This window comes from Lycorma delicatula, chromosome 2 (assembly GCF_047948215.1).
Source record: "Lycorma delicatula isolate Av1 chromosome 2, ASM4794821v1, whole genome shotgun sequence".
Lineage (NCBI taxonomy): Eukaryota > Metazoa > Arthropoda > Insecta > Hemiptera > Fulgoridae > Lycorma > Lycorma delicatula.
The window spans coordinates 66,955,898-67,027,986 of record NC_134456.1 but is presented as its reverse complement, the minus strand read 5'-3'; the positions used below and the strand labels follow the sequence as shown (position 1 = coordinate 67,027,986).

At 28.4% G+C, this 72,089-nt stretch overlaps 1 protein-coding gene across 1 annotated transcript; it reads left to right on the top strand.

The window, feature by feature from the left end:
- The first annotated feature begins 24,150 nt into the window (after window positions 1–24,150).
- LOC142319887 (uncharacterized) lies at window positions 24,151–45,507 on the top strand. The gene is made up of 3 exons (XM_075357560.1): window positions 24,151–24,189; window positions 28,107–28,403; window positions 44,850–45,507. Exons 1-3 carry the CDS (start codon window positions 24,151–24,153, stop codon window positions 45,294–45,296), a joined length of 783 nt encoding a protein of 260 aa, XP_075213675.1. The 3' UTR covers window positions 45,297–45,507.
- Window positions 45,508–72,089: the final 26,582 nt, after the last annotated feature.

Below are 72,089 nucleotides of genomic sequence, written 5' to 3'. Positions count from 1 at the left end.
AAGTAGCCTCAAAGGAAGAATTGCAAGTAAACAACTTTGGGGAACGTGGAGACCACCATCCTTCGCCGACAGCTCGTTCTTTGTTAAAGCTGCATGAACGCGATTCATTGAAATGTTTGATGTGTGACACGTTGCTCCGTCTTGTTGGAAAAAGCTCTGTATTCTTTCTCATCTGTTAATTGCGCATAGAATTTTTCGAAAATTGTGAGGTAAACTTGTGTATTGACAGTTCGGTCAAAAAATGTTGGTCCCGCTGTACGATTACCGGAAACGGCACATCAAACACCAATTTTCTCATCGTGAAGTGGACTCGAATATCTCGTGAAGATTCCACGCCACCTAGTACCTGGTGTTCTGCGAATTAACATGGCCTGATAAATGAAACCATGTCTCGTCCGACGGGAAATTCGACATCGGGTCTATCTGTCCACGAGCCATGCTTTCGAGAAGATAGCTGCAATAATAAAGTCGTCTTGATTTGTATGTCTCCTTTATTTGTAAAGCAGTACGGTTTCAATTTATTTCTTGAAGAATTTTACGAGAAAATGTGTATTTAACACCAGATTTTTGGGATAACTTGCGTACTGCTTTTTTTGGACTGGCAGTCATTTTCCTTTCAATATCGCAATAGCCTATGGACTCCTAACAGAAAGCTGCCTATTTCGTTTTGCATTTGAATCCGAACCTATTGTATGCCATCTTTAAACTAAATTGTATGTGCTACTCTTCGCTGGGATACAGGCATTTGGAACTTTTTCTACGAATACTTGACGTGATTCTTCAAACGATCCAGAAGGAATATAGGCTTCAACTATAACTATCCTCTCCTGGAATGAATTAGATGTTTTATACACATAACTACACTCACAATACTGAACTGCAACAAAACGTTACTACACTGACACGTAACCACCTCAAAAACGACAGCAACAATCAGTAGTACCATATACATCCACTAGTGTCGCTAGTTGTTTGAGAGTATTTTGTAAATAGTATTTTTTTTTTTTTTTTTTTTTTTTTATATTCCCACCTACTCCTCTGGAACGGATCTACAATCAAGTTTGACTCGCGCCAGAGGAGTTTCCTTTACTCTAGCTTGCCTCCCCGCTCGCCGGCTGTATGTCCGGCACGGCAGGTCAGTTCACCGGTTAGCTCTTTTATTTATTTTATAGATATTCATCATACACTGATTACTGAGAGTCCACCACCCTTGTTCTCTCAGCAACAGTCACCCCTATTTTTTAATCTCTCTCTTTTTTTTATATGATATCATACCAACCCAACCAATTAGTTGAAAACTTAAGCCACGGAGTCCTCAGGTTTCTTCACCTCTCTGCCCATCCACGCAAGCACGAACGAGCATGAGCTCCACCTTCGGCTGTCCGTCATCACAATCGAGCAAGAGCACCACCTTAAATTACCCGTCAACAACAAAGAGTTACCTTATGACAGTTTTCAGTATCTTTTAACAAATTTTTATAAACTTATTATATAAGAAACACAAAGTTTAAGAATCTATAAGTTCCTTCACCACTTATCCGATAAAACCTACAAACCAGAGCTCCATCATCAGCTTCCCCTCAACAACAAACAATTTCCTCTTGTAAGTTTTCAGTATATTAATACATTTTTATACATATTTTATAAATTTTTTTTTTTTTTTTTTTTTTTTTTTTGGTGTGTAAACCACACTCAAAGCTATATCTCAATATTGCCCATTCTCTCAAATATTGACAAACGGAAATTCCACCTACGACAAGCCGTCATCATCGAGCGGTTTCTTCTTGACCAGCTTCCTCATCTTTCTTCTTTATAAACCACGAGATCACATTAAAGTTATCCTCATTAAGTAGCATTTTATCCACCAAATTCTCCGTAGATAATGGCCCTATACGTCTTACACAGGATTGCCTGCTTTCAGTCCAACGGTTACATTCAAATACTTCATGTTCAGGGGAATCATATGCCCCACAGTAAGGACAGTTGTTGTTTTCTACCCTTAGTCTTGTACATAAATAGGACCTGAAAGACCCATGCCCTGTAAAAAATTGCGTTATCCAGTAATTTATGTCCCCGAACTTCCTTTATATCCATGGTCGGATCAAAGGTATCAAACGATGTGTCCATCGTCCCGTGTTGGCTACATCCCAACGATGTTGCCAATTACGCAGCATCTCTTCATATGCTTCTTTAGAAGGTTGTCCACGTGCTATATTCACTCGCATTTCCGCCAGTTGTTTAAGCGGAGGAACTCCTGCAATTACGAGTACTGCCTCGGTGGAGACTGAAGAATATGCGCATATCACTCTTAAGCCCTTGCGCCGTTGAATTCCTTCAAGGGCCCTTCTGTTCTTGTCGGCACGCAGAGCTCTTTCCCAGACTTGTATACCGTAAAGTAAGATGGAATTAACTACGTGAGCGTAAATCTTACGCTTCGCAGTTCTGGATCCTGTCATATTACCGAGTAATCTGCTAAGATTTTTGACCGTGCATTCAGCTCGTTTACCTATTTCATTCACGTGTGCCGTAAAACTCCTCCTCTTGTCAAGCCAGATCCCTAAATATTTGGCTGAAGTCTGTTGCTGGACAAGATTACCCCCTACTCGAATTAGGCTGTCAGATATTCTCCTACGACCTGTCATGACTACGTATTTTGTTTTACCATGCGAAAGTTTTAAGCCTGTAGTAGGCATCCAGACTTCTGCCATTCGTATCGCTGCGTTTGCCTTCTCTGATACCTCTACTTCAGTTTTTCCAGTAACAACCAAGGCCAGGTCGTCAGCAAAAGCCACTGGAAAAACACCCAGAGGATAACTCAGCCCGAGGATTCCGTCATAGACCAGATTCCAAAGGAGTGGCCCCAAGACAGAGCCTTGAGGCACTCCACACGTCACTTTGAAGCGGAAGCAGGATCTACCCTGGTGACAAACAACAAAACTATCCTGCAGGTAATTCTGGATAAATCTTCTTAGGTATCCAGGAATATCCTTATCTCTCAACGCTTGTAGGATCGCATCCCATTTCAGCGAATTAAAAGCATTGCTCACATCAAGCAATATCACAATTGGTATCTTCCTGGTGCGCCAAGTACCCGATGCCGCTTCGTCCACCAGACGCATAACTGTCTTAACAGCACCCACCGTAGAACGCCCCTTACGGAAACCAAATTGTGAAACTCGTTGTAAAGGCTAAATCTATTGCCGAACACGACATTCGTCTACGGAACGTCATATCTTCACCGTTTATACACGTCAGCCCTAGTGTATTAACATACTCACTCAGGTGACGCCCTCTTAGACTGTTTACAGTTCCCGCAAATTCGGGACTTTTGGTGTTAAAGTCTCCAGCGATTAAGACTTTACGACCTCTATGCCTCATAACTTCTCCTGCAGGATTTTCTAGGAATACTACAAAATGATCTATTCCCGCATTTGGAGAATTGTAGCAATAAAATACCACGATTTCATCGAGGTCGGCCCATATAAAACCGTCACTGCTGCCACTGCTAATTATAGGGATCCCAGACACCGGAAAACCAATAGCTGCTGTCGTTGTCGTATCCACTAGCCATCCTGTTCCAGAAGTAAGATCATAAGGAGATTCCGACACAAAAATGACGTCTGAGCGCTCCGTCAAAGCGGTGTCCCACGATAAAGCCAATGACTGTCGGCTCCTATTGCAATTGATTTGTAGAAATCTTATTTTGCAACAGAACACCGACCGGTCCTGTGGCCCTCCTTACCACATAGCATGCACGTTGTCAGGTCTTTACATTGTGCTCTGTGATGACCAGCTTTTCCACACCCAAAGCACAGTTGCGTACGGTCCACACCCTTGCAGGTCGCAGCGACGTGGCCGAAAGACCAACATCTAAAACATCTTTCTTCCGGTTCTCTTATGTACGCTCCAAAATGAACCCAGCCGATGCGAACCCGTCTTTCCGTTAATTTTTTTGCGGCCCGGAAGTTCGTGATTACGGTGACGTTTTTAGTTTCACCGTAAGCTTGTCTTATTGACGATAATTTAAAGTCTTCGTCCTCACCGAGTACTCGCGATAACGCAGTGGTTATTTCTTCTTCTGTTGTATCCATGGCTATGCCCTTAACATGTACCATCGTCCGCCTGCTTTCACGTGACCTGAGATCAATTTTAAGATCAGCCGCCTTGGTTTTCAATAACGTTTTCAGCTCGGCAGCTTTCTTTGAACCTTGGACCCGAATATATAAATTATCATTTACACCTTTCTTTAGTGACAAAATATCACCCACTTCTTCTTGTGACACCGAAGACTTGACAGTCCGTAATAAATCCGCGTAGGATCTTCCCTGCGCTTTAACAATAACAGTACCGATATCAGTTACCGCGGGTGTAGTTCTTAAGACCTGTTTTACTTCTTGACGTCCTTCTCCTGGTCGGACATAAATCTTAATGTTTTCCTCCTGTTGACGAAGCAAGTACAATATAATCTTGCGTAAGCTTGTCCCGAATTTGCCTCCAGGAAGAACGAAAGTCGGCACTGCAGAACTACTTACAACTCTTTTCAAGGCAGCTAATATCGTCTTGAGTAATGGCTCCTCATGCTCCGATGAGTCATAAAATATTGTATATCGCGTAAATTGAATCGTAGAAGCATCACTACACATTATAGTAGAGATATCTTGCTTTATTTCACCTGGTTTCGCTTGGTACCTCCTAGATTCTTGAACGCTTTTATTTTCCACAATGTCATGAAAATGACACGTGTCACCCTCCTGTGGATATTCCTCTAGTTGTACAAGACGCTGCAATAAATCAATAAGCCATTTCCTATGTAGGAGGCATATCAGATCATCGTCCGATGTTATATCCGCCATAATGTCCACTACTTGACTTTGGTGTGGCAATTCAGTCTGAGTCGGAATCTCATTACATTGCTTCGGATGTGAGAGCTCATAAAGAGCCCTCACCGAGGTTCCTAAGTCTTTAGCTAATTCAAGAATCTTAAAAGCGCATTCTTTAATTTCTTTCTTAGTATTAGTGCTTCCATGCACTAATTTCACTAAATTTCCAACTTCTTTCATCAACTGATCAAAGTCTGTGCCCTCGATAGAATCACTATCTGTGCTAGCTTCAATCTCCTCTAGTTTACGTTTTTGAGGCTTATCGCCAGGGGCCTCCCTTCTCTTGTCTCTTTGTGGAAGTGGGACTGTCCGTACACTAGGTGTAGTCTGCGGAGACACGCTCTCCAATTGGCTCACAGACTGTTCCTGCTGCGATACTTCCATTCTAACAGGGGAACGAGCCAGTGTTTTTTTAGGTTTAAAACATTTGTCAGCCATCTCACAATTCAGCAAGAGCAAATAAAATTATAAAATGTTAAGAAATCTAACTCTCAACTCAATCCCAATTAACTTGATACCCCACTCACTATAATCGGAGGGGGTCCAATACGGGGGTCAGGGGGTCACTTACTAGAAGCAATTTCAATAAAACTAGGTCTATATATAACAAGATTAAACTTGACTTCTATTCCAGTAACTTATAAATTAAATATTTATATACTAACACACTGCATGTTAATAACACACACACAAATGCAGTTAAATGTAAACAGTTTACTCACTACTATACACAAGTATACTTACTTGTGTATAGTCTTACACGCACAGTATTAATATAATAAAAAAGCTTAATATTATATTTATAGGTCTCTTATCAAGAGATAATGCAAACAAAAGAAATAAATTTAACTCTGTTCAAGCCACAATAGCTTATCACTGTAAGCTATTGTTATTAATAATATAAAGTTGTAAATAGTATTAGGTAGCGGTTTCATCACGGGTTCGGTTTTATGTTGCTCATTCTGTATAACCTATGATCTATGTTATTTTTTTTATTTCTGGTAAAAAAATTTAATAAAAAATAATTGCAAAAATACAAAGAGTTTTAAAATTAAATTACAACTCGCTAATAAAGTTCGGGAATTACAGACTAAGTTTGAGTAAAACTTCAAATTTATGTAATTTTGGTTGTATTAAAAAATACTAATCTTCACTAGTCAAGTTGATCAATTTCAACTAATCTATGCTTTGAAGTAAATTAAATTCAATTTTTCTTATCATATTAGTAATCTTAGTTTCATTATCTAACTTTTTTTTGTATTCCGAAAGATAAATATTTAATAAAATTTGTACTATTCACTCCTTCAAATAAATACTAATCAAACGTAAAAGAAATATTAGATATATGCTACTTATTAATAAAATAGTAGTATTAATCAAGCAAAATTAATTGTACCGACGCTGAACTAACGAGAAAGGATAAAAATAATGAACTACTTAATAACAACTTTTAAATTTGACTTGATGGGTCTCTATCAATCAATCGTTTGTTTCATTATGATTTTTTTATACTAAAGAATAAACCATAGTCCGTTAAATTTTTATATATGGAAGAAGATTCAGGGCTGGCTATGCCAGGCTTATATATATGTTATTGATATTTGGGTCTTAATAGTGACTCGTTTTTTATCACTTCTCCTAATCATGATTACACTAACTACATAATCTTCGCTGATGATACTTACTTGTTTCCAAGATCTATGAAAAATTAAAACAGTTGCCTACAAGTCCTGAATAAATCATGGTATATCGAATACTCTAGTTAATTATGACTTTTCATGTAAATAATGTCACTGAATTAGAACGGACACTTTCACTTTTTTGTTCAGACACTGCTATAATAACATGATTTTGTTCCAACACTCAGAAATACCTGTTAAATTTCATTCTGCAACATTGACTTTATCAATATAAGTTTTGAAGTTTTTTTCGGGATTATTAGTCTACAGCACAACCACAAGACTAGAAGAAGAAGAACCTGGTACTCTTACAGCACTTACAACTCTCTCTTGATACAACTCAAACATTGAATAAGCATCTAGTGTATATTGTATATATGAAGATGAAACGGTCACACAATACCGAAAACAGATCACGATTTACAAAGATTTACTAGAGAAACTAACACGAGTTCCTGACTCTCACGAGTAGAATTTTTCAATATACTGCTAGTAGCTATTGTGGTCAAAAATGAGATATCATTCGAAAGGTTATGCTTCTCTAAAATATCACTAAGCTTGACATACCAATATGTAACATTACATTTTATATAATGAAATCAATAGAAAGCTACTTCACGCCTTACTTTTTTAATAAGCATGGCATAGAATATCTCGAGAATGGCTGTGAAAATTTCATGAAATTTGAAGCTCAGCCAGATCATCTACAGCTAAGCTTCGAGTTTCAGTTATACTGGCTGCGGAATATCCTATCTTCCAAAAAATTGAATTAATAATTAAAATTAAGTTAATCATTCTCGACATAACTGTAGAAAAATATGCTGAAATTTTAAATTAAACTGAAAAAGTCAACCAACTTAAATTTTATGAAATTATGACTTGATTTTCTAATCCATGAAAGTGAAACTTGGTTACTTCCAAAAATGGAAAGACCACAACAATAACATCCTAAATAATGTGCATACGCCAAGCTATAAAATGCTCACAGAACGTTTAAGTAGAAGTAGTGAAATTAAACGAAATCATATTTACACGCATAATCCAGCTAGAAAATGAAGTAGTGGAACAATAAAGAAATGAGAACAGGATTCAGCTTTAAAGGCCAACCCCTGGAAGTTTACGAATTGAAGTAATTTAATTAGTTAATTATTCATTTTATTTAATTAAAACAATGTATATTAAGATAATGTAGTGTGGTAGAAATAAAATATTAAAAAATAATTACACATTAGAATAGGTGGATATAATATACCAAATTTTACGGAAATTTACCAATTACAGAATAAAATGACTAAATATGAACGAAGTAATGCAGACATCTAAGCAGACTACATAGATATGGAGTCCTTTCCGATAAAAGAAGTCGACTGGTATCAAACATGGACTTAAAGATTAGAAAGGTATTCTTGAAAATGTTTCCGTTATGTAGCGCTTTATAGTAGTGAAGTATAGACATTGTGAAAAATAAGAAAAATAACCGACATTAATAACATTAAGAAAGATAACCGACAAAATCGAAAAATGGTGTGACAAAAGGATGTTGAAAATTGTAATTGAAAACAGAAATTTGTGCTAAAATCATTTGAAGAGATGAACTAGGTTGATGGGCCGTTTATTAGAACACCCAAGTTTAATTATTTGGTAACAGAGTCATGTAGTGGGTTAAAACAGTGAAGGAAGAGCAAAAATATAATTTTAAAAAAAACTATGATTGAGGCTGTAGTACAGAGCAAATATTTTGATGTAAAATGATTAGGGCTAAAAAGAAAGGAAGAGAAAATATGCATCAGACTAGTCAAATGACTGATGACTAAAACAAAATCAACAAAATATCTAGCAGAAAATATAACGTAATTTTTATATGCTATATATAACTATTTAATTATACTAATTTTTATACAAAATCCAGAGGGTAAACATAAAACGTAAATGGGAGCAAGTAAAATAAAAACTAATTATCGTTTTTAAACGTAAAGGAAACTATTTAATTACCTTAATTTATCCTTATAGAAGGATGGCCCTCGTCCATAAAAATACGTATACAATAAACAGTATATATTTTCCAACAATATTATAGAAACAGAATTCAGGTTACGGGTTCAAACAGATACAAACTTCTTCCGTGTTTATGTTTGCTGGTCATTTCCCAGCTTTGTTATGTCGCCACTTCGTCGGCAGTGGGAGATTGTAGTGATTAACCATTGTTTGTATTTTTATAGATCATATCTCTCATTATAAAAGTTAACATATTTTAACCTTATTACTTGCTTACAATTTAATAAACCGAAGAATATACCTATATAAAATGTTGTTCGTATAGAAAATTATTTTCTATTTCTCTGTTTAAATAATACAGCATACACCTTTACCCAGCATTCTACATAATAATGTATCGTAATTTGTAACACAATAAATATTTTACTTATTTTGTATAAGAAAAACAGGAAGAATAACGTTTTTATTACCTATGTTTATGACAATTAATAAAAAAAAACATTATCGTAATGTTACTACTTAGTATAAATATGTTGCATTTGTACAAGTAAAAACTATTTAGTACAAATATCTTGTATTTCTATAAGTACAACGCTTAGCTCTAGTAACAATAAAATTGCTTTTTAATTCACCCGCAGGGTCTTCACTTTTCATGACTGCATCTAGTTGTGGTGCTTAGTACCTTGTTTTATTTATTAGAGTGAATAAATAAGAAAATCATTTTTTTTAAAGTACAATATAATTTATTGTAATGACAGTTTCTTTACGTAATGTGTACAGTATATACTATGCGCAGTAACTGTAATGGTTGTAGGCAACCTTATACGAGTTACTACTAAAAATTTCACCCAGAATAAAAAAAACAAAAAACAAATGAACAAGCAAGCTGAGGGAATAAAAGGGTGAAGAAGTTTACTGTTTCCTTTTTCACTGGGCCGAATGAATATATCTTGTCGTAACAAGCTTTTCAAAATGTAAGTGATAATTAGCTATACAAGTGACATCTTCCCTTTGTTCAACACCGTAGTTTGGCTATATTATGTTATCATTACTCTCAGAAACAACTAAGTAATTATGTTGACCGGTGCCTTCTTTATAACAGTTACTACACCCGCATAATAGCTTTAAAAAGACTCTTATGGCTATATAATAATTATATACCGTAATTATGGCTAAATAATAAGTTTCTTATGAAAATTATTAGATTTATCACACAGTCATATTAATAGCCTAACAAATTTATTAGTTTAAGGACAAAAAAATATTTTTATTGCAGCACAATTATATCAAAAAAAGTATACTAAAAACAAAATTAAGAATGAAAATAAAACAGATTATTTTATTGAATAAAAGAAATGAGTAAATTACGTTCTTTTAAGATATAATGCATTAATTAATTATTTTTTATGTTTCCTGTCAGTGTCATTTTTGAATGTGACTAGCGCCAGATATACAAGTTACATCAGTAATTATTGAATGTTTTGTCATTAATGATATTAATTTTAAATCCAGTATCTACGATGAACAGAATAAAGATGTCACTCGTGAAGTCAGTAACAACTGGATTGTAGCGAGTTTACATCCACTTATCTTTAACAGTAAATTTTTAACTGAGTAATGAAGGCAAACGAAAATCACTAAACTCCATACTTTTATCTTGTAAGCAGTTTTAGTTTCGCTCGGTATCATTAAGAATAATTGGCTACATTCAGGAATAACTTGTATCTAGTATCAAATTCCCTACAACTTTGTTAAGGCTACTTAAAATAACGATTATGCTGAAGTAAAGGTAGATTAGTAGTTTTATTTTTAACAAAAAAATTAAGTACGGTATCCCATTTGCTTAAAGATTTACATGTAATAATGTGATAATAATTATTGTTTATTACTACAACGTGAAAAATATGACCCATGATATGGATTTGAACCTGGAGACTTTCAGATAATTTGGTTATCAGGTTTAATCATCTGATACAATATTACATTGCTCGGAAGGTTATTAGAGTGTTCGACATTGTATCTGTAGACTTTAATCAGCTTATCCAACATGTAGTATATTACTAGAAGCTATTATTCTGTAGAAATTGGAACTGAGTTATAACCTGTTAATTTTAATTCAATGTTCCCACCTCTCTATAAATAATCATAAAGATAAATTCACAAGAAGAAATAAACAAAAAAAACTAGTTCTCTTCATCTGTCTTTGAACGACAAACTACATTTAATTTGTTTTATTTTTGTGATGAGCTTTCCTGACGCTAAAACATGCCATTAATAACGCGATGTAAGTCATATTATCTTAAACACGGTGTACTTCCCAATTTTCCAATTACTCATTAAGATTATTATGTAAAACATGGATTAATACAACTGAGATTATTAACGTTTAATATTTACAAAAGATCTATCGTTTCAAATGTAGCAGAAAAAATGTTTTTAAGGATACAACAGTTGTTGATATCGACATAAAAATAATACAAATCAATATAATATTTGAATCAACGATACTTAAGTAAGCGGTATTTAAATAATTAAGTACAAGTAAATTAATTTCTTTCATAAATTTTAGTGTAAAAAATTGTCAATAAATAACTTATTTAATATACTGAAACATAAAATATCGGAATGGATGTAATTTATAAGTATTCCATGTTAGAACAGCATTAATTAAAAAAAACATGCAGTACAATTACATGTTGATCATCCATTAAAAAAGATTAGTGTGTTTAATATCCGTTAACTATAGGAAAAATAAATTATTTTTTATATTAATACACTTTTACTGTTGCAGTATTCATAATTAAAACCTAGGCTATATTGTTACCATGAATTTAAAAAAAAAAGTTTAAATAAGCTTTAGTATAAATAGAAACATTAAAAATTAATTTAAAAAAAAGATATATGTATTTTTTCCACTAAGAATGAGTTTCATAAATTTCCATTATCATTTTTTTGTTCTACTGTTGATTTGTGTTGTTAATTGTTACAGCATTTTAAACAACGTAATTAAACGCTAGCAGCTAAGGTAAATTTGTATTTATAAATTCTATTTTATTAAAGAATTTCTTCTATAAAATGATAATAAATTGTTAGTAAATTAAAAATATAACTGAAAAATCTTTATTAAAAGTTACTAGTAGAAAATATATTACCGTTTAAATTAAAAAAAAAAATCAATTAAAGTTGAAGTCATATAATAGGTATTAGATAAACTACATAAAAAAACAAATAATTGTCCTTATATAAAAGACATACATTGTACTGTAAAATAGTTAAAAACTTTATATTAGTGCAAGGAATTAATGACGTAAGTGCATAAAGTATATGATTTACTTTCTAATATAATAACTGTTTAGGAAATAAGCTAGTCAACATAGAATAGTCTATTCAACTTCTTTTAAAATTTGAATTTAAAAATATAACAAAATCAGCTTAAAAGCTGCCATTAACGTAAACAGACTTGATAATTAATTAACTTTTACAGCCTTATTTAAATTTTAGAACTTGCCAACAAATAAATTAAAAACAAATAATTCCTAACAATTTAATTATCCTTAATTTGGCACAAACGTCAAAAATTCGAAATCTAAAGAAGAATTGAAAAATTACGAATTCTAATTCTTTATTGTGTTTTAAAAGTTTTTATTTTATTTCATGATGTTTTTGCTTTTATTTTTTATTTAATATATGAATATGCTTACAAAAATCATTCTTTATTCAAGAGGTCGTAAAATTCATACTTAAAACCACTTGTTTACAAAACAAAAAATATAATGTACTAAAAACAAGTAAATGTACTTGTTTTGATATGTACTTTTTGATATGTACAAAAAAAGACATATCATGTCTTTTTTATGTCTCTGGAAGGCATATCATGATTTTTTTACCTTATGCTTTACAAATAATTTTCTTGAATTTTCTGGAAAATGTATTTATTATCAGAATGATTTCAAGTTATACGTAATTACCCTATAATAATCTAATATTATGTAGTTACAATTAAAACTTCTTTAAATCGTATATGTAAATAATGGATCGTTTTTCCTTCAGCTTAGCTTACCAGTAAGAATCGGTAAGGCCTTATTTATCATCAACATCATATAGTTATCTGCATATAATCTACACATATGGATATGTCCTATGATCTACATATATGTACATTATCTACATCATATGGTTATCAAAATCATACAGTTATCATTAAATGGTTATTAATTATTGAGGAAGGTCCCATACTAAACGGTAGCTGTGGTCTCCATTCCCCACTGTTCGCTGCTAAAATTTAAAATTTGCAAGCTCCATTTCCTTTTAGGTATTTTAAAATTCGTATTCATTTCGGTCACTCTTTTTCTGCATTTTTCCTTGATTCTTCTAGTATTGTTTTAATCAATCCTTCTCCGCTCATGATATGTTTATAGCCATGTAATATAGTTAACTGTCCCAACCATTTAGCTTTCCCATTCCGAATTTTTCTAAATCTGCTTCTATTCTCGTTTATAATTTATTTACATCTACTATTCTCATTTACGTCTTTATTCTTCAATTAGTGTGAAAAAATCATATCCATACAGATTTACATTCCAAGTATGAATACTTCAAAAGATTTTTCTTCAATTAAAACTCAATACTTCTACATAAGTTTCTATCTATTAAAAATACTTCCTTACTTATGGTTATATAAAGATTTTTTTATTTAGTTTTTTTACTTACTTGTACGAAATAAAGGAAGTACTGCGATCGCAAAAAATTTTCGTTTCCAGTTTTCAACTGAAATATCCATTTTGAGCACCCCAGAATCCATTTTGACAAGTTTCGGCGTGACGTCTGTACGTACGTATGAATCTCGCATAATTCAAAAACAATTAACTGTATGATGTTGAAATGTTGGATTTAGAACTGTTGTAACATGTAGTTTGCACCTTCCATTTTTATTGCAATCTACTGGACCAAAAGTGTCCTAAAAAGCCTAAAAAACTAAATATATTTATTTACTAATTATTATTTAACTCTGATTATAAAAACTTTTTACAATAAATAATAAATGAAGAAAAAAATAAATAAAATAGGAAAAAACATCAGAAGTTATTAATGAAGTAAAATTTTATGTACTTTGGTGTACATAAAAAACAAATCATAGTGTCCACATCAGATTCTTTTCTATTGTCTATTATCATGGAATTTCTTGTTCAATTCTTCATTTTGTTGTTATTACTTGCTACACACATTACTATAGTTTTTCACAGAATCATTTATTCACGGTTCTTGGAAGAATCCTGTTCTTGAAAGGATCACCACTCGGAAGTGATTTTGATACATTATTGCATTATGTTTTTTTTTTTTTTGGATTTAGAAATCATAGTTATGTAAGAATATTTTGGCCACATATCAATTCATCATTAAAATACTTTATTAAATCTCTTCTATTTGCCGGCCAACAATTACATAATTTTCATTATTATATTTTTTATTTCTACAAAAATCTGCGATTTTAGTGTTGCAATTTCTATTTCGCTTTTTTCCATTTCAGCCTGATCTTTAATGAAAAAATTATTTTAGACGTGTAGATCCTCCAAGTATTCTTTCCATCTTAGTATAGTCCTCCTTATATTAAATGTAACACTTCACCGTTTCTGAGGACATTTTCTACTGCATGCTCTTTCTCACTTTATCTCACTCTACCTATTTTACTTTTCTATACATTAGATTTTACTGTCCTTTTCTTGTTAAGTCTTTTACTATATCAGATCGTTCATCTATAAGCCATTTCCTTTTTGCTTTTAGTGTTACTCTTCTTTAATTCACTATTCAATTTTCTGCAGAGTCTCTTTCTTACTTCCTTAATCATTTCTGTTCTTGAAGTTTCTTCTATCTTCCATTCTTCCAATCACTTTCTCGTAACCCATGCCTTCTTTATTCTTCTTCCCTTGATAAAGTCTTTTCTGATCCTCTTTTTATAGAGTTTTTCTTGTTCACCCAAAATTCATTTGCACTTATGTCTTCTGCATTTCTTCACTTCAGTACTTAATCTAACTGCTCTCCTACTGTTTTCCAGTTGCTGTTTTTTCCACATTGCATTTAATTAACAGCCCAAAATATTGAATTTCCTTAGCTTTGAACTGAAATAACCCGTTCCTAACATTAAAAAAGATGTTCCCAGTTATTATTATGAGGTATTAGACGCCATTTCTCCGGCATTACGCCCTTCCTTCAAATTACTGGTGCATTAGCTAGATACAGAATCAACACTTACGAAATTGCCCTACTATACTTGATTGACAAGCATTAGTGATGGTTATTCAAATCCGTAGATAATTCAAAATCATATATACAAATACTATAAATATATGAAATCCCGGTCAGGATGGAATTAATTTATAACATCTTCCTCAGAGTTTTTAGTAATTTTTAAATTTTCTCAGTGAAATTTTGATTTTTATGTAGTCATCTTGAATCTCTTTCAAGATATACAAGAAGGATCATTTGAAAAGCTCAAATTTATTTCCAGAAAGAATGCTCATAAATGATTATAAATGCAGCAATATGCACATGAATAATTGGGTTTTGAAATGAAAGCAACTTATTACTCCCAGGGAAGGAAGATAAATAAATAAATAAACGTGGGGGTGTCTCTCAGCCCTAGGTCAACCCCATAGATATCTTAGTCCGCCCATTACTCACGGTAATCGATTTCCTTCCGTTTTAAGAGGTCAGCTGCCAGATCCTCTGTCGCCCTCCATTCGACTACTACTCGCAGCATATCCTCTACTGTGAACTCCCACGTGATCCACTGTAGATGATCATAGAAGAAGGAATGAAGGTGAAGCACCTTTATTCCTTCTTCTACTACGTGTGTTTCGTAGTATCCAACTGGCCGCAGTATATACAGTTAGGAAACTCTTGCCTCCCAAAGCTGTGCAGTTAGGCCTCAGAGTCCCTGTGGCCAGAGAGGAGCTGAGAAGCAAAGAAACCTATGTCGCCATGCCTCCTCCACAGCCTCGGTCCCAGTCTGGCAATCAACCTCCGGTTCTAGCCTCCTGTACGGGATACGTCCTAGTCCTCTTGCCATTTCCGAAGAAAAAGGGATGCAGAGTCAGACTACTGTATCACTTCATACACCCTCTACAGCTGTAGGGCCCGGAGACGGATCGGCGGGCACTCCCGTCAGCACCCCCACCGCCTCCGTGGACACCGTTATAATGGTGTATAAAGGTGCTACAATTTTCAAAGCTGCCCGACGCTGGAGGGAGGCAGCCGCCTCACATTCCGCTTTCTGTATAAAAGCACTGAGGTTGTAGCCGATATTAATAGTTTACGCTTGGCCACCCGCGGTCCCCACCTGGATCCGATTAACCTTCCAAGAGTGTTAATGGCCCTTTCCGTCTTGCCTGTTACCTTCTGTAGATGTTTATTAAACAGACCGGTTCGTTCGAACCGAACTCCTGAGTATTTTAAGTAAGGAGCCAATTCCGATCAGAAGCCATCAACCAAAATGCTAATATCTGGAATCCAACGCTGGCCGATCACAACAAGCATCTGCGTCTTAGGAGGCCAACTCTATGCCCTTCGTCCGGAGCCAAGCGCTCACCCGTTGCACCGCCATATCTGCCGCCCTCACTACCTTTTTATCAGAGCGGCCAGTCACCAGCACTAAATCATCAGCATAGGCGACCGCGGACACTCCCCACCCGGCAAACCTAGTCTTAAGATCCCGTCAAAGGCGAGGTTCCAAAGTAGAAGACCCAGCATTGAGGCACACCTCCCTGCATCTGGAACCGAACGTCTCCTTCATCTCTCGCCGTCAGGAGGTCCTGTTCCTAAATAAAGTTGTTAATTTCTGCTACCAATTATTTTGTATTCAATTATTAATTAGATTTACTCGGTTGCAAAGATTGTAATGTTTAAATTTCATTATTATGTTTGTAATATAACTAAATACTTATGAACTTTCTCGTCGTAATAATGAGAAGATACAGCACGTTGAAAGTCAGTATGTATTCTAAATATTTTCGGGAGGAATTATACTTGATAAATAAAAATATTACTGACTCTATAAAAAGAACGAATTAAAACCAATTTGTACTTAATATTTTACCAACCTAAAAAACTTAGAAACAACCGAAAACAAAAAGGCAGTTTTAAAAAAGATTTATAAATGAACCTTTTAATTTAAATTATAAATTCAAAGCTAATTTGTTGGTAACGATTAGAATCTGGACGATCAGTAAATAATAAAAAACGATATTACCTACTGCTTTCAATTGGATGTTAGTTTTGAGAAACATTATTTTTTTTAGTTTGAAGTTATGATTTTCAGGGAAAACTATTTATGGGACCATTACCTCCCATTTTATATTCATCAAATATATAATATTACTTATTTAAAGAAAACAAGCAAAAATATTCTCTACAATCTACATTTATTAAAGGTTATTCAATTCTTTGTTTTGTTTGTACGTCTTTTTTAATAGAATTAAAAAATTCTACGAAACAATATCTGGTTCGTTTTTTTTTAAACGTAACCAAATATTAATCAACTAAATAGATTTTAAACCTCGATTTCATGTATAATATTTAATGTAATTTTTTATTGTTAAAACAATAATCTAATTCTAGGTCACTTATAAATAAACTTATAATAATCAGAGTATTGCTTAATTTCATAACAAAATGATGAGGTTTTTTTAAAATGATTATTATACGTAGCTATGCTCAATTTATTTTAAAAAATATTTTTTTCTAGTCATATTCTTTGTCGGTGTAAGGTTTTCACTTTCTTGTTACTTTTTTTTGTATTCACAAGATGTGGTAAAAAGAATAAAACTATCAAAATATTTTCAAGGCCTTAATAATTATGTAAAAGAATCAAAACCTTGGAAAATGTAAATCGCGTTAACCAGACATTACTAAAATAAATATATAAATGATGACAAGGTAATGTCAAATACCGTTGCATTACAGTTATTTCATCTATTTAAATATGACACGAAATACCATCAGAATTTTTTTTTAATTAACAAGATTCTGCACTAGTTTATACAATAACAGTTAGAAAAAATTTATGTTGTTCATTTATTGTGAACACGACCTCTTTAAAATTCTTTTTAATGGCTTGATAATACTGATAGCGAAATGTTGTAAGAATGTTTTATTTTAATATGTACTTCTATCTAGTAAATACCTTAAGAAAACTCAGATGATATAAATATTTTTTTTTATAATAACGTTCCCGGTATAACCTAATTATTTCACATGTCCTGGCACGCAAACAATATTACATATTAAGCTTACAAATAAAAAAATCATACATATTCTCTAATTAAAATTTAATATTAATTTTTTTAAAAGTGTAATCCACTTTAAAAGGTAAGAAAACTAAAGATAGTACTGTAACACACAAATATAAGCAGTAGAACAAAATTAAGTTGGTAAAACGAAATTTATTTTCCTCGAGTGAAAACTTCAAGGAAATTATACTTTGAATGAAGTAAAATACTAGTATTTATTTTAAATAACCTCACTGGTTAACAATGGTTTTTATTAAAAGGGTAGATCATGAAGAAAGAAGAACATGATGAATTATGAAGTCAAGAAAAAGGAAAAGTAATTTAAATTTTTTAAATTCAAAAGAGTGGAAGATCTCAGGAAAGAAAAGGAGGGATTATCTTTACATATATTCATGAATAAGATACATTAAGGTATAAATATATTAATAGAGATTATATAAAAAATGTTTATGGAAAGTCTCTTTTTTTCTTAACTTATATTTAGAATTCAGAATTAAACATATATTATACTGAGAATGAATACTGTTATTTATAACACTTTTCATCCATATTTACTAAATTAATATTTTGGAATAAATAAATTTTAAATACAATAATTTAGAAAAAATGACAAATACTTGAAATTTTAAAAAGAAAAAACCTACGTTTAGATAATATAAATAAATTATCAAACCAGAAATATTAATTAAAACTGTGTTTTACAAATGTTAAAATTATTTCTAAGAACTATTAATTTATCTCTCTTATTTCTACTTTATATTTTATATATCTCTTTATTAACTAGCCTAAGTTACTTAGTCAGTTAGCCTAAGTTAGTCAGTTTCATATTTCTTTAACATTTAATTAACTGATTGTAAAAGATAACAAATCGTTCATTTTTCTAATCTTCAAATATGAATGAAAATTATTTATAAAAAATCTGATCTGAACACCAAATAACTTCCTTGTACGCCTATTAAATTACACATTTTTTTAAATGAAAAGTACATAAAATTTTATTTCATTAATAACTTCTTATAGTTTTTCTTCTTTTTTTTTATTATTGAATATTATTCATCGAACAACTTTTTTTACAATCAGAGGTAAAAAATTATTAATAAATCAATATATTTAAATTTAAAAAAAATAATAAAACATAAAAAAAGGTAGATGAAGTTTAATTCGAACCGATCTGCCTCCCCTTCTAAGATCCAAATATTTCATTAATTAAAATTTTATTTGGCTATAACTCTGAAACCAATGAAAATAAGTACTACCTATGAATCGCTGAAAAGCTCTCAATGAGAGCTTATTACTGCAGTTAAGGAAAAGTCCAAAATCCAAATTTTTGGATTTATTTCCGTTGAAATCTGAAAACCGAAATTGTTCGCGATCACAATATTTCCTTTATTTCGTGCAAGGAAGTAAAAAGAATATAAAAAACCAATATCCCTTTAATTGAATGTATTTAGAATTCCACATTAATATTAACGATAATAATTATGTTATTACAATATTATGTAATTCACTGAACTTCAGTAAATAACAAGTATTATTAAGAGTAATTATTAAATTATATGAGACTAATTCAGAAAAATCTAACTAAAAATAATATGCGATTAAGAGATTAAAACTTATATATTTAACATAAATATAAATATTTTGCAAATAACATGAATAGTTTACATAGCAAAATGCTAATGTACGGTTTACCACAACCTTTAACCTTAATGTATACGGGAAATATTTCCTTTACCTTTCTGCATATACACGGATATTAGTGAATGCAAGCGTAAATACATGGGCACAATAGTGTTCAGGGTAAACAGTGCTAAAGAGGTTGCATAAGGGTTTAATACAGCAAATATCTGGACCACATACCACTCCATCAGTCCCACGAGATTGTTATAGTCTAGTTATAACAGTGATAATAATATTAATAGCGTATGAATTAAGTAAGGCATAAATAATTCTCCCTAAGGAAAACGCTAAAATAAAGTTAACAGAATACGAAGCAAAAACATAATTACTTTAACGAAAAACGATCAGTAAAACTAATTATATATTCTTAATATATATATATTCTTAATAATATTCTAATTAGGTCAACAATTATTATTTAAATCTACTGTTAAGCCATAATTGTTTGTCAGATAACAAATATTTAGACAAAATAGTATATATTTACGAATTATTATTTAACAAAAAATGAATGTTAGATTTTTCTGCAAATAAAATTTAACATAAATATTCGTATTATACGTAACAACAAACACAATTCGTACACAAAAATTCTCGTATGAAATATTATACAAATACTACTTTGTATTTTTAAAGAGTAAACAACCAAATGTAATTTAATTTTTTTTGTTAATAAATTTAATATTAAAAAATTGGAAGTCAAGGGAAAAAATACTAATTTAAAAAAGCTTATAATCGAATCAGAACCTCTAAACTGGAAAAACCAGTAATAATAATATTAGTTCCAATAATAACGAAAAATATACGAATATTAGATATATATATATATATATATATATAGGAATATTTTTATTAAGGATTTAAAACAAGATATAAAAATATTAAAAATTAAGAAACACGACTGCCAAAATTAAAAAAAAAGATGACAAACGTTTCTCTTTAATATAGAATAATTAGTCCTACCAATATAGGATAAGAACGTGCGGGTGACAATTTTGTATATAGTATCACTTTTTTATTTATTTAAACGTATATTTATATAAGATAATTACTAAACAAAGCCCACGACTGGATTTAAAAATTTTCAAAATCAATATAAGACCAGGTAAGAACTTAATCATTATACAACCTTAAATGTCTGCTAATTCTACAACATGAAAAATATATTTAAACAAAATTAAAATTTTCTGAAAATTGATTGGTCACCCATTATTTTATTTAATTAAATACCGCATAAGCAACACCAACAAATAACAGGAAGAAGACAGAGTATGATTAAATGATCAAACATACTGACCGTCAAAAAAACATAAAATTTTTTAAACATATATATTTACATAGCCTATGACACTCCCAGTAATGAAAGAATTCCAATGCAGGGTTATACATCTAAATCAGTTCAGCAGTTGAGCCGCTACGGTGGAACAAACATACGTACACCCTAAATACATTACACTCCCTTAATTTACTCCCTTTCAATAAGTAGTATCAAAGTTATTCAACAGTTTTTACCAATAATATTTCTAATTTTTACATATAATAGTTTTATATTGTGGCTTTTGTACCCCTTACCATGGCTGTTTTTTACAAATGTATAAATATAATAAATTATGACTCTTTAAACAGTCAAAATAAGAAAAATATGCTAAATTTATATTCAGAAATAGGAGTAGAATTCAAAAAAACAGTACTGAAGTTTTGAATATATGTCTTAAGTGTATTAAGAATAGATAAAATCTAAAAGAATTATTTGGTAAGTTCTTTGTACTAAAACATAAATGAAAATATACATAAACATTGTAATACGTTAAAGGCTTGTAAGGCTGAAAGGATAAACAATGACCGTATGCAAAAGAAGCAGGAAAACTATCGATACAATTCACAAGAATCCACATAAGAGGATTTTGATTAAATTACAACAGCTACGCAAGTTTCATGTTCATAACTAATGTTAAAGGGAATCAAGAAGAACTAATACAGTTACAGAATTTCATTATTCAATTTTAATTTTTTGCAATTTTTTATTTATACGTATGCTGAAAAATTATATTTTTAAAAATAAAATAGATTTTAAATCTCATAGAGTGCTTTTTATTTCATGACTAAACTTAGTTTACCTTTACCTGAATCTTACCACGCTTTCGCTTTCAATCAGCCCGATTGGAAAGCCCTTTTCAATCGCTAAAAAAGCCCTTTTTAGAGCCTCATTTCTAAATTTAGATAGCATTTATGTAACTCATTAAAATAAAGTGTACTAAATTTCATCTAAAAACCACTTATTTTTAAACTACAAATTAGGCTTTTGTTATTGATATAAAAAATTAAACAATTATTTTTTTATTTTTTTTCAACTTTAGTTTAACAGTTACCCATGTTTACTTATTCAGTTTTAAACGAACTGAACAAAAATTCAATTTTAAAACTGAATTTTGATATTCATCATGTATTCCAAAAATTTTAATATTTTTTAGGAAGACTATTGGGAAATAATGTTAAACACATAATGTTGTTTTTGATAACAATTCACATCTTTTAATCATCAAAATTATTTTCCTCAAAATAATATTCCCCTTATCTTATTCTTTTAAAAGATACTAGTTTATTTTTGACGATTTTTTTTTTTTAATTTTCCATGTAACACAATTTTTTTATTAAAATATAATAATAATATTTATCGGCGTATTTTGCGTAGTAACAAATATTAATAGTTGTCATGTTTTATATTTTATATATATATATATATAAAATTACAAATTTATTTTAGATATTAAATAATTTATTCACCAATAAAGCTTTTCTTTTTTTTTTATAAAGTCCGAGGAAAAAATACTTTTATTACTCTTTAATAAACTGGTACAGAAAATGTTAATTTTGTAAACAACAAAAGTAGTACTTATTTAGTAACTTACAGTATTTCATAATCTAAAGAACAGAAAATAAAAGGAAATATATTTACATTAGGATTTAATTGAATGCGAAAATTTATAATTGAAAACATTTTAACATAAAAGCAGCATGGCAATAAACTACGGCATGCGAACTACCAATCTACCTCGCATTATAAAGAAACAAAAACAAAAAAAGATAGACTCTTTAATAGTTAATAACATTTTGTTAACAATATCAAATAAATCATTTAAATGATTTGAATGGGAAGAGTAACAGGTGACGTAACTGGAGTAAAGAGAGGTTTATGTGTTACGCCATGGGTCGTCCCCCTCCAGGTTGATGTGTGTGTAAGGACTATAAAACCTAGTGGCCTGACTGTAGTAGAACGTCCACTCCTCTGTTTCCATTCCCAGGATCTACACGCAGCATTATGGAGATTCTTAAGGTATGATGAGTAACTGTTACGTTATGATTTGTTTACATACATTCAGTAAATATTCGTACATGATTACAGTATTTTTTTAGCAAATCTATTTACAGTAGGCCTATTTTATTTTTTTTTAATTTTGGTTTAAAAGGGAAAACTCATCCCTTAACTTTTTATGTTAAAAAGTTCCTTTTTGTTTTTGGCGAAAAATTCTTGTTTTTTATATAAAATAAAAAAAAATTAGGCATTTTCTGAAATTACCTTATCTGTTTTGAAAGATTGACTTTTTAAATTTAGAATTATTTTTTTACGTCTATTGCTAAAATTACGCTCATGTGCATTTTAATTCTTTAATTTTGATTCTTAAATTGAATCTGATATATACAACTGAATATAAAACCTGGAAGAAAAAATATTCAATAAAAATAAAATAAAATTATACAATATTTTATACAACATAATAACGTGTGTTAATCCAGTTTCAAATATTTACGTTTTCTTATTTAAGAAAATATTAATTCTTATTTATAATATGTCACTGTAAAGCAGATTAAATCAAATAATCAATTAATCAAAAATTGAGGCAGAGCCTAAATGTGTACCTCTAAAATCACTATAATACTTCGTGGTTTTAAAATTGAGCTTAGCATTAAAAGATTTCAAGTATTGCAAATTATCTCAGTATCATTAAAAAAAAAAATCTATTATTATAAATCAACAAAATTCAATTATTTTCAGAATAAAAACCCATAAATAACAGCTGTATAAGGCAGTAGATAATGTTAAATCATTTATTATTTTCCCCTTTGGTTTGATAAAATAATATACAAACGCATTTAAGAATTGGGTGCCTAAGAGAAGAAGTGTTTAGAAATTGTTCTAAAACATAATCACGTCGTCAAAACTAAATGAAATAATTTTTAAGAATAAAATACAACCCTTCATTTTTCTCTAACACTTAAATTTTTTCAAAGATCTTGTCTAAAAAATTATTAGGTTAGGCACAGTGAGGAGCAGTAATAACTTAAGTAAGACATTATACCACTGTACACAAAATCAGAGATGAAGGTGTGAAAAAGGTCAAACGCTTATTTGCTCCAATTTGAAGATTTTATTACTTTCTGATATAAATTTAAAAATAAATTTCTTATAATAAAACTAATTATTAATTTTAATATAGGATCCCTTAATTTTATCACTAATCCGGTATTTTTGATAATCCAGGTCGGAATGTGAATAATATTTTCTGTTTCGGATTTTCAAAATCGCATTATACATAATAAAACAGGGTTTATTATCAAATCAGAGAGATAAAGATGTACCAGAATGATTGTGGTATTGGTTACAAATGTCAGGTACAGCAATCGTTCAATTAACAAATAAAATAACAATAACACAAATGTATTTAATCTTTTACAACCAACAAATCCCGTAAATTTACATCAAAAAGCAGAATTACATCACTATTGTTTAAATTAAATAATAGTAAATTAATCGAAAGCATTAATTACGTTATGATTTTTTTAACCTTTATGCATATATAAAGGTTATCCGTATTTCATTGTTATTGTAGATAATTTGGATAGTTGCAATTTTTAGGTAGAATTATGAAGGAAATTACTGTTATTATAACTGTAAATCTTATACTAACAATGAACTTAATTAAAAAATAAAAAGTAAATTTTAATAAAAATTAAAATAAAGTTAAAATGCAAAAACAATGCGGTAATTATTATTTTTATTCTATCTGTATAATTTATTATAGCAGACGTGAATACATCTAAAAGTGTTTATACAAAAATTTCAACTGAAAACTTTTCAATACACTTGAATTCAATACAGCTTGGAAAGTTAAATTAAAAAGTTGAAAACTACGAAATAGTTCAATGAAAACTTTTAAAAGTTGTACAATTTCTTTAGAATGAAGTAAAAATCAATTTAACATCTGTGATTATTCGTTAATAATAAATGTACAATTTCTAATATAACATACCTGATAAATTTCTTTTATCAAACAATTCCAAACAACAGGTTTTCTGATTTGATTTTCAGTTAATCGCAATCACAATCACACACACACACACACATATATTATACGATTAGTTAATATACATTTTTATCCCCAAATTAAATAAAAATTAAAAAAAAAACCATTATTTAATGCTCATAATAAAATATTCACTTTAAATATTACAAATAATTGTGTTCATGTAATAAATTTGTGTGTTTAAGTAAATATATTGCTTCTTTTTGTTCCATAAGTCATGTTTTTCCTTCAAAAATATTAATTAAGAATCTATTCCGCACAAAAGAAGATTTCTCACGAAATCAAAGGAATATAAAAAGATGACAAAGTAAATTTATTGGGACTTTGTTGTACAGGCTTATGGTTGTACAGGGGTGTAGTAAGATTTTTCATACGGGAGAGTGGGAATAATTTTAATTCCTAAAATTTAAAAAAATTCAATGGCACTTTTATAAATTCGTAATTTAATTATATAAACGGTTATTGCATAAAACGAAACATTATTTCTCACGTTTGCAAATGCAGTCAAATTTATTTATTTTTTTTTTTGTAATTTATTTTATATTTTCAAACAGAATAGGCCTCAATAAATAATATGAACTCTAAATGAAAGCGTATAAATTTAGTACAACTTAATTCTACATGTTTCAGTTCCTGACATGTTTCAGTTCAGTCCTTTTATTATCGATTAAGCCATCTTAAGTTAAATATCACTTGATCTCTTAATTATCGCGTAAATGAAGATACCACCTAACTTGTAACAAAAAAATATTAAAAAGTTGTTATGAAAAAAAATTTAAATAGTAAATTAACAGTAAAAAAAGGTAAAATTTAAAAATTCGAAATAATTTTCACTTTCTTTGCTCTACCTTAGCAAATGTTATTTATCTCTCATTTTAACATTTATAAATTGTGTAGTGATAAAAAATAATGATTATAATAATTTATATTAGGTAAATAATACGTAAAAAATATAAATGTATTCAGAGAATATATTAAAAATTCCTCTCTCTTCAATCAAATCACCTGAATTATTAGTATTAATAATAAACAACTAAACATTCTTAATCTGTTCTTTGTAGATTTTTAAATCTGTTCATATGGATTTGGTCCTGATAAAATTCTTACGCTAAAACTCCTTTAAATGTATGTCAAGGTTCGCCACCACATTTATTAGGTTTTATCTGGTGAATGTTATAGAAATAAAGAAATAAACATATTTCATCTAAAATTCCTCTAAAACATTCCTTTATAAATGAAATATTTTCCGACCTATGATGTTATATATCATGTTTTACTAATGAAAATGATGCAAGCAAGCTATATCGTTGGTTAAATCGTAATTTAGATCCATGAAATTCATTAAAAAAGTAGATAAATTATCAATTTAACATGTAATAAGAAGAAACTAAAACCGCATGATTTCCGGTACTTTCCAAGACTCTCTAGACCGGTAATGAGTATCGGGTATTCGATCACAAAAAACTATTTTTTTTAATTTTTTAAAGCCAAAAGAAATACTTGTTTCTCACTGAACTGAGAAAGAGATTTAGTAATTTCCTAAATTCATGGAGTTAATTTTTTTTTTAGTTTTACTTCTAATAAAAATATTTTCTGATTTTTTCATCACATATTTTGTATTTATATTTCTTTCAAATAAATTTTATACTCACACAAAAATATTAATAATAAAATAATTTAAAATATTTCACCACGATTTTGTTATTCCTAATTCTACGTTCAGGTTACATAAAACATCATGAGAAACCCATTAAAAAAAGATTAATTAATTATATACATAAAATATAAGAAAATAGATCATCCATTGATTGTTAAAAAATACACTTTTCTCATGAAATGTCATTGTTCATACAGACTTCAACATGTACTTTTATTTATAGCGTTCCTTAGTTGAAGTTCATTTTTCATGTTTTCAGCAAATTCTTTCAAGATTTTTTATGTTTAACACTCTTCTACTTCACATTATACGTAGAATTTTCTTTTTATACCTTTGGTTCAAATATAAATTTAGTTACAAGCAGTTTTAATGAAACATATTTTTAATGACTAAACAGACTCATCTGATTGATTATAGCAAAAATTTTTGATTATAAATTTTTCGGCATATTATCTTCATTTTTTTTTATTTCTTACATTAATACATTTCAAGATTCTTTTCTTATTTGTTAACTCAAAATTTGAATGAAATACAGATTTAATTTGCAAATGCATTTAAAATATAATTCCTTTCGATTACGGATTATACGGATTTGAATACTAGATCGTGAATACCAGTGTACTTTGGCGGTTGGGTTTCTCTTCCCACCAACCGGCAGAACGTCCAGAATGGCAGGTCAGCCCCCCCCCCCCGTCTGCTCTTTTAATTCTTTTGTCTTGGACCTTTTACCAGGCCCGACTATGTCGTTCCCAGATCCCCACTTGATTTACAATCATATATATCATCCTCATTCATCTTCTGAAGCAATATGGTGGTTCCGGAGATTAAACAAAAAAAAGAAAATATAATTCCTTAAAGCTCATGAAATTTAGACCGTAATGATATTTATTAAGTAAAATTAGCTAATCAATATCAGTCGTTCGAAAATGAGATATCAATAGAATTTCGTAAGGTTCAGCATGCGCTGATCTGATTTTTTGTAGGCTTTTATTCAACTATTGACCAATAAGATTTCAGTAAACCAATTTTTTTCCCCAATTAAAAATCGTTTGTATATTAAATGTACATATTTAACTATTAAACTGGCCTAACACTTACATTTGATTGTATAGCATAAATAGTTTTGATAAATGTATTTCGTCCTTAATTTAATAAAATAAAGTTGAAATATCAATAATCTTTGCTTTTAGAAATACACAAAGATATCGGAAGTATTGTGAGATTTTTTTACCATTATTTTTATTACGATTTGGGATTAATATTGCTAAAAAAAATTTATTTATATATACTCGTATATTAATATTTATATATAAATTCTAAACTACAGATTGAATCAATTTAAATCACGCATGTACTATTAAAATTTCAGCTGGCGAAATATATTCTGTTTAATATTTCTATCTGCATTGATTGTGTTGCGCATATTTTTGCAAACGAAGTGCATTTCATCTTTCATTTCCCCAATTTATGTTAGCGTGCAAGATAGTATGCGATAATATAATTTGAAAATATATAATTGTGTCTAAAATATTAAACATTCAAGTATTACTAGATCATAATTTTTTCAGGTTTGTTGTGTATTAGCCGCTAGCCTGTTTACAGCTAAAGCCGGTAACCTAGGTTCAACATATGGAGCTCCTTCAAACAGTGGATCAGACGTATCATCACAATATGGAGTGCCATCATTTGGAGATGGCGGTGGAGCGATAACTGCAGCGTATAATATACCATCCTCATCTTATGGCGCACCCTCAGGAGGATTTGGTGAACAGGGTAACGGAGGAGGATATGCTAGTAATGGAGGAGGTTATGCTAGTAACGGAGGATATGGTAGTGGACAAGGTGGTCATGATCACTCAGAACCGGTAATATTATCTTTTATCTAATTTCAATTTTAACTTTTTTTTTAAATCACAACTATTTTTCTTAACCGTCATTTGTTGTCACGAATAACGTACTTACAAATTACTTTTCGGAGACAGAAGTTGTAGTCAGTACTAAGATGTTTGGAATGCAGTAAAAAATAAAACAATAAATAAAAAATCAATGACAATATTTTAAAACGAATAATTATTTAAAATTAAAATCTAAAGTATACTAAAAACTACTTTGAAACTTCTAATTTTTATCTGACATTTGAAATTTATTTTAACATTAGTTAGGTATAAAAATCTAAAGTGTAACAGTTGTTTTATATTTAAACCAGATATTTCTAATTTCGGTCGATCTGGTTTTGGTTTTGGACACGAATCTCGATTAGAAATTGTATTTAAAAAATAATTGTATAAAAATAATTTCACAAAAATCTACTGCGTAACTGAGGGGTGATAGTCTGTGGTTTTCAAAAGTGAAAAAATAATTAAATACCCATTTAAACATACATTCAATATAATAAATTAAATTTTTTAATTGTATTTTAATTTATTGTAACTACTAAGGCTAGCCTACTACTAAGGCTGTAGCTATAACTAAGGCTGATAAAAATGACATTAAACGGTTTTATTCATTGCTGATATAATTTCCTTATTGGTCTTCTGTTAATGACAGAGGTTGAAAAAGTGAACTGGCTTATATTTTGTAGTGAAGCCGTAACAATAAAGAATACACGAATCACAATCATATTACTTAGTCATCAGTACTGATGAATTATAGCTTTTTATTATTACACGTGGTAATGTGCAATGAAATTATTTTCACAGACATCATATTCATAATTTTTTATATATGTCATTTGATGTACGGTGAGGTATTTTAACCTGTAACACTGAAATACCTTCAAAGAAGAAAAAGATGGTATGATATTTAAAAACGATAATTACCCTGATTAACCCTAGAAAAGGAAAACTTTTGTTTCTATAGCAGGGTGCTTTAGAAAGTTTTTCATTTTTTTTTTTTAAGAAGAAAAAAAAACAAGTAAAAATCCTTAATTTACAGAAGTTTCAAAAGTTACATATAAAATTAGCGTAACAGTGAAAAATATTAATGCCCTTAAGTGTTTTTATTTCTGAAAAGTAGTACAATTTTAGAGTTTTTAAATATTGATTTTCCCTCAAGAGGGTTACAATTATTTTCAAAACATTACAAAATGAAATTATACAAAATCAGTATTTTTTCTTAACTACATCCTAAAATGTAATTAATAATAGATCAAATATAGAGTTAATTATTCCATTAATCTAATCATCTAATATCTATTAATTGCATTAATAGATAAATAAAATTAATAAAATACATCCAATTTTAATTCTATAATACGTATGAAAAAAACGTGTACTGTTTTCATTCGTACAGCCTAAATTAGTTATAATAAATCTACAAGAAAGTCTACAATTAATTAAATAAACTAAATAATAGCGTAATGACTACAATACGATGAGTCAAAACTCGAAAAAAAAGCCTAATCAAGATGATGATGTGATTACAAAATTATAATACAGATAATCGTAAAGACTTATAAGAAAGAATAAAATGTTAGTTCTCGATTAGTATCGAAATAGAGACAATAAGATGCGAGTTAGTCAACAAAATATTGTCTATCGTAAAAAACTGCGTTAATTTGTTTTACTGGCGTTTAGAATGAAAACTAAATGTTAGAAAAATCGACTGCTTCCAGTTCTACAGTTAAGTAATTACTGGTAAAACAGAATCGTAGAACTTAAAAATACCTAATTCCCTATAACCTTGAACGTTCCTAAATAACAACCGTATTGACAAAAAAAATTCGTACACCCAAACGCATGCAATTATATTACCGAACACATTCAGCCATTTATTTGCCAGTGACAACCTAACACAAAAATTTTTAAAGAAATAATACTACTACAAACCACTTTAAAAAAAAAAAAAACATGAATTAAAATTTATGTGTTCAACATTAATTTTATACATGATTTTATTGAAGTAAAACGTATTTTCTTAAAATGTATAATTTTAATTATTTTATTTTTATTGAAGATCTTTATTGTTTTTTTATATAATTCATTGAAATAATTTATATTTTATTAAATTTTATTTTATTATAAAATTATTTAGGTAAAATGTCAATTTTATCTGTTCGATTACTGGTCCTTATTTTAATTAATCAAATAACTTTCAGTAGAATTCTGACAAAAATGATACTTGCAATATGCAATGTTTTTCTTCTGTCTGTTACTATTTACAATCGGTACCTCATAGGAAACTATAAGTAAATTTTGTTAATAATAATCACGTGAAATAAGGTACCCGACGAAACCCCTCATTAAAGCTTACAAAGATTTAACCCCTCATACATAGACAAAGCACTTGTAACTGGTCATAGTAAAGTTCAATACTCAATACACCACCAGAAACAAAATCAAAGGTAAAAAGAACAAAAATAAAAACAATGTCATTGTTTTATCTTTAGTGTTGTTTTCATATATTGACAGGTATGAAATAAAAAAACAATATATGAAACAATATATATATATATATATATATATATATATATATATATATCTGTAGATAAAACAAATATTACAAATAGTTGTAATTTGTAGACTATCAAAGTGACGTTCACTCACAGAGACAGACTCATCCTGTGTTCCTACGCCTAGGTTCCCGTCCACTCCTCTGGTTACATCTACCAGGTCCAGCAAACGGAAACTTTTTAGTCGCTTTATGTCATCGCTGTTGTCAAATAGATTTACTGCCATATAATTTACATGTTTTTCTAATCTTGTTTATGCCATGAACTAAATTTTTTAAACTCTTCGTAAACAGAAGGTAATGAATGAATCTCTCTATCCCTAACAAACCATGAAGCCTCTATTAGGGCCCTCTGTTATGCAAACTGAAATTAATAGTATTATTTTTCTTGATTTATTATTTTTTTTTAATAATTTTTTTCTAACTAGTTTTAAGTAAAAAGGAAAAGAACAAATATTTACTACTTTCTTCTAGTTAAGTATTATTATTTTTATGCACTACAATATCTAATACAACAAACCACATAAATTCATCAGAAAAGTATTTTTAAAACCTATCTTTTTCTTTGGGTTTAAGAAATTGTTGTCGCATCATAATCCTTTAAAAGAAGTCATTAAAAAGTAATAATATTACGTGATTAAAGAGGCAATCTTAAATATCTTATGTATTTAAGGAGGGTAATTTATTTAACAGTAAGTCCATATTTTGCGAGGTATATGTATGTAGTATTATGATACTTTATCTTATATTATGTTATGCAATTATCAAAATATACCTCATTTTAAAAATTAGATCTTTATACTTTTACCCATAAAATATTATAGCCCTGTTATATAATCCCTGGTACTATAATCGCAATGGTAAAAATTAAAGTTAAAAACCGTTTTCGCGTTTAAAGAATACTTATAAATTCTAAACAATTTGATTTTAAAGAGGGAAATTAAATAGTGTTGAATTAATGAAAATTTATTTTATCAAAATTATTCTTATCGCAGTGATCATAAATGAAGTGTTTCCACTCGGATCTTTTACTATTAACTGAAGTGTAACAGTACATTCAAAAGGGAAACCTAATGGTATACAGTACTTACATGAATGTTTGTTTGCTCATGAGACTCCTGGTTGAATGATATAAGCTTTGGTACAGCTTTAATATTGTGAGCTCACTAATTAATGTGAACATGACGAGTAACTATTCAGTATAATGTAATTAAAATATTGAATAAGTGTACCTGTATATATTTAATTGCCACTTTCATTGTAAAATCATACAATATAAATTAAACAATAATGAGCTCTTTAAAGAAACCAGAACAACTCTTATGCGTGATTTTTTCCGTACGTGAAAAATTCCACACACCGATTTAATGAAGCAAATTAAAAATTATACACCTTTCATATATGTCACTAAAATGTAAAATAAAATTGCTTATAATCCCTCAAATGTAAACATATTTTCAAAAATTCAAGCCTGAATTATTCTAATGCTAATATACGTAAATAATTCACAGCTTATTAGTCAATATTGCAACAATAAGCTCTCGGCAAATTTTGTGCATTAAACCATAATATATATTATACACGAAGTGGTAAATAAAAATAAAAAGTGTAATTTTTATTTACATTATTGGGAGATGTAATTTTTTCATTTAATTTTTAAAACATTCGTTATTCAAAACATAAAATTTCTGATTTATTATCTTTGAGTCATAAATTAACCCTGTATGTTGTTACTATTAATAATTTGGTTATTTAAGCTTTAATTTATTCTACTTCCCGTTAATCTTTCACTGTTGATATTAAAAATATACGTGGGATAATGACTGAGGAATTGAAATGAGAAAGAAACAAGTAAACTCATAGGTTTTAGAATATTTCACAGTGCTTAGTACGTGGAATAGAAATATATATTAAGTTAAGAAGATAATCATGGATGACAGAATTAATAAGAGTATTATGCGTATTTTAAAACTAACAATATAATAAATACTCAGCTAGATTCATTTGAAAATTACACCGTATATTTTGTTGTTTATTCATTAAAATAATCGAGTTCATTTTACGTAGGAATATAACCTCTATCGTTTTTATTTTTATTTTCGGAGCCCATATTATTCAATTTTTTTAAAAATTGGACTAATAAAGTGAATTATCAAGAAGAATAAAATATATAATTTTTCCCTTAATGTTTTGAAATCTATATGCAATGACAAAAAAATATTTGATGATACGAATCAATACTTATCACCGTTCACATACTGGGTAAATTACAAAAAAAATTAAAAGTAAAACTAAAATTTTATTTAGATTTTATGTTTTATGTTTCCATTTTTTATTATATTTTTGATTTTAGATTTTGTTGTATTGATTTCTTTTATTTATTATGTTTTTTTTTTTTTAATGTAAATTGATTTCTGTATTCTTGTTGGTGTTTGCTTGGGAGTTATTCAATTTTTACTACAATTATAATTTTACCCTGAAATATAAATAGAATTTTGAAATTTTTTGAAATAATTTTATACATTTTTTTATATTTTATCAATTCATTCAAACAACTTTAAAAAATAAGTTTAAGTGCATTTATTTTCATTACGGAGTACGTGTATGTACTCGTAATATACTCGTAATTTTAGGAGCAAATTATGTAATGGTATATAAAATTATGTATGCGATTCAAAATTACTGATTTGATATTAATTAATAATATCAATGCAAAAATTACATAATTCATTACGAATTTTAACTAAAAAATTATCCCGAAAAAAATAATTTATTGAATAAAAAAAATAAACAAACAAAAATAACGAAAATATATTCTAAATAATTAAATTAATTATTAGCCCCTTTGAAATTACTTGACCCCGTTCAGCAGTACAATTAAATATTTTTACTTCCAAATTTCAACGTTTTGTTTTATATTTATATGAATCACATATTTAAGGCTATAATTAATTAAATAGATGTAAGGAAGGTTACGCAGAAAATAATTTATCCGAGAAAAAACTTTAAAATGAAAGCAAAACAGCAAAATATTTCTGTAGTTTGAGCTAATCAATGAAATGTAATGACAGTGAACTTTCTCTTCAATTTGTTTTTTTTTTTTAATTATTTTAATAAAAAAAAAAAAAAATTAAATATCAGGAAAAAAGTATTTTATAATGAAATTAAAAACGTGTAATACTATATCGGTAAAAATTATAAAAATTATTTACGTTATTAAAATTACAAAAATATATTCATACATATAAGGTGATTACATTTAAATATAAAATATTTAAACAATCTCTTACATTTTTTCGGAAATAAAGTAGAAAAAATAAACAGTAATAATTAATAATAAATAAATAATAATGTGTTTATTATTATTATTTTCTTAATTAAAATGTATACTAATATTAAAAGTTTAATTGGGAATAGAAAAGAATGGAGACGGATAAGATTCAAGGGACCTACCCCAGGGCCGATAACCACATGGTGATCAGTGTAATCTTAAATATGTTTTATAAAATTACATCAATTTTTGTATCGTTCAGTGAAATGTTATTTCTTTAGTTCATAGAAAAACATTCCTTCTGTATCCAAGATATTCCTTCCCTTAATTTCTTTTCTTTATTTTTACATTCGAAAGTACATTTACCTATTCGGTAGATAAACTTGGTTCGTAATTTTTATCGAAAAGGACTTTACTAATATTAATATTCTTCTGATTTTTCAAAAAAATTAATTAGAATTAAATAACGAGACAACAGCATTGCTTATCAGTTTTCACTTTTTTTCAGTTACACTTTTCCTTTAAATATGTATCCATGAGAAAAGAAACAAATTTAACTTAAAGAAAAATATTTATTTTTTACTTCCTTCAGTTTCTTACCTAGATAAAGACACGTTTTCTACCAGCTTAAGTCTCATCAGCTTTGTATTAATATTCTAACAAAATTATACGTCAAATTTAATTTTTCTTTATATGGAAAACTTTCCATCAACTAGAAAATACAGCATAGTTGATCGACTAATATAATCAAGTAATAGACAATAAATAATATTTTGTACACCAAAGACTAATTAAACAAGAAATACGTTAATTATTTTATTCTATTTAAATATTAAAACAATATTTCTAAACTAATATAGAAATTAATTTTATTTTATACATAGATGAAGGAAAGCGAATACGATAACTAATACAGTCCCTAATAAAGGTTTCAATGATAACCCATTCTCTCACATTAATTAAAAAATAAAACCTACACAAAAAACAATAATAAAAATCAAATTCTAATTAGAAAAAAGGCACGGTTTGATCTAGTAACAAAACCGTATGTCTAATAATACATTTTAACGATAATAATAATTACAAATAACCAGCAGAAAATAATCTCTTCAACTTTTCATTTCATTCAATGAGCGAACAAAGATTCTCACTCACATGCATTAAGAAAACTTTCACATACCCACAGAATAAATATCAGTTTAATAATGTTATTTACAAAATATTCAATTAAATTTGTGGGACAAAATTTGTTTGTAAGATCTGGTTGTTCTAATCATGTCTAGTTAACAAATTATGCTCTTCACGTAACCTAATCTAATGTCGTATAAATTCAGGTCATAATTGAGAAGTAATTAAACTATTAAAGTAATTAACCACATAAACTTTTGTATTAGTTTATACTAGTTTACAATTAGTATACAAAGAAGTAATTATTATATTATCTTAAATTAAGAAATATTAATTTATCTACACTTGTATTAATTTATTTACACTACCTTACTATTATTTTCATTTTTACTATTAAATTGCCTATAATTCCCATAATTTAACATCAATTTATTGAAGTGTTTCTAACTGAACATAATTCTGTCGGAGGAAAAACTACAACTCTTCTTGCTATTCTCACATCTCACATATCTGAAAAATTTGTTATACCAATTTATGTTCTATCTGTTTACGCATCTACGAAGTAGTAATTGTAAAAACAATTTAATGACACTTGTAGATTGAAATAAAATCCTAATGTAAATAAAATTTCAACTTAAATTATTTATTGGGAATCCTCTCTCTAACAAAAGTAAGGGTTTTATATTTACTTAGTACGCATATTATGAAAAAAAAAAAAAAAAATTAAAAGTCGTAAAATGTTTAAATCGAACAAAATTTCAATTTAAAAAAAAAACGGTTCTTTTGAACTTCGAATCTGAAGCTCACATTTTTTTGTTTTATAATTTTAAAAGATTATTTCATTAAAAAATGAAATTTTTTTAAAAGTTGGAAACAATTCGTGTTTAAAAAAATTTCAGAAAACTAAACAAGTGCAAATTTTGAAGTAATTAAAATCGTGATTAAACAAAAAAAGGTACACTCATGAATAAAGCTGAAAGTTACAGAAAAATTTATATTTTACATATTTAAGTTTTTTTTTTTAAATTATTCAAAAATAATTTATATTAATATAGTTTATATTCATATACGTACATTAAAAGTTTAAAAATATTCAGTAATTCTTGAGAAATATAAATAAATTGACATTTGTTTATTAAATTAAGTTGTAAGTTACTTTATACATTTTCTAATAAAATTATTTTTCTTTTCACGAAACATAAAATATAACTTTTTTTTAAATTTATTAAAGTAACTGAAATATTTCTATAGACTTTTAAATCTTTTGACCATTAAAACACTAGGAAATTTTAAATATTATATCTTTTCTTGTGTGGTAATAATCTAAGCATCTATAAAGTTTGTTTAAATATTGTGAAAGCGAGGCCTTATTTTAAATGAAATATAATATATGAAATCACTATCATTAAGGAAAAAATCATTATTGTGACTGACTTTTATGAATAAAGAAAAATAAAATGGCATTTTCTTCCGTACCCTAGATGACAGATCCTGGTCATTCATCAAACTTTCAGAACCATTATCACGGTTAACATTAACCTTTTCTTTCACTTTCCTGTTATCTTGATATAAAAAAAAAATAATAATTTAGTTTAATTCTTTATTATACTAATCCAGTTTTATTCATGAAAATACTGAAAGTGATAATTTGATAATGTGTAAAAAAACAATAATACCCTGAGTTAAGTACGGAAATAATTAAAAATGAAACTATATACTCCTAATATATGAACAATTTAGAAAGTAAAATATTTTTGTTATTAAAATCATCATAGTAAAATCGTACTTACATTATTAGAATGCAATAGCCAAAATAAAATTTTATATATATATATGTATAAAAAAGTTAAAAAAGTATTTATGACATAATAATATAAGAACATTATACACATTAATAAATTCAATACAAGCAATAAAATCAGTGACCAAGTAATTAAGATATAATGCAGTTCTTTTCACTCATAATAAACCACAAGGTGTAAATTTTAGTCACTTTTCGGGAAGTAATTTCGGGTGTTATACAATTAATAAAAGTAGATTTTTTTTTCATTAATAGAATTATTTATTTTATTTAAAATTACTGAATCTTCTCTATAATTAAATAAGCTTTATTTCAGACGTTTACTACCATTCATGTTTTTTTTTTTTTTTTAATACAAATAAACTTTTTAATTAAGATAAGAAAATAAATTTTGTTTACCTGTAACATTAATCATTATTATGCAATCTATTACATAATATTTATATTAAAAAAATCATTGATTTTTAATAAGACGGAATAAATTTTAAACTACGATTTTCTTTTATAATTATATCAATACTTTTTAAATTATTTACTTAAACTTGCAGCCATTATCTCTGACACCGGCGATTTTACTACTTCCGTACAACTTCAACTGTATACATTTTGGAATATTGGAATACATTGGATTATTGATTATATAATTAATTATATTATTGATTATAATTGGAATACATTTTGATTATAACCAAAAAATCCAATAGGATATAATTGTTGAACAACAATTTGTTGGTTTTACTAACTAACACGTTCTTCTTCATAAATTTGATATCTCCTTAAATGTAATATTAAAAGTATTCTAAATTTAAAATTAAGGAATACTACTGATTACGAGTACAGAATCGATAAACTTAATAAACAAAAGGTGTCAGGAAAATGTCAGAATATAATGTGATTAATCAACGTACTTACTACTTTCGTGATCATTGTTATATGTTTCCTAAAGTTCAAGTGCATTAATAAATTTTAATAATTTTTTGTTTATAGAATATAAAGAACGTTGTAAATTTAAAATATATTTTTATTCGTTTCCATGAGATTTCTATCTGTAACTTTGACAATTTCTATGATAAGTTAATATATTCAATATATTTTTATTTTAGTTTACCTCCTGTTTTCCCGATGTAAAACTTTGTGCGGTTGATAAAAAGTTAGTTTATATTCCAGGAGCATTATGTTTTTGGGGCGAAGGATTTATGTACAGTTGATAATTTTGTATCTTTAATTTTTAATGTTACATTTTTTCCTGCGTTTTTGTTTTGAGATTCTTTTTTGAATCTTTTTTCGTCTTTTTTTTGGGGGGGGGGGGTTTGTCATTTTTTTAGTAAATTTCAACCTGTACAGTGGTCAACCTTCAGAACCTAAAAATTTAAGAAAAAACTTGTCTGTTAAACTTAAATTTGATTCGGCTTTATATAAAAAGGTAATTATTTTACATCTACATGACGGAAAATTAACTAGATCATCATCGATATTAATTTTAAATTCCATTTAAATGTTCTAAATAAATAATTTCGTATAATTTATAATATAATTTGACAAGCTTCCTGACAGAGTATTTCATCTGAAAGATTCCGTACTTAAATCACGGTCGGGCTTGGATTTTTTTTAAATGCTACAAATATTTCATATCATATTCCCATGCATAAGCCTTGTTTGTGCTTAATCATCAGAAAACAAAAAAGAAGAAAATTACGATAAAAACATAAGAAGAAAATTTAAAAACACGTATAATGATGGAATATCCTACTCATGTCGTCGAAGAAATTATGAAACATGTACTTTTTTCTAAAATGTCTTTTATAAAGTCATTATTAACATTATTGATATATCACTTTTTATATAAAATACTTATTTTTAATAAAGAAAAAGAATAAATAGACTTATATCGATAATGTACTTAATTTGAATAAGAAAGTACGTATGTATAATTAACAATTACCTCCTAGTTCTATCGAGGTTTGGAATCAATGGTGAACTTATTTAGCAGTACTTACATCCAAAAGTAAATAGTATTTTAGTCAAGTGGTTTACAAATTACGGGTTGGTGAGAATAAGCTAATGTTGTCTTGTTGAGAATAATACTTGAACTTTTTACTGCATGAAAAATTATGTATTCCTCGGAACTTATTTGTAATTATAGTAAGAAAATCATAATTATCGTAATTTACTCATCACTGAAGAAAAATAAAATATTCTGCAATTTCAAAATGTTACAAATATTTTATGGAATAGGCAGGAAGTGCAAACTGAGAACGAATATCTTGGTTGGTCATAATTAGCTGATATTAACTAATTCAGGTACTTAGCTTTCTTCTGAATTCATATATAATACGTCTAAATTAATCTCCTTTTCATCAATATTACAGTTTCTTTATCCATTAATTTCAAGTTACTTTTTATTCATTCGAATTCAAAGTATAAACGCAAAACTACTACGTAGCGATTCATGAACCTTGACTAATTACAATGAAGAACGAATGCTTTTACTAATTCCTTTACTCGTAATTAATGCAGTATTATTTTACATCTTAGATCTTTCCTCCTATCAGATGATTCAAACATAAGAATTAATTAGTTACAAATTCATTTTCGTTTTCATATTATAATTCCTATACTCTTGCAATTTAATTTATATAGTTTGTCGTAACATATTCTTCTCTTCTATTTTACAAAAACACTTAACATCTCCTTACATTTATGTATTATTGTAATTCGCATGTACAACTGAAATGAAATATCCCAAATCTTCACTACTACGTTAATTTTTAATAGATATGAATTATTTCAAATAAATTACAGCAATCAATCGCAGCCCGTAAAAATTAGATTAAATTATATTTTCTATCGTTAAAACGTTAATAGAAATAGTCATAATGATAAATTTAATTTTAAGCATATTAAATCTTATATAAACTACTGATAATTAGTTTTATTACTTTATAAAGATTACCTTTCTCGACAAAGTAGAATTTACTTAGGTTATTGATTGCAGAGTTTGTTTAATGTTTTCCAGAAAATACTTTATTATAACATACTGGAATACAGATACATTTACATAAGTTTTCAACTTAAACATAAATGGTAATCTAGTATTCACCTTAAATAGTAAATAAGATTTTTATTAAAAAAAATTACTAGAAGTACACATATATTTGAAATTTTTTTTAAGACGCAAACGAAATTCAATGGAACTAAAATTTAAGAACTAATATAAAATGAGGATGAAAAAACATTGCTAAAAATCTATTTGAATTCGTCTAAATGGTTTAAATTCGTTCAGTAAAAACCCTAACAGGTGGGGAGAACCATATCTTCACCAATTAGGTGCTATTAAATCTATTTTGTTATACAGATCCCCAATTCAAATCAAGACAATTTGTTGTTACATTGTTTGAAATATTATTTTCATATTACTTATGGAGTTTGAATGTTAAGATTTAATTAATAACAAATTTTTTGATGAGTGTAACACGAAACTATAATAATTTTTTAATGAGGTTATTAAAATCTATTAAAAGTAAGTAAACAATAAATTTAACAGTGAGAGATTGCATAATACTTATTTTCCAATTCGGATAAAATAATCGTAATTTTAAAATAATACATAATCCATAATAAAATAATAGATTATTAAATTTAAAAACTAATGTATGATATATTTTTTGAAAATAAATTTCATTCTTCTTTTCAATTCTTTTTGAAAATAAATTTCATTCTTCTTTTCAATTCTTTTAGAAAAGGATTTTCATTCTTATTATGAAAATAACCCATTCATTATTCTGAATGAATAGATTTCATTCACTTTTTTCTGATACAAAAAGATTTTCTATCAACAACGGCAGCTTGTTTAAAAAAAAATAGTCTAAACTATTGCGAATTTCTATCAATGAAATCTGAAAAAAAATTTGTATCTTAAATGATTATGTAAAATGAACACGCTCTCAATAATCCACAAGTTCATTCCTTTTTTTGTGTTACATATTAATGTTACTTTTTGTTGATCTATGAATTTAATTTTTTTTCTTTAATAATACACAAAGAAAGTAGGAATATAATTTTATTTCATGATGCAAAGCAAAATAAAGTGTAATTACATAACCACTTTATTTTTAAATGTACTGCAATCATTAAATAGCTACCAAAAAGCATGTCATATTTGAGTAGACAGTCAAGCACGAAATCGCGTACAACTTTTTTTTTCAATAACCCTTTTACTGAAGCAAATAGTTTTTAGAACGAGGACAGTAGTTCAATGTATAGGATTCAGTATAAAGCACTACAGTAAAACATTTTAAATAAGATGATTTACTAAATGACGTCACGAGTTAAATGAATATTGAATAGGCTACCGCTTGCTTACAGAAAAAATCGTGCTCTGGTTGTCGTCTGGATATTTTAGTGGTTCGTAAACACAATGCATTTAACTTTTAGTTTGTGAAAGTGAATCATCGTCTAAATGCAACTTACATATTATACTTTTATGCAACTGATCCATGACAATCGAATTGAGCCGACTTAACCATTACTACCTCCCATGTTCAATAAATAATTATTTTATTATATAATAATACGAAATATTTTTTAAAATAATAATTACAAGTAAAGGATTTTTTTCATTATTTTTACGTATTTCTTTCACAAGTAACATTTTTTTATAATTAATTCACCATATATAAGCTCGAAGCTTGTCAGTGTTATATCCAATGGAAATTTTTTAATATAACAAAAATTCCATACCTGACGGGAATTCGAACTTCGAATCTCCGGATGAAAGGTCAGAGTCACTACCACTCTACAAAGGAAATCATCGGAGTGGCGATTATATTGATAACAAAAACTTGTTAGCCTTATCTGGTTTTAAAACAACTAAACTGGCAGCTGCAGAGTTCAAGTAATGATATAAAATATAATCGATAAGCAAGATTGGTCCAGGTTGATCATGTACGCGTCTTCGCAATTCAGCTATTTTCGAAGTCGGAGTTCCAATGTTCAAATACTAGTAAAGGCAACTTTTATACGGATTTGAATGCTAGATCGTGGATACCGGTGTTCCTTGGTGGTTGGGTTTCAATTAACCACACATCTCAGAAATGGTCGACCTGAGACTACATAAGACTACACTTTATTTACACTCATACATATCATCCTCATTCATCCTCTGAAGTAATACCTGATGGCAATTCCTGGAGCTAAACAGGAGAAAAAAAAGGTTGATCATGAAAAGTATGGTTTCGAGATAACAGGAATATGATGATTTTGTTAATAAGTAACCGATGTATGAAAAATTTATTTATATATCTTAGAGTCGAGTTTCTAACTCATTTTATAATTTTCGGTGTATTTTTTACGATTTCTTCCTTAATATCAATAAATTCACCAAATAAATTAATAAGAATAAATTCACCAAATTTGATTCATTTATACTACTTGCATTTTATTGACTGAGATTCTCTGATAGTCCACAGTAAGTTTCTTCAAACAAAATCAGTGAAAATATTTTTTAACAAATAATTTACCTGGTCAAAAAAACAATTTGAAGATTCTTAGTGTTTGTTTATTTTCTTAATTCTTAAATATGGGGTTTTTACGGCGCAGTAATACGCAATTTAAAGTATGCAGTCATTCTGATGTACAAAGTACTTTTACATGAAACTTCACAAGAATTAATAGAAAAATTTAAAGGAAAATAATAATTATAGTCCTGGACCCCAGATAGCCTTATCACATTCTCAATAGTAGTCACTTAACGTTGCTTCTCTTTTCTCATTTTTATCAAGGCGATACTTTTCGCTTTACATATTTATTTCAAAGTTATTTTTTTATACAAGTTCCTTTTTTTGCAGGTTTAATGCAAAAGCAAACAGTTAAAATTTTATTTATTTATTTTTTAAACAAGCTGCCAATGTTGATACAAATATATTAATCCGGAGCAAAAGAATGAAAATTATTTTCAAAAATATAACATACTGTTAGTTGAATGAATTACTTTAAAAACTAATTAAAAAAAGAAGTTAATATATTCATTTTGCCCATTGCAATCTTATATAATAACTAGGGTATTGATCGAGTGGTCTCTGCCTTTAATTCGGGACGTTTTTGGTTTGAATTCCGATCAGGCTTGGCATTTTATCACCCGCTAAAGAACTGAATCCTATTATTAATAAAAAATGTATTACCGAAGGTATAACTGGATCGCAAGCCTGTTCTTACTGAAGGAGGAGAAAAACGTTATTTAATTTTAAACCTAACTATTATATCATGTGGCAATTGATCTTTTGCTAGATAAAAAATAAGTGTAGTTAATTCCTATGTAATATGTATGACCTTCACGTAATTATAAAAATACAGGCGAACAAATTGAGAGAAAGAATTCACGGTAATATAATAATCACAAGTTATGAAATTATATTTCTTTGTTTTTACTTGCATATATAACTTTAGAAAGCATAAATTATCGCAATATAACATCATTACCGATCAACGTGAAAGTATTTTTTTACTCTGTTATTTTATATATGAATATATACATATAGTAAAACAATTAAAACTTATATGTAAACTAATGTGTAGAGGAATATATTTAAAAAAAGAAAACACTATACTTTATACTTCTTTTTGAAAGTATATATTAGTTATTTAATTAGTAATTCGTTATCATTTTTAAATAATTTTATATCTAAATAGAATCTGTTTTTGTCGTAAAATATTTATTATCCATATAGTGGTAATTATATTAATTTTTAACTGGAATAATTATTACTCCGTTATCTAAATCAAAAATTTAGCATTATTTGAAATTGTTCAAAGTCAATTTAACATTTGTGGTTAGAGATTTTTTAAGCTTTCATAAAAAAGAAAATAATAGTGATTTTAATTAGCATAGTATTATAAAATCATGTTTGGTTATGGTAATAAATGTTTATTGTTTCTGTAACGATGTTTTCTTTTGTTGCAAAATTTGAAAATCTGTTACTAAAAAGTGCAAACTAAAATAAAATCACTAATAGTAAAATTAAAGGATTTAGAAAAAAAATTAAACTAACTGATGATTAATTTGTAGGTATATCAGAAAAATTTTATTTTTATTTCATTTTACATCAGATTCATTATTAAAATTTTATCACCAGTTTTTTCGTTCTGTTTGTTTATTTGATTTACTTTATGAAATGCACAATTTTTCTATTTATATGTAATATCGGTGAGAGCACTTTCGTCATGATGTATGAAAAACTAATTAAAATACATTTCAACTTTTTCATCAGGAAAATATTTGTGATTCGTGATTAAAGTCAACCTCAAAAAGTAACTTTCTTGAGTATTTTCTCTCTTCACTATATAACTTTGCTCATGTTTGACAACTATTAACATTTCAAATTTCTTCTTCCTTTTTTCCTTTTACTTTCCCCCATAATTCTCTGATGTACACATATATTTTCTTTCTTACCGTCCTCAACGAATTTCTTATCTCTCACCCTCAATACTTCACTTTTCGTAGTCTCATTTAAATCACCTTTTAGATGCGTATATACGAATTACTTGAAAATTATTTATGATAAAAATTATTTCGTTAAAACATTGACCTAATTCATCCAGCTATTTTTAAAAAACCTCATTAATTTTTTCTTTGGTTTAACTAATACTTCTTTATTTTACTTTTAGGCTAAACCGTATGAATTTGGATATATAGTCAAGGATCCCCACACAGGAAGTGACTTTAAACAACAAGAAACCAGTGACGGAAACACCGTTAAAGGACAATACAAAGTACTGTTACCAGACGGCAGAACACAAATTGTTACGTATACAGCCGACTGGCAAACAGGATTTCATGCCGATGTAAAATATGAAGGAGAAGCAATATATCCTTCTACGTATGGAAACGGTCAAGGAGGCTATGGAGGAGATTCAGGATTGGGAGGTGGTTCAACTTACGGTGCTCCTTCTGGAGGTTATTCAGGAGGTGATTACTCTGGAGGAGATTACAGCAATGGCGTGGGTGTAGCTACTGGAGCTTCTTATAATAATATCGGTTATGCTGCTAGCGGTAACGGAGGTCATGGAGATCTTTCAGGAGGTCAACAACAGTATGGTGTTCCGGGTTATTAAACGAATAAAATTTCAAAAAGTCAAATGAAAATCAAATGATACGAAATCAAATATGTTAAGACATGAACTGTTATATAATTTTTTGTTTACGATTGTTATTTATGTTTAAATTTAGGTTGAAAAAAAGGCTAACTAAAGGCTAAAAACTATCAGTAATTAGACAATGTGATTTTAATTTTACCATAAAAATACACAACGATTTATCAACCTGTTTTCATTGTTTAGGTAACATGTACATTGTTCTTAGAATTAATCCTTGTTCTTGTTTTGTTTTTTTATTTATTTTGTACAATTATATCATATATATAAATATATTTGTATGTATGCGTGACTAGAAATAAGACTAATGTATAAAGAATTAGTTGTTAGAATTTGTACTAAATTTAAGATAACTGTTTTTATTTTTTATAATAAATGTTTGTAATTAATATTATTGTTTTCTTTTTATAATATATGTGCAGCCATTTAACCCAGTATAACTTTATTTATAGAAATGTCCTGCCGAAGAGTCTGCTTTAATCCGAAATATCTATTTTATCAAAGATACAAAGTTTCTTTTCTTGTTCAAAGTAACCTCAAAAACTAATAAACTAGTATAGAAAATTCCAACAAATTTAGATCTTGAATTAAATAAATTTGAAGTATTTTGATGATGGAACTTTTAGAAGATTTTATAAGAAGATAATGTACATATATATATACTCGTATATATTACATGTATTTATAGATATTCAGAAGTGTTACGTCATCTTACCCTTTAATAGCAAAATAAAAAAAATACGAATAATATTGTGACTCAGTTTTGTTTTTTTATAAAAAAATGAAATGCACAGTCCTTCATTAAAATTAATTGTATTATGATAATTGAACTTGTTTTTCAAAATTGTACTACTTTTAAAAAAAGAATAATCATATATAATACAAAAAGCTTTCTCTTTCTCTGTTTAGTCTCCGGAACCACCGTAAGGTATAACTTCAGACGATGAATGAGGTTGATATGTATGAATGTAAATGAAGTGTTGCAATGTTTCAGGTCGACCTTTCCTGAGATGTGTAGTTAATTGAAACCCGTTCCCCAAAGAAATCGGTATCCACGATCTAGTATTCAAATCTGTATAAAAATAACTGTCTTCACTAGGATTTGAACCTTAGAACACTCGACTTCGAAATGTCGAGTGTTCTAAATTATGCCGTAATGTTTAGCCCAGAACTTTATTACAGCTTTTTGCAATATTGTGCCACAAACTCCTCATTTGGTCGTAAATTAAATTTTCTTCTCTAACAATATATTTAAGTTATTTATAATTTTTGTTTTTTTTTTTTTTGTTTTGGTTTTCGTCAGTGCTTAATCACCATTATCTGCTTTATCTATATAATTTTATTTAGGTTATCTTCATTAATTACTATCATTAAATATCAGTTAATTACATACGCATACATAAATTAGATAATAATTTTTTTTTTTCATAAAGTAATTTTTTTACATGTTCCTTATTTTGTCTATCATTTTGGAATTTTATGAATGAAATTACATTTTGTAACTTTATTACATGTGTTTTCTTAACTCAATATTTAACTCCTCATTATTTTTCCTTCTATCAAAGATCATTGCCTTCGTTTTCCTTTTCTTTATTTAGGTTAAATTTTTTCTCCAGTAATGAAGCCAAAATATTAAATACTCCTAACTCATTATTATTTTTTTTTTTTAGGCCATACGTCAATTGCGTCCATGATCCTTTTATCCCTCACGCCTCAAACATGTCATTTAGATTGTTTTTACTCTGTTGTTATTTCATCCAAATTAGAAAAAAAAATTACAAGTCTGTGGAGTAATCATACCCTTTAGTCACTGCTTTGTATACTATACTTCGATCTCTTTTTTTTTAATTTTTTAAAAATATTTTATTCCATTCTACGTTATTAAAATTTGTAGGTGTCGTTTATTATAGGTAGCGTTGTTATTTAACCCTCCTATTTAAATCTACAAGAAAATGCAAAACTCTCTTCATTTTTTCTCCATTCTTTTTTTGAGACCGATTTATACTTCCGCAAGTACATCGTAAATTTCTTATTCTATTCTCCACAATTGTAATTAATATTTTGAAAGCATATCATGTTAAATAAACGTTGTTTAACAAAATTTAAATAAAAATAAATTGAAATGGCATAAACCTCTTTTTAGACTGCAAGGTGTATAAGTTCACAAACATCGACTATTTCTAATTACTAATGAATTAAATTTTTTTTAAAACAATGCAACTGGGTTTTACATTACTCTACAGTGTATTGAAAAGCGTTTTTTAAGCATAATTCATTTCAATCTAAGTTTAGAGACGTAGTTGGAGCGGAAGATAACTTATTATATCAGCTCAGATTAGCTCTTGGGTGTAACTCCAATGCAAACTATAACAAAACGTCTTCGCGCTCGAGCTGACTTTTAAGTGTTGAAAAAGTTAATATCCCTGCTTCTATTTTTATTATAACCATTACTTTTGTTCTCCTAGTCTAAATAGTTTATTAATTGCTTGTAATGCTTTGGTTGCTTTGTATGCATGAGAAACTCAAAATTAAACGAACAGTACAGATAATCCTATTACACTTCTACAATAAAGTTTGAATTAGTTCAATTATCGACGCAACTATTAATACAATAACTTAATGCTCAACGTTTCGTGATCTGATTTGAGTATATTTTTATTGAATATGTTTTTTACACGGAAATTTTTAAAGAGCTAGCTGGGTTAGTAGTAAATGTATGTATACACTCGATAGGCTGATGGTTAGTTCCGAACAATTGTTTTTTCTCAATATTAAGTACTACATATCTACCGCTCACAATGAATGCGTATTCTATATTTATAAATAGAAATTTTCGTGGAAGAATGTGATGTTTCCTTTTTTTTAAACGTCATGGGCACAAGTCAGTGAAATAAAATATAACTTTAGTAAAATACTGTAAACCTAATATAAAAAAAATTAGAAGAGCGTTGAAGAGTTACGTTGCTTTTATTAGAGTGAGTAAATAATTTGAAGACGAAAGCTGAAGGAATAGAAGGAATTTTAATCGTCTGTAAACAAATCGTTAACCATTTTAAGAGACATTTATCTGCGTTTTACATATATAAAATTAAAAATAAATGATAAATTAATTAAATTAAAAGAAGTGAATTCTTGTTAATGAACCACCATATAATTTATGATAAAGCAGAACTAAAGACGAACACGAGCTAAAGCATTATTAGCGATTTTACTGGAAATTTAAATTTCTAGTAAATTTCAAAAAATGTTAGATAGGTTATCAGATAATCTGATCTTGAACCTCGTTCAATATAGACATAAATATATACAGCAATATATACTATTAATACGAGCTTATAGTTAAAAAAATATCGCATACATATCTCAGACAATTTTCACACTAACAAGTATCAAGGCAGTCGTAAAGATTTATTACATGGAAATTCCATTAAAAAGAAACAAATATAGTATTCATATACTGAACTGTATTCAAGTATTACAAACCTACCATATATTTACAAATGGTAAATATAAAGAGGTAAATGTATCTGAGATTATATACAAAGGTAAATATAAAGCGATACAAGCATATATTTTTATTTAAATATTACTGCAAGATTAAAATAGGCACTAAACTTATATTCTCAAAAGAATTTTCTTATTTTTTTAAAATCTAAATTACATTAAAATTTAAAAAAATATACCTTTTAATAACACTGTATTACAATTTGAGATATATATCAAAGTTTCAAAAAAACGGTAGATATTAAGAATAAAAAAAAAATTATTTAGACTTGTGATTAAGCAATAAAATTGAATTTTTCGAATATTTTATACATTATTGTATATATTAGAAATATACATATTACAAATTACAATATTGTATTGTTTTTTAAAAAAGAAATTCTCTATTTCTCTTACCTCAAAGATCAATCCCAAAATCCTTTTAAAACAACAAATTTCCCTTCGTAACATATATATAATGTATTTTTTCATTATTGTACATTAATGTGTTCCTTTATGCTATTTGTGATGTTTCTATAGTTTATAAAATTTCGTTAAAAAAATTTTAACTACGCATTTATTTAACTTTAAAGATGAGAATTCGTTACTATGTAATGATAAGCTAAAAAATAAAAAGAATAACGTATTTTCCATTCAATCGATTAAAACGTAGACTACTTTATATTGCATATTGAACGTTTTATATTTAGAAATATGTAAAAGAAATGCGTAAATAACTCGCTTTTTTACCGATATGGGCATAAGAATCGAAGAAGGGAAGGAGGAATACATTTAAGTAGAAGATGGATTGTATTGTATTGTAATAGCGCAATATATTTTCTTTTTCGATATCTTGAAAAAAATTTAAACACCTACCCAAATATTTACGGTTAAATGCTTATCCTTTTGAACATTCAAATGCGGAAATTTCAGTTTCTTCAAAGAAAAAAGATAAATCTCAAGAACTCATCTCTTTCTTATTGAAAAGTTTTATTACAGTGATCACTTCACTGCTTCCCTTAGGTTTCTTCTTTGTTGCGTTCGTGTAAAGAAATATTCATGTATTCTTTGCTGCTGTACTTCTTTTATACGTTACCTTATTTTATAGCAAACCTACTTGTTAAAAATTATTACCTTAAAAAAAGATTTTGAACATAACCTGAAATTTGAAAAAACAAAATTTTAAAATGTTGAACACAAAATTTGTTTGTGATATTTAATTTCAACATATTGGTTTTAGTTTTTTATACGTGTACGTACATTCATTTTTTATACGCTTATATATTTTTTTTAAATTATTATTTACATAAGGAAGGTAACTCTTAAGGTTGAAATTTTTCGTTTACTATTCTGTTTTTTTTTTTTGTCTTCAGTCATTTGACTGGTTTGATGCAGCTCTCCAAGATTCCCTATCTAGTGCTAGTCGTTTAATTTCAGTATACCCTCTATATCCTACATCCCTAACAATTTGTTTTACATATTCCAAACGTGGCCTGCCTACACAATTTTTTCCTTCTACCTGTCCTTCCAATATTAAAGCGACAATTCTGTTAAAGAATAATTATGCATGGTACGAGAAAACTAACCAAGATAGTTTAGTGGAGTGAGGTTGAATTATTTAACTTTTTTTTTTCACTGAAAACAACTTTTATCCGTCACAGTATCAGCCAAATTCACCACAAAACCAGTAAAAATTTAAGTGAAAACTTCATTACGTTCAATACTGAAACTATATGTACAGTGAACATCATTACTATCAAATTAAGATTATTTATATCTTTAAACAGGTTGTGCGTTAACTGAGGGGTAATTACGGATAACGGTAGACGTTTATTAATTTGCTGTAGGTTATCTGGTTAATTATTAATTCAACATCAGTCATTTGTAGAAGAAGAGATAATGTAACAGCTAATAATGCACTGGGGGGTGGTCAAGGCCTTAAGATCTAGAGCTTTTTTTATTCCTATTGTATAAATGTAAATGTATATTAAAAGGGTTGAAAGATTTCAATTTTACCCAATAAGACCCCCCACCCCCTTCAGAATGAATTCTTTTTACAAACCCAGGATAAAAACGATAACAGAGACTTCGGATTCGCTGATTGGCAGTGCCAATCTCAAAAACACAAATAAATAAAGAAAGTAATCACAAATACTTCCCCGTCGCGTTGAACGTTTAGCCAAAACGCACTTACAGTACCAAAACGGAAGGAATTAAGGTAACAAAATACAGTGGATACAATGAGAGAGACGACTTTTCCATCATTTCTTTTTTCTGAATTGAAATACCGCAAAATGAGAAAAATGATACTAAAGAATAATTTCGAGATCCCTTCCAGGCAGTGAGAAGACAGCCGTTGAAAATCCCTTCGGGTGATGGGGTACCTTTACCCAGAATTGAAGCAGTATAAGAGTGACCTACGAAATTTGAGCTCAGACTGCTAAAACACAAGCTGTAAAAAATTGCTTAGATCTTTGAAAATTCCCGTCTACCACCACATTTTAGTTAACATTACTTGCCATTACTTTTACTACGGTTCAAACTGAGACTACAACATGTACAGTGAACATCATTACTATCAGAGAAATTTAATTTACAAATAAATTGACCCGTTTCTTTCATAAAAACAATCCGTTATTCGCAATGCTGCTTTCAATAAGAATCAAAGAATTAAAATTGTAGTTATTTTTGTTTTTTTTTTTTAATTTTAATTAATTAATTTTTTTAAAGTAGTAATTTTTTTTAAAGAGTAATTTTTTTAACGGAAATTTCAATAAGTTTTTCCTAAATAACTAAAAGGATCTTCAAGATATTTGGGAACATGTACTCAACATTTTGGTATGCAGGAATGAATATTAAAGTAATCGTAAATTTATTTATTAATGAATTTTAATACCGTTGCGGAATATAAATCAATATTTTCAGTGAGATTTCATATAAATTCTAAAAAGTATTTCAGAAGAAAGTATTTCATTTTACTTTTACTTTTATTGAATTTAATTTCAGTTATTGAATATTAATTTTAATTGAATTTACGTAGGTAAAAATGTTTTAAAATTGATGGTCTTATAAAAAGCAACTAAATAAAAATTATTAAAAAACACAAGAATTAAGGAATTGCACTTGTACTTATCGTTCACTATTATACGAATACCTCAGAGAAAGCTTCGTTATTCCTTTTACTCACAAATTTTATTCAGAGAGGTTTTCTTTCCATTTACAAAACTAATACAGTTTCAAGTGCATTAGAAAAAGAGGAAAAGTTATTAATGTTTTTTTTAAAAATTAATCAAAAAATATTACTGTTCATACAAATCATTTCAGTAAGGCTTGCTCATAAAATTACTAAACAGTACATCAAATTAATATGCACAAACACGCTTAGGTAATTTGTTAATGGGTATAAATTAAGAGAAGTATAGCAGCTTGGGAAGAGATATTTTAATCCACACGGTAAGTAATTACTGTAAGCTACTTGCAGATTTCAGTGTTTGTTTAAAATTTAGGGATGTAAAGAGTAAAAAACTTATAACATTAGCTGAAAACTGAAAGAAGATACAGGTAAATGCCAACTAAATAAAATTTCAAAAAAATAATTTAATAATGACGTCGCAGTAAAAATATAATTTGCTTAAAGATCTTCTTTAAGGATAACCTATGGTTTTCTGATACAATCTTCTTTTTTTGTGTTTATTTATACGAATATAATCTTGATTTCTTTTAGTGAAAATTCAGACATGTGATAAACATCTTTTACTTTGTCAGCGAGGATACTAGCGCCCTTCTAATTCTTTCCCTGAACGTGTTACACTACTACATTATTTTTTTTATCTTTTTAATAATTTTGTAGATTCTTTTTGTTTGTATTTTCTCTAGACTGTTGTGATCTCAATTAATGTTCATTTATACAGACATTTTACGCATATGTACTTTATTTATATATATACGTTTTATTGAGGATGTTCGCTGGAAATCCCTCTTCACGTACTTTTTATAACGTTATTTACTTGTGTTTCCTTAATCGGAATCTTAAATATACGATTTGCGAAACAAAAAGTAGTTAATATTAGTCACAAGAAAGTTAAATAATATTGAAAAAGTAATTATTTGAAATACAGAATTATCTGATTAAAATTGGACGTACAGTTACAAGTATATGACGATCTTTTCACTTGGAATACTAACTCATTTTTAAATAAAAAAAGGGTATGGAAGTTTAATAATACAAACTTATCATAAGTCATTTTAATTTTAGTTTATTTATACTAATATAATTGTTATGTAATCATAAATTAACCATACATAATTTAATAAATTAATTTATAAGTTATATTAAGTTTCCGACTGTAATTTACGTTTCAAGTTATACGAAAATCAATAATTTATTATTTTTTAAATTCACATACGTACAGTACATACAGTACATATATAATACATATAAGTAACCGTATTTTATTATTATAATATCTGTTGCCAGAAGTAACATGCATTATAATCACCTTGCATAAATTTTTTTATATTATATTAACGTAGCACATTTGAATTCAATAACTAGACGATAAGAATAATAGGAAAATATAATATTACGTTAAATATATTATTATAATATAAATATTATGGAATTTATCTTAAATAATTTAAAAATATAAAACAAAACTCAAACTCTGACAATTAAATTTTATAGAAAATAGAAGTATTGCTTAAAAAGTAGACATAAAGTGTAAAGTAAATGACTAGTAAAAACAGTAAAAATAATACAGATATCAAATTATTAAAATTAATAAAGGTAGTAATCAACGTTACAATCATAATCTAGGTAATTATAATTAAAATAATGGCTTTGAATTATAAGAAGTATAATTATACTTTTCAGAATTATTATTATTATAAGTATTTAGAAGTATTGTTATAGGGATAACAAAAAAAAAAAAACAAATTAGTATACAGATTAAAATTCTAATCAGTAGATCACTAGAATGTGAGTTCGATTCCAAATTTAGTATTCTTGTATATGTTTTCTGTAATATTATTCTACTTCATATTTCGGATTGGCAAGCCTGAAATAAAACGTTATTACAAGAAATAATTCCACAGCCAACCAGCGATTTGATTCTATATTCCTTCGAAATTTTGAAAAACCTGGATATAGTTGGTTTCCTTCAATAAAATATACAACTACAAAATTAACTTATACGAATGTAATAATAATTTTTACTACGATATCAACCCTTCTAAACACTGATACAAATTCACAGAAAATCTTTAAAAAAAAAATGTAAGGTGTTAAAAAATTAAACTACGCGAACAAAAAAATTACGGACAGTCTGAAGAAGATTTATATTACGTAGTTTATATACTACGTTATGTGTACATTGCAATGTTAGATATTGTATTTTAGTAAATAAGGGCATGAAAAATAAATCATGTCTTGTAGAAGCTTGATCGATCACGTTAATGGAAATAAAGGGACGAGGAATCGAAGAAGAGTATAAAAAGACAGAAATATATCATGTTAAGGTCAAATTTTCTTGTGCTAGTGCAGCAAAAGATTTCTTCCGCAATAAAATATAATTTATCATAAGTATTTACTTTCTGCAGCTACAATGATATATTTAATAAATATATCTTGTTTTTTTTTTTTGCAGTAAGAATAACTTTAAAGTTAAACTTTTTTATTTTTACATCAGTTACTCACACATATATTCAGTTTACATAATTTTAGACGTAAAAGATGTACAAATCTGTTAGTGACTTCATACTCCAACGTTTACATTTAAATGTCTGAAAATATTACTCAAAATAATCTACTACAATATGTTTCTAATCAGGAAACTTAAACAAAACATCTTTCTGTTAGTATCTATTAGTTCTAGTAGTATCTAAATCTGAATTAAACTATAGATAAAAACTGAAATTATTAAAATTGCATTAAAAATTCAGAAATAATATAATCTTGAAGAAGAAGATTTTTTTTCTGTAGTTTTTAACATACTCTTCTAAAAGTTATAAGTTTTATAAATGATTAAAAGTTATTATTAAACATTATAAAACAGAAAATGAACTAATAATGTAATATGTAAAACGTATTACGTGATTTTATACTAATATGGAGTTATATTGATAAAAAAATATATATATCCATGACAGATAAGATCATAAATAACAAATGAGATCTATTACAATTAAGAGTAGCTAAAACCAAATTCGTACAAATGGTTTTCTGCTAACCCTATATTTTTTAATAAAAATTTGATTAAGAAACACAATCCCGACGTACAAGAAATTCTCAGAAGGTAAATTAATACTGTTATAGCAGGGACATGCACAAGTAAGCCTAAGTAACTAAAACGCCTAAATAGCGTCTCTTTTCAAAATTTATGTTTTTTTGTCTCAAGTTTTGTTTTTTGATAGAACTAAATACTCTGTTTAAAACTGATTAATTTTAGTAAAATAAATTTTTGCGTATATAAATCATTAATCCAAAAGGTCCTGGATTTAAATTCCAGTCAGACTTACTATTTTTCACGCACTACAAAATTAATTTTTCGTCATCAAAATGTAAAGTAAATAAATGGATAAATAAAACCTTATTTTTCAATAATATTTCTCAAAATCCGTGTGCAAAATGAACGAGGGATGTATGAGGTTGCTTACTAAAATTAAGAAAACAATCTACGATTAAGTTAAATACTATACCAAACACTGCGACTAGTGCTAGAAATAATTAAAATCAGAGTGTATATTAGTAGAATTTTATTTTGCTTTTTAAAATGGCAGAACTCAGGTCAAATATTTTTACATGAAATTTACCCTCTGATTTTTTAAAAAAAAAGCTAGAAAATTGTCTTCAAACATTTAAAGCATTAGGTGGTTTATTATTATTAATGGAACTGACCGTTAATTTCTGAGATTTTTGACTACTGTATAAATAAATATATTTAAGAATGCAAATAAATATAAAAGATAATTTTTTTTATAAAAACCATTGCACCATGTTTGCAACACACTTAAATGAATGGCATGAATTATGACGTCAGCAATCAATAAACTGTCAAACCAGTGTTTTAATGGTAAATGTAAGTGGTACAGGATGAAAGTAAAGTAACTTATTGATCTAAAACTTTCAATTTACGTTTAGTCGTTATGTCAAAGTTTTATCGCAACATTATTATAAATTAAAATTCAATTTGATCCGATAAATCAATGAAATGAATGACGTTATTATAGCAGAACGAAAACAATATTTTTCTAAAATCTAGTGATATATAATATTTTTTGTCTATATGCAAATAAAATTATATAAATATATATTTTTAGATGAGATTGTTTAAATAAGCATTCTAAAAAAGCTTCAACGATGACGAGACAAGCTGTTTCCGTATTTCTTTTAACCAGGATAATTTTGCGTTTGATTGAATGGAATCTAAATTCGTTGTTGTTTTCCAGCGCTTAAATATGTTAAAATTTCTAGATCTGATAGAAATGACTCGCTACAGTGATCCCTTAAATAGTTTTGAGGAGTCAAGTAATAATTTTGAAAATAAAACCAATTTTTACTAAGCCTCTATTTTAAAATATTTTTCGAGAATTTCTATTGTTATTAAGAAGAATGCTGTAAACATCACCACCTTTTTCATACTTAAGGGGTTCTATAAGCAGTCATTAGGTAAATTAATGAGAATACAATTTTTAAAAATGTTTTTAGATTTCAAAAGTGTTTGGATAAAATATGATGAAAAAAGATTAAATTGAATAAATTTTATTCTAATTATTTTTTCGTTGTTAATTGATATACATAACTCCTCGTGAAATAATTATTAAAAAAATCTGATGTGAACACCACATGACTTCCCTGTACGGATATTAAATTACGTATACATATTTTTTTTTAAAATGAAAAGTACATAAAATTTTATTTCATTATAACTTTTGATATTTGCTCATATTTTTTGTATTGTTATTATTTAATTGTTATCTAGTGTAAATTTTTTTTTACAGTCAGAGGTTAATAATTATTAACAAATCAATATATTTAAAGTAAAGAAAAAAAAGTTAAAAAAAGGAGATGAATCAGGATTCGAACCGACTTGCCTTCTCCTTGTAAAATCCAAATATTTAATTAGTTAAAATTTTACTTGGCGATAACTCTGGAACGAATGAAAATAAGTACCACTTATGATACATCGTTGAAATCTCTAAATGAAAAAATCCAAATTTTTGGGTTTTGGGCTTTATTGGGCACTTTTGACCATGTCGATTGCAATCAAAAGGGAAGTGCACAACTAGATGTTACAACAATCTTAAATCCAAAATTTCAGCATGCTACGGCTAATCGTTTTTGAGTTATGCGAGGTAAATTCGTACATACAGACGTCACGCCGAAACTAGTCAAAATAGTTTCAGGGATGGTTAAAGTGGATATTTCCGTTGAAATCTGAAAACCGAAAGTTTTCGCGATCACAATACTTCCTTTACTTTGTACAAGGAAGTAAAAATTGTTAAAAAAATATAAAATATTTTTATAATCAAATTGACACAATACCACAATGGACATAAACATAACCGATATACATACCTGTATAAAAAAAAAGTAGTTTATTGAATTTCTAGATAATTTTTAATCAGCTTACTTTCACTGGGAAACAAGAAATACTGGCAGTACTGCTCGTAAGGAAATTTATATTACCTAGCAAAATTATTTCCTTTTCCAGTAATGATAAATCACTAACCGTATTCGAAACAAGGACGTAACCTATATTTATTATTTACTAGCTATTTCAGTAGTGTATCCAGAGCCAGTGATTTGCTACGTTTATTAAAACCTTCTATCTTTATATAAATACTAATATTTAAAAATCCAAAAATATTTAAAATATTTTTGTATTTTAAAATACAAAAAGTAGTACAATTTAGTTTTACAAGATCGTAATAGAACGGTTATTGGATTTGAAGTATGATCACATCATCAAAAACAAACCGAGATTATTTTATAAAATCAATTCAATTTTTTTTTCTTATTTATCTAAATAAAATAAAAAATCAATAATTACAAGACTAATTTAAAAGGAGTTTATCATATTTGGTAAATATATGCAAAAGTACAGAACAAACTATTATTTTCACCAAATCTCTTGAAACACAACAATTGTTAGGGATTAAAAACTTCGTAAGAGTAGCAGTATTTTAGTAAAATAGTGTGATATAATGATAGCGCAAATATTAAAAAACCTAAAAAAATTAAAAATTGATGCAGTAACATTAATGTAGGCTGGTGGAATATGTTCCTGCTGTATAATAATAATAATAAAAATAATGATGTAGACTCACAACTATATTGACATATAGCTGTCCTATTTCTAAAACTTAGTAAAATTAAATCGTAAATATACATATATATATATATATATATATTTTATTCATTCTGTCCATGTTTCGGTTACAAACTTTTATAAAGTTCTTCACTGTTCACCGTTCAAGTTCTATTCGTTTAGATCCTCTAAACCTGATAACACAATAGTCATCAGTTTGACCTCTGTCAGGAAGCCACCGATGCAAATGCCTTTGTAGACATTTCCATCAGTGTATTAGCACAACCTGCTATGGCCTTCGTAGTGGTCGTGATTGGCCTTTTCCAACCTAATACCGCCTTCCTCTAACAAACAGTTTTTTTCCTGTCCGTTTAACTTTTATTTATAGATTTCGTTTGATTTTTTTTTCTGATTATGTTTTTTTTGCCGAAAGTCCCAAACCGGCGTACAATCAGGCATATTATTGGAGTTGTAGATTGGACAAAGAAATATTAGAGAAAACAAAGCCATACGGCGATTCAAAGCTCTGAGCTTACTTCAAGGCTCCCGTTGGCCATACAGCATCCTTCCTTACATTTGATGATTACAACCTCTCTACGTTAGAACTTGGAGCACCTGGGACATCGGCACGAAGCCCGAGTCTCTCTCCGCCGAATGTATGCTGCGGCATCTAGCCGTAGTGGTGAGAATAATGTAGACAAATTAAAGAAGCATTCTTCAAATATTGATTTCCTTACGTAACAGAAAGAAAACCTAATAAGCTTGCTTACTCAGATACTCTCAAAATATTTTAATGGAACAGTTTCTCTCTATCGTTGCATCGAACATTAATGGCCTAATTTCTAGGCGGGAAGAAACTGGAAGCAGGACAATTTAACCAATTCCCTGGACGTGACACTGATATCAGAGACCCATCACAAACTGATTTACAAGTTTTTTTAGTGTACATGAAAAATCAACCAGATAGGAGAGCACATGCGAGAACTGTGATGCTGGTAGGGAGTTCCCTGCGACGTCACCAAATCCCTGGTTTCTTCACTAAACAGATTTAAGAGGTTGGACTGGTTAGGACCTGTAAGACTTCCTCCTATAACAACTCCTCACTATAACAAACGAGTTATGCTCAAAGAACTTTTCTAGGTTACAGGTCTATCGTTGGAGGTGACTGGAACGCGAAAAATCCATTACGGAGTTATTGCTTAACAATAACACGGGGAAGGACGGTGAGAAACTATATCGGAATAATAGGTATTCTAAATCTATACCAGAAGATTGTACAGTAATCTGCTAGTTAAAATTCCGAGATTACGGTCTCAGAGTTTTAATCAACATACTAACCCAAGACCTAATGAAGATGATCCAATCCCACTTGATACCCCAGAGGAATATGTAACGTTCATTTTGTATGGTGATCTCCACTTGGGGAAGTATGTTTGAGCAGAGACAGTAACTATCCGAGAGAGGGGATAGATGTAACTGGCCCAAAAAGGCCTCTCAGACAAAAGTGTCAGCGGTTCAGGAGACCGGAAGACAGAACCCTCCTTAATGGAGCTGCACAGAGGCTGAGGATGGTATTGAAAACTATCAGAGAAGAAATATCCAATTATAATATTGGAAATCATTCTAACATTGAATATGGACGTATGCACTAAATGGAAGGCCGCAAAGGGACTTCGAAGATTTGCACCGACGGTACCTGCATTACAGGGGCATAATGGATCATGGATGGTGAACGACAAAAAGAAAGCTGATCTGTATGCTTCACATTTAGGCAAAAAATTTCTATCACATAATGAAGAGGTCCTGATGACAGAGAAATTAAAGACTTCTTAGAGAACTCAATGACAGTCAGCTTTCCGATTAAGCCAATCTCAACAAGGAATAGTTAGGTCGATTAATCGCATTAATCGACCTGAAAAAAACGACTGAAGGAAGCCCCAGGCTTTGAGTTATTAACAAACAAAATGCTGGTTATGCTCCTCCTTAAGGGCATCACGTACATTAAGACCACTTTAACGCTACCCTGCGAACGTCTTACTTCCCTGCGGAATGGAAGGTATCACAGTTAGTAATGATCATAAAACCAGGGAAACCTGCACACGAGGTTTCTTCTTAAAGACCAATTATCTTACCGTCTAATTTATTTTAAAAGCTATTATTTTGCAGGCCTAGGCCGGCTTTGGAGCGCGAGGAAGTCATACAACCAATTTGGGTTCAGGAACGGCCACTTCACAATCGAAGAATCACATAGAATCAATGAAATCGTCAGTGGATAGAAAATTCTGCTTGGCGGCCTTCTTAGATATCCAACAGACATTCGAAAAGATTTGGTTTCATGGCTACTCTATAAATTACAATTAACACTTCTTCAACCCTACTTCTACCTTGTCCTACGAAATTATCTTTAGGAAGTTTCTCTCAAATTAGATATACTGATGAGTTATCGAGATTCTTCGACGTTGCATTAAGTGTCCCTTAAGCTCAGTTCTGGATCCTGTGCTGCATTCAATATTCACTGCGGACCATCCAACCCCCTCGAAAATTGACGAAGAATCTGGACTAGCCTCTAGGAGACTACAATCAGCATTAGACTTTACTTACGCATGGTTAAGAAATGAAGGATATAGGTTAGTCAGAATAAATCGAAGCAAATCACATTCGCCATGAGAAAAGGTGAAGGTCCCAGTGTTTAACTGGACGGTGTTTTGATCCCTCAATCAGAAAGGGTACAGTACCTTGGAGCAACTCACACCTGACAAAGTCTAATGAAGTTCTGATACACAGAGCTGTAATCCGAACTTATGTTGTGGAGTTGGAGGAAAAAGTAAAAGTAACTTTGACGTCATACAACGTTTCCAGAACCAATTAACGAGGGAAAATGCGAAGGCGTCGTGGTTCACACGGATCAATGAAATTCATGAATACCTACAGCTTCCGCCTGTTCATGAGGTTGTGAAATTGTACAGTATTAAATAACAACGGCGTTTAGGAAATCGCGTCAATCAATCTGCTTGATAACAGCGAGGACGTTCAAAGGTTGAAACTTCTTCACGTGCTAGGCTTGGGGAATACTGAATGATAGATTACAATATTATCATCGACACTATTATTATTATTGTTTTCTTTTTACTTGTTTACTCTTTGTTAATTGTTACATGTCTATCGTCTCACTGTCAGCATTTGTTGAGCTTACTTATGTACGTGTGTACGTACGTGTTAATAATTATTTATTCGTTTATTGTTTATTTTTTAACTTCGCTTATTGATAACTTTAGTTATTTTTTTTGTTTATCGTTAATTATTGATTGAATTATTATGAGAGTTCACAGAAAAACCCTATCATATTGATTATTATTACAAGATTTTCTTATGGTTTCAATATAGAAACCGATTGTACTAAACTAGTTTTGGATTTAAAAAATAGAACAATTTTATTACGAACACAATCCAAGCACTCTTTCTTACGGGTTTATGTGATAGATCTAGGTGCATATTATCAGATTATGTTATTCAATTATTAACATATACTTACACATATAAAGTAACTAATATAACACAGGTTTTATGAGCAGAAAAATTGCAAGGTAAAAATAAAAATTGATGGAGGTGGTAAAATTAATTAATTGTTCTTTTTTATTATTAATGAATCAAGTTGACAAGACTCAAATTTCAGGTTCCAATAACATTGATGTTGTGTGATGTTGTTGTCATTGATGTTTACAACACTATCCTGTTAGATTACTGATAAATACTCGAGAATTAGAATAACATTCAAAAAGAGAAAACGTAAATATCTACTTACCATCGGTCAAGCAGTCCATAATATACATAGGAGGTAATTTGATTATATATTGTATGAGGTTATTTTAACATAATTACTTAATGCAAACAAATTAAATCCACTTAATATGCCTAACCAAAAAATTCCTTAATTTAAAAAAAAAATTATATCAAACTATTTAAAATTAGAAAGAAAAGTTAATTGTCAAAATTGTTTATAAAACTATTACATTATTATTTTGACAAATTTAATGTTAATGCTTGTCACATAATGGTAGTAAAAGCAAGCGTAAATTTTATTTTAAGTGAATTTTCATAAAACTAAAATAAAATTATATCGTATGAAATCAGCATTAAAATCCTGGCAAAAAAATATATATATATTACTGCTAATATAAATTGTTACCTTAATGTGATGATTTGTTGAAAAGTGAGTTCCGCGTACTTCGATGCTCAAATAACAGAAGCTTCTAGTCATTTTAGATTTTCGTAAGCTTAGTAGATGTAAATTTTAGAATACCCTATCATTCAATCAGTACGACTACTTGCCTAAAAAAGACAATAAAAGATATATAAATTAAGACAAGAAATATTTAGCAAAGAGAGCTCAAATTTTAACAAGCGTTTTAGGCGTTTTGGTGTTACATTACAGTTTTAGAGTTGTAAGTACATTACAATAAGCAAGTGCTATGAATCCGGAAGTCCGGAGTAAACCCAAATGAGTAGATTTGTACACACTTTAGTTTTTGTAATTTAAAAACGCGTGAGATTTAATATATATATATATATATATATATATATATATATATATATTTTACTTATACATTTACGTTTTCATAATTAATCATAGTTACGTTATTAAAAAGAGTAAAAATTAAAAATTAAATTTTTTATTTTTTTTATTTTAGTTACTGTGCATCCTATTTATATCTCATATATAAACACATGTATTCTAAAAATTAAAAAAATTATTTTAAATTAGTAATAAAAATAAACAGCAGAAACAGTTAATTATTGCATGTATGGCATCTTCATGTTTGTTTATTGTAAAATGTACAACGTGACTGTTCGCGTAAGTAAATCCAGCGCGTTTTCGAAAGATAACAAGAAAATTCATATTGACATCGCTTGGGCTAAAACATGCAGCAATGGGTTGGCATCAGCCGGATCACTAAATATTATGTGTTTTATAAGATAAACAAACGTTCTACAAAAAAATAAAAATAAATGTTTATTTCCTTTTTTTTTGACGAAAATAAAATTAATGTGGTCGGGTAAGTATTTTTAGATAACGAATTATAATGTACCCGTAAAGTTATTAGTTCGAAAAATTTAGTCTTCACAAAGAAAACCAATTTTTATTCCTAAAATTTTCTGAATATTTTTATTCTTTACATATCAAACGGTTTCAAAATAAATTTCCTGCATCACAGTAGTAGTTAACTGAAAATTAATAATTAATTTTTTTGAAAAATTAACAATTAGATAATTATAGAAATATCAATAACAATTTTAAATGTTATAACAGCAGTGTTTATTTTACTGCTAATAGAATCTTATGTGATTCTAATAATTTAAATTATTTCACTTGAACCTAATGTAGGCTTTAAATTTATAATAGTTATCTTCATTATTATTTCAGTTAAATTTAAAGAAATACACAGTCCTGTTTTGAACTATAAAATTTCCTGTATAGTAACTTAAAATTTCACCGCTAGATCTCAGTAAGTAATAATAAGATTAAAAAGAATACAGGGAACGCTATCTGAATGGATAACTAAGAAACTGAAAACTACAATTTACAAATAATATTCACCCAATTAATTCAATGAATGTTTCTTAAGTAAATATTAATTTTGAGAAAATTAAGTATCTTAATGCTTTTTTTATGTTTTATTATCACTTTTATTTGTTTATTTTTGTTTAAAAAAAAGAATATTACAGTTGTTATACACTATTAACAAAAATTTTATTTTTTTCCGTAGTGTTTACAAAAAATGGATTATTTAATTAGTAATAATCTTATTTACATAATATAATACAAATTTTAATACGTTGATTATTTATATTCAAACACATTTTTTCACATTTATAATCAGTTTTAAGTGTACCACTTTTTTAATAGCTTCTATATTTCATGTATAAAATTTTATTGGTCTAAGCAACGTCATTAATCAAAGTGTCAAATATCCTACCAGCTTGAACGTGCCATCCTTCCATAATTCATTATAAATTATATAAAAGATATTTTAAACTAGGTTATCTGTACAGAAAGAGTAAATATGGGCTAAAATTCTAATAAAAAGTGAAAGAAAAAATATTAAATCTAAATTTTAGTAACTTAATACAATAGTTCCAGTTGACAGTATAAAATATAAAAATATTATATTATATTTTTTCAATTGTTTTTAAGTTTCAAATTCCTGAAATCTTCTCGAAATTCCAAACTTCTGATATATTCTACGGTGGTAATCTGATTAAGGACATTAGCAAATTGATTATTCTATTAATTCGACGACATGAAGTAGAAAAGTAAATAAGATTTTTTTTTTTACTTTTAAGAGTTACTTTTAGATCGGTTTATTATTTTAAATTTATTTTATTTCATTTATTTAATTTATTTATTGTAAAATGGAGCACCTTTTAAAAACAATGCTAGTACAATAAAAAGATGTTATAGTACAAACCCAAAATGATAAAAATGAAAAGGGTTATGAAGAGAAACGTAAAGAGAATACTACGGAGCGTGAGATAAGGCTTTATAAAATGCACGAGTATGCCTGCCTCCGTGGTGCGAGTGGTAGCGTCTCGTCCTTTCATCCGCAGGTCCCGGGTTCGAAACCCGGTCAGGCATGGCATTTTCACACACGTTACAAATCATTCATCTCATCCTCTGAAGCAATGCTTATTTCACCATTATGCTGTACAACTTCAATACTATTCAGGATGATGCCAAAAAGTTTTTTAAAAAATGCATTGAATCGTCTAGGAAAATTTTTGTTTACAAAAATCTTCCATTCACGTTACCTGAATAAGTTTTAAAAAGAGAACATTAAAAAATTTGCTCTACAAAATACAAATAGAATTATAGAAATTATAGAACGATTGGATATTCCATTCGTTGATGAGTAAGGCTGTTTGTCCACGATACGAATGTTCGCCGAATGGCGATAAAACCGAGTCGAGTGACTTTTCCTACGGCAAGAATTATCGCCAGGTTGATCAGTAAGACTTATACTTTTTAGGTGTAATAGGTCTGAGCTGGAATCACGAGGATTTAAACAAATAAATAATATTAGTGGCTTATATTATTTTTATAAGAAGAAGCAACATCGACATAGTATTGAAATGTTTAAACATTATTTAACAGACTTATTTTTACAATTATCGATTATTTTGTACTCCAGGACTGATATTTTTTCAACTAACATTATTAGTTATTCACTATCTACATTAAATTCAGCATTTACTTAAAAATAAAAAATGTATAAGAATAAATACAGTAATAAAATAAAATAAATTCTAAATGCTTATGTTTTATTTGTATAATCACAGTGTAATTAGGGAGGGTTTTGATTTCAGGATTTTATGACTGAATGGTTGAAGGGGCTTCAAAAATGTTTAAATTTTTGTGTTAGCATATAACCATTGTCACTCAGACACAAACTAAAAGAATATGAACATTTACTTCATAAATTAAAATTCAGCAAAATCGAATAATCTAATTTTTTAAATACGTTAGTTTCTTTCGAAGCCACTGTTAATGTATTTCCCTGAAGAATTTTCAGCGAATCAGTTTAAATTAACCCCCTTTCATACTTAATACCTTTTTGAATGACATTAAATTAATTTTGATTTTTTCATTGTGTTATAATGAGTATTTCTATTAAATTACATTAATATAAATTTTATAACTATCTCTCGTACATAATTCTGTTAAATACCTCTATAGAAACAGAATACATGCTTCATTGTTCAAGAACTTTTATATCACATTTGAGTAGTTTCAGTAAATTTTTGTTTATAGGATTGTAGAAAAAATCTTATACTTTGTGTTTTAGCTACTTTATAAAACAGTTATTCCTTTAATTTTTAAAATCACCATATAGCTATATCTATATTTTATACATCACAGAGAAAAGAAATGTGATTATATTTTATGAAATACATGACAGCTGTTTGCTAGAAGCTACAGAAAATACAACATTCAATACCCTTTTGGGTTTGAAACTTTTTCATTCACCCAAAGACAATAATCTCTTCTTTGATTACTATGATAAACCTAAAAGTCCGGTTTTGTTTAGGAAAGTAGATTATTAATTTAACTCAAACAAAATATAAGAAATGATTAAATTAAAATTAACATAGCCAGTGATTTAATTATATTTTCATTAACTTTAGTTAGTGCTTGGAATATTTGCTCAATAATTCCCTGCCGGTCTCCAAACCCTTAATTGCAACTGCAGCGTTATTTGTATTCCAAGAAAGGGATACAAATACGCAAATATTGAATAACCGCTACATCACGCTCATAATCGCTAAAAAAATTATTTAAAATTTTTTTGCCCTTGATGATATTGCCTCATAAGCTTGAAGATTGTGCATTGGATATGGAAATGAAATTTTTGTATATAAAATGTCATGCCTGACCGGGATTCGAACTCGGAGCCTCTCGGGTTAAATTTAAATTTATATAAATAATTTTAAATTTTAATTTAATTTCAAAAATTTAATTTGATAAAATAATTGCTATTCTGTAGGTACAAGTAATTCTTATTAAATTATATTTTTAATTTATCAGCTACAAAGTTTGGTATATCTTCACCAAACGTCTGTCAGCTGTTGTAAAAAATTACAAGATTATTGGTAACAAGTACTAGATCTTGAACTATAAGATTTTTTTTTTACTGAAAAACTGATTTTTTTTTAAATATTTTACTGAAAACTGGTTCACAGTAACAGCTGCATGTTGCAAGTAAAGGTAGTGATGTAAATTAAGTAAATTGTTGCCGGCTTGATGTTACCCTTACTACAAAGCTACAATTTCATTTTTCCCCTCTGGATTCACAGTTTTTTCTGTTTTGCTTTGGTAAAGTTTTACTGTGGTGTTCTCCAAATGCACACAATCAGTGTGAGACGGATGAAGATGGAAGATAGCAAAAAGACCCAGCCAAAAAAAAAAAAAAAACTTGTTATAGTATCATGCTTTCTTTTTCTGTTTAGCCTCCAGAACCACCGTAAGGTATTACTTCAGAGGATGAATGAGGATAATATGAATGAATATAAATGAAGTGTAATCTTATATAGTCTCAGGTCGACCGTTCCTGAGATGTGTGGTTAATTGAAACCCAACACCACCAAAAAAACACCGGTATCCATGATCTAGTATTCAAATCCATATAAAAATAACTAACTGCCTTTGCTAGGATTTGAACCTTAGAACTTTAGACTTCAAAATCAGCGGATTTGAGATGACGAGTTCGCCACTAGACCAACTCGGTGGGCTGGTTATTGTATCAAGGTATTCCTTACCTTACTTTTAGTTAGTTTATCTTTCTATCTGAACCAACACATTTATATATACGGTGTGCAATATTTTTTAAACCCATCAAACCTTAGCTTTACATAACTTTCAATGTGACCCGGCCTTGAGAAACTTCTGGTGGATAGTAACTGATGCAGTAGCCGGGAAAAACATAAGGTAACATACAAATATACTTTCTAAAAGTTAGTAATTAACATAACATACAGCACGTCCGATCATTTTTTTTTTTTTAGTATAATACACTGTCCTTCGTTATGTGCAATCTAGGTCATATTATCATCCTTAATACAAATGAGAGTAATTCAACCGGAAGAAAACTCTAGGCAAAATTTTTATTTTATAACTTTATGTTTTTTATATAATAAATTGTGGTAATTTTCAAATAGACATTAAATTACTGTCTATGTTCCAGACATCTGAATTGAGAATCTAACCCTCGATCCTGAATTTGCTCCTTATCTACTATGTTGGTAAATTATTATTAACATCATAAATATGTACAAAAAAAATTCATAATTACTGGTTTTTTTTCGGAAACTTTCTATTTAATTTTCATTTTCATTGTTTTTAATTTATATATTTGCTGCTGTAAAATGCGAACTAGGGTATATCTTAAAATGTACCGGTATATCCTAATATTACACATTGCAGAAGTAAAAAATGAAGAGGTTACTGTTCGAAAAGGGATTAATATATTATTATCTTTAGTTGGAAGACAAGGATTTAGAAAGTTTAACTGTTTAAAAAATGTACTACAATGAAGTATTTGTGTAAAGCCAACTGTTTGTTCTGTAATTCTAAATAAATGTCATAACAATCAATCCTGTTGCCGCAAGTAATTTTTTATTTTACAATATCAAACACTATTAATGAATTATTGGACTAAATACCAGTAAAAAGGTTCGTATTTGTTTTCATCAGTAACTTTTTAAATGTTCGTTTTTCACAAAATGGTTTTAAATATACTTTTTTAATTTTATCAATTTTTATACATTAATTTATATACAACAGTTCATTTTACATCGATAAATATAAATTACTTCAGAAACAAGCGGTAGTATAATGTGTTTTTTGTGTACTTTTTTCATGCGTTTTTATAGAAAAATGCTTGAAACCCTACTTCGCACTTTTACAGTAGGATTTCCATTTGTTTACTTATAAATGTATATATCAAAAATACATTTTGAGTATTTATTGGTAGATAATGATTCTTTACTCGTTTACTTTCGAATTATTCTTTAACTCTTAATAAGTTAAATTAGAAAGCGCAATTTACAGTAAATTACAAAAACCCTATGAGATATATCTTTATTCAAAATATTATGATATTTTCGTTCAAAATGTTAAGGTAGATGTTTTTGATAGGTAGAATAATAATTACAAAACTCTCTGCAATATTAATTGATAGAATAACGTTGCAAGAGATATTTAGTAAAATCGTTACAAGATACTCGCATTTTGTGACAAAAGTTAAATACAATACACGAGTTAGGTGACAGCCTACTAGTGGCGAAATAGGTCACGAAACCTACTTCAGAATAAGCCCTGTTGTACACAGTTCAAATTTCTGAAGCCGAGATTACAACAAAACGTCAGTATAGAAAATTCATAGATTTTTGCTGGCCAAAAATGTCAACTGCGATTAGGTTGTATATAAATTAAATGCTTCATCCTTTTTATCATGGGGAAGTAATAGCGGTGTTAAATACTTCTCTCAATAAACAAGATTATTTACATCTTTAAACAGATTGTTCGTTAACTGAGGGATAATTACGGATAACGGTAGACGTTTATTAATTTCCTGTAGGTTATTTGGTTAATTATTAATTCAGTATCAGTCATTTTTAGAAGAACTATTGTTACTACAGATAATGTAACAGCTAATAATGCACTGGGGGGTGGTCAAGGCCTTAAGATCTAGAGCTTTTTTTATTCCTGTTGTATAATGTAAATGTATATTAGAAGGGTGGAAAGATTTCAATTTTCCCCAGTAAGACCCCCCTTCAGAATAAATTCTTTTTACAAACCCAGGATAAAAAAGATAACAGAGACTTCGAATTCGCTGATTGGCAGTGCCAATCTCAAAAATACAAATAAATAAAAGTAATCACAAATACTTCCCCGTCGCGTTGAACGTTTAGCCAAAACGCACTTACATTACCAAAACGGAGGGAATTAAGGTAACAAAATACAGTGGATACAACGAGAGAGACGACTTTCCTATCATCTCTTTTATTTTTTTGATACTGCAAAATGAGAAAAATGATACCAAAGAAGAATTTCGAGATCCCTTCCAGGCAGTGAGAAGGCAGCCGTTGAAAATCCCTTCGGTGTTGTGGTACCTTTACCCAGAATGGAAGCAGTATAAGACTGACCTACAAAATTTGAGCTCACATTGCTAAAATACAAGCTGTAAAAAATTGCTTTCTATATAAATATTAAAAATAATAAGCTTAGATCTTTGGGAATTCCCGTCTACCACCACATTTTAACGGGCCATTGTAGTTACAGGTTTAAGCACTGAAATAGATCGTTCACACACTCAATATTTTTCTCTTATTTTGTTATAAATTTATGTTTAAAATACTTTTAAATTATTCTTTCAGTACACGCTTTGACGAAACTGTGAGGGCAGCCAATATTACTGGGTTTTACTTACCGTTTGACAAAACCTTTAACATACCAATAACCACAAAACTATTTAACAATACTATGAAATATTTGAAGATTTTATGAAGATTAGATTACTTGTTAATATTTTATTAAAATTACAATCATCTAAGAACATATTATAATAAACATTTTTTTCTCAGCATGATTTTTCTGAGCTAAGTGAATTTTTATGTGCGAACTTTTAATCAGTGCGATGATCAATCTTTGAGTTACATTAAAAATTCATTTCATATTCAAAGTGTTCAGAAATTGTACCTAAAAATATTTCATACTATTAACATTGAACTGATTATACTTTTCTTCTAATTTTGAAGTTAAATTTCCTACATTATTAAACAATGTACATATTTAAAATAACTAGACTTTAGAAAATTTTATTAACATTACAAATTACATTTTTTATAATGTTAAATATTTATATTATGAAACCTATTCCCATTAACATTCTATTTTTCGAAATTCTAAACGACAGTGTGCTAATATGAATATTAATTTTCAACACTCATTTTGCTGTATATTAATGTCCGTATTTTAATATTCCTCCACAATAAATGTTATCATTCCGTTATGTATACAAGTACTTTTTCGATAAATATGTAAATATTAATTTAGTAAACAAAAAATATAAAATAATATAAGAGACTTTTAGTTTCGTTTAGAGCAAAGTTTAATATTTCAATCCACACCATGTAGTTTTATAAATAAATAAATTGATATTGTTTGTTCACGGATTACCATTGAGAACAAACACATAACATAAGTTATATACAAAGAAACAGCAGAAGATACATGACCCTGTTCCCGTGATTAGCATACGCATTGAGCAAGCAACCGGAGTGGTAAGGTACAGAACAGGACACTTCCAACGTCGGTAACAAGATGGTACTACGGTTTGTTACATAACTTCGACCCGCTGTAGTACTCTAATGAAACTGTGAGAGAAAGAACCACATCTTATTAGTTCACGATTCACGATCAAATTCCCATGAAAAACTTTATTGGCATCTCATCAATAAAATTCTTCATTCAAAGACACCGCTTTTCTTATTTTTTTACCTACAGTAAATATTAGACAGTTTACAAGTTGTCGACGCTAATAACACTATTCCTTTTTAGACAATCAGTAATGTGGTAAGATGTTTTACAGCAATACGAAGATTACTGTACAGTAATTTTCGTATTACTGTACAATAATAAAGGTCTACCAATAAGCAACCTTCTATGTACAGTGAAATTTAAATTTAGATTAATACAAATTATATAATACATCTATTTAAGAAACAAAACCATAATATGGTGTTAAAAATTTCGTAAAATGTAACTAATTTAACCCAGTTAATAAACATCTGAATAAATAAAATTCAGTTAATAAAAGTAACAAATACGCGAATTTATAGAATTTTTGAAGCCCGAAATAAATTATGACTTTTACATGAACAATTAGTGGACTGAATCCTGTTTGTACAGTTCTAAGTATTATATAAATTTTTCTCATCACATTCACACACTCCTTAACAGGTCACTGGATCATATGATAATAAGTTTGAAATGTAAACAAGCAAAATATTACAAATAACCATATGAAAACCTCACAGTTAATAAATCTTTACTGAAATAAGTCAAACCTCTATCAAAAGAATAACCAAATTAGTTATTTCTAATTAGTTATGTAAGACCCATGGGGTTGCTTTAGTGGTGAACATGTCTTTGCAAATCAGCTGATTTTGAAGTCAAGACTTCCAACGTTTAAATCCTAGTAAAGACAGTTACTTTTATACGGATTTGAATACTATATCATGAATACCGGTGTTCTTTAGTAGTTGGGTTTCAATTAACCACACACTTCAGAAATCATCGATCTGAGAAAGTACAGTACTACACTTTACTGACTCTCATACATATAATCCTCATTCTTCCTCTGAAATAATACCTGATTCCCTAAGGGTAAACAGGAAAGAAATTATG

Coding starts and splice junctions, on each gene's coding strand:
- LOC142319887 (XM_075357560.1), top strand. CDS start 24,151: ATGTACCAGAATGATTGTGGTATTGGTTACAAATGTCAG. Junction 24,190..28,106: donor GTATTGGTTACAAATGTCAG/GTACAGCAATCG, acceptor TAATTTTTTCAG/GTTTGTTGTGTATTAGCCGC. Junction 28,404..44,849: donor GTCATGATCACTCAGAACCG/GTAATATTATCT, acceptor TTTTACTTTTAG/GCTAAACCGTATGAATTTGG.